The 68,395-nt window shown below is 36.0% G+C and overlaps 2 protein-coding genes and 2 pseudogenes across 2 annotated transcripts; 2 read left to right on the top strand and 2 right to left on the bottom strand.

The window, feature by feature from the left end:
- Positions 1–20,600: 20,600 nt before the first annotated feature.
- On the bottom strand, positions 20,601–22,050 carry LOC111438607 (annotated as a pseudogene).
- A 3,407-nt stretch (positions 22,051–25,457) lies between these two features.
- Positions 25,458–30,130, top strand: LOC111438606 (annotated as a pseudogene).
- Positions 30,131–38,154: 8,024 nt separating this feature from the next.
- Positions 38,155–39,115, top strand: LOC111438605. Its single transcript, XM_023076474.1, has 2 exons — positions 38,155–38,316; positions 38,423–39,115. The coding sequence occupies exons 1-2, from the start codon at positions 38,155–38,157 to the stop codon at positions 39,113–39,115; spliced, it is 855 nt and encodes a 284-aa protein (XP_022932242.1).
- Positions 39,116–66,233: 27,118 nt separating this feature from the next.
- On the bottom strand, positions 66,234–67,918 carry LOC111438639 (glucan endo-1,3-beta-glucosidase 13-like). The gene is made up of 2 exons (XM_023076519.1): positions 66,558–67,918; positions 66,234–66,474 (listed from the first exon to the last, which is right to left on the bottom strand). The coding sequence occupies exons 1-2, from the start codon at positions 67,906–67,908 to the stop codon at positions 66,440–66,442; spliced, it is 1,386 nt and encodes a 461-aa protein (XP_022932287.1). The 5' UTR covers positions 67,909–67,918; the 3' UTR covers positions 66,234–66,439.
- Between the last annotated feature and the right edge of the window lie 477 nt (positions 67,919–68,395).

Raw genomic sequence — 68,395 nt, 5'->3', positions numbered from 1 at the left:
CCTTTTTTTTTTTTTTTTTTTTTTTTTTTTGTCTTTTCTTAATCTTCAAATTCGCTTTCTTTTCTCATTTTTTAAACTATTAAGTTATTATTAATTTTAAATTAAAAGTTTTTGAAAGGTACTCCATGCTTCCTACCATTAGAAGGAACTGTTGTAATTATCGTGCGCCTTATTCTCTTCAAAATTATCTTTTTATGAAGTCGCGTAACTTTATAATCATGCCACAAAATTTAGTATAGTCTAATATTAATTGACATGTTATTCTTGAAGTTAAAATTGGTGACATGGGACTCATAGGTGCATTGAAAATATGCGAAGTTATATAGTTTAAGAGTAGACATTGATCCAAATTGTTTATGTGGAGACATGTGAATAGGGGTATCATTTATAATGAGTTTCTATAAGTACGGACCACGAAATATTTAGTCTCTCTTTATAAATTTGTTGATGGAGAATATTAGTATTTCACAAAATGATCGTTTGCAATTTGATCTTAATCCTAAAGTTATGAACTTATGCCTGCAACGCTTATCCTTCGACTTGAATGGGTGAGATTGTCTTTTATAACTGATTACACGTGCCTTCTATTTTGGGAACTTGAGCAATCAAGGAGCTAAAATCATAATTTCACGAGATAGAATTCCCTTGAGTTCTAATTTTGAAATTTGAATAATGAGATCCATCCTCTCATTAATCCTATAGGTATTTCGTTTATGATTACATCATAGACAAATTTTCATTAGAGTATGAGTGATACTTAAAATATAAGATGAAATGAACTTTTGGCCTAATTATAATTACAAACAATTCATGAAAGAAGGATTTGCTCATAATGATTATATCAATGAACACAATTTGTCCAACCATGCATAAGAGTGTACCTCTAAGTATGCGGTGGAGTTACGTATGGAGTTACCTCTGATTAAGGAATGAAAATTCTTTAATTAAATAGGTTAATTGATTAATAGGTTCATAAGTTCCTTGCTTGCTCATATTGTAACCGTTCAAACAAACAAAAAAAAAATATATATATATATATATACTAGTCGTCGAAAAATGCAAGATTTCTAGCGAGGCGAGGAAGATCTCGCGTTTCCACCCAACTCACGATCCCTACCAGAAGCCCCACATAGCAACCACTCTTCAGAAATCACTTGCAAGAAAAGAGAAAGTGAAATACAGAGAGAAAACGATGAAAGACAAACGGTTCACCTCGTCGAACATAAACACCAGCGAGGCCGGAAACCTCTAATCCGGCACCAACGAGGCATGCAAAGGACTAACACAGTCGTCATCCCTAAGAAGATTAAGGTTTGATGAGTTTTAAGTGGTTTCTGAATATATTTATGTCGCCGGCTAGAATGGGTTTAAGACAAAACCGTAACATCGAAAACTCACATTTGTAGGTGGATAAGGGTATTACGACAACGGGTTCGCACTTCTCCTTAGCTCAGGTACAGCTTATCCGATTCAGTTTGATATTTTGGACATTGTTCCTTACATTTTGACCTTCGTGGAGCTGATTATGACCTTATCTAACGCACTTAAGGTTAATATAAGCATATTTCCTTAGTTTAGTTTGAATGAATATTCTAATAGGCGAAACACCTCGACAATACTTGGAACAACTCCAAGGGAAGAAATCAAGCGTATTCTAATTTAGGGAGAAGATCTGCTAAGGCCATCCATGCAAGTGACTTTACTATCGGCATGGTTAGAAGTTTGTATTCTGTATGATGCACGTGCCCTGTGGCTCTACACGTGTCATATGTCTGATATGTGTGAGATGTTTATGAAATGATATGTCTATGATATAATGATGATATGATATCTTGGTGATATGATACATTTTATGATATGATATGTTTGACGATATGATACATGAAGATATAGATAAGGAAAATGATGAGAGTTAGGAGTTTAGTGAAGAGGACCCTACACATATATCTCTAGTTGCTCAACGAGCTCTAAACACCCACATTAAGGAGGAAGCCTAGACCAAAGAGAGAACTTATTTCAAACTCGGTGTCTTGTCCAATCTGTGCCTTGTAGTGTAGTCATTGATAGCAGTAGTTGCACCAATGTTGTGAGTTCCATTTTGATCAAAAGACTTAATCTAAAGACAAAACCACATCTAAGACCCTACAAGCTTCAATGGTTAAGTGATCGTGGAGAAGTAAGGGTAACTCAACAAGCTCTTGTTTCTTTTACTATTGAAAAATATGTTAGATGTTGTTTTATGTGATGTTGTATTCATGCATGGTTAAGATTTACTATTGGGGATGCCTTGACAATTTGATGGTCGGGTAATGTATGATGAGTATGCAAATCGATACGTTTTTACTCACAATGGTATAAAAACTACTCTTATTTCATTGTCTTCAAAATAACATCATTTATAGGAGGCCTCCCTCCGATGTTCTATAGCCAATGGCCCTCCTTTCTAATTATAAAGTTTAATTTAATTTAATTTAATTGATTTATGCTTTAAGATTCTACCCTTTTTGAGAACTTTGGCCTTCATATGACCTCAAACAAGAAAATTTTATGTCATCTTGAGTCCTTGATACAACTCCAAGCCCATGTGGCTCTTTCCATGCAACTTAGGTTAGGCCTTTAACTGGTTGTCCTAACCTTCTTACTTGGTGCATGTTTTCAAACGTTTTAAAGTCTTGTAGATCTACTACTTTGTAAACCTATTCGTCTCTTAGGCTCTCTGTCATGAATTGCTTTTCAAAACTTCAAATCACCGATTGCAATGTAGATGGATAAATCAACTAAAAAAACATATGAGAAAAAATTCTTTTAAAACAACTCCGCTTTAAAAATATTTACGTGTATTTACATATGAAAATATCTGTTTAGTTGAATACATTATCTAGGCAAGTGTACGAAAATAAACAAAATACAGACTAAATACAAACACAAAATATCAAAGAGAGATAGACATTCCTTTATGGCTGAATAACTCTCAAGTACTCCCAACTTTGACTAGTTGTTCAAGTATCACCTGAAAAAGGGCCATAACTAAAGTGAGTATAAAAATATTCCGTACCTGTAGGTTAATAATCGCATTCATAACCTAGTAAGGTATCACAAAATTAATTCTAGGGGCTGGAAAGATTAGGCTTGGATTCTAAAACTTATCTAAGTTTTGGGTAGGTCCATAAGTTCCTAATGTACATTTCTCATACGCATGGCAAACCCAATTGAGGTTCGAGGATAGTCACCTACTCTAACGCTGTAGGATCTCATGAATAGTCTAACTTGTTCATGGGCAAACTAGCATTTCCATTCAATTTACTTAGTTTGCTTACAATGCCTAGGATGTGAATTATAGGTATCTGTGAATTTGAGAAGTAGGACCTCGTATAAGTTCCAATACATGAGGGATATTATTGCCATGTGAATGGAACCTGAATCGTCTATGAAAGGATAGCAAGTAATCCCTCTATGAAATGATAACATCATATCTGTGCGAACAATTCCACATGCTAACTAACTATTGAGTTACCTTTGTCGTCCCTCACCCCTCTCAAGACGAGGGTACAAAACAAAATCTCTATTCGGAAACCTTTGACTATTCTCACATGTGATATGGTACTAAATGTGACCAAACATTGAAAGACTACCTAATTAGAACAACCAAGGTCAATCACAATGATACTCTATTATAAGCCGGTACTACTAGGATCAACTTAATGCCCCCATATAGTTCAAATAATATATTTAAATGAATAGGAACGGATCTCCATTCTAGTGATTGTTTACAATGGCTGATAGGCATGTCTTAGTTTTTGCTAGATTTTTGGAGGCATCTTTAACATTTTGAAACTTGTATTCCTCTTTGAATGATTACCTGAACTAGATTTTGGGGCTAATCACGTTGTGTGAGAACCAAAATAATTTAGCTTAAGAATCATTTATCATAATTCGTGAGTGCTCAGTTCAAATCATGAAACTATTCATGCTTGGGTGCCCTATACTTACCTTAAATCTCATAATAATACTTTACAAGGGATTTAAATCTATAAATCACATACACATTTGTTCATGTACATTCTCAGCTATATAGCAAGATCGTATTCTAGTATATCTTAGCAATTCCTAGAAGTAAGACAAAAGAAATATGATATAGCTACTGATCCACTAGCTCTCGTTCAATTTTTCTATTTTTATTTTATATGTGCAAGTTTGAGTCCCAGGAAAGCAATAATTGTGATCTTAATCTTAAATCTCTATAATTCATTCTAGAATTCTTTCTAACCTATGATCATGTAGATGAGTGAGTTGTCCTCATAAAATTCTCTCTAACATATGATCATTGCAGATGAGTGGACTTTCTTTCTACTTAGTGTATCCGCCATAATGTTAGCTTTATGTGTCTTTTATGGTCCATAAATACATGTTTTTTATCACCATACAAGTAATGCAACCAAATCTTCAAAGAAAATTCAACAACCGCCAACTCAAGATCATGAGTCGGGTAGTTGTATTCATTTTTTTTAAGCTGGGCACTTGTCTTTTGGCAATAACACACAACCTAACCCTTTTCTCGAGATGTCGCTATACACCACAAAGTTACTAAAGTCGTCTGACATTGTGAGTACTGGCACAGACATCAACCTCTTTAGGCTCTAAGAACCTCTTTTCACATGCCACTGTCCATATGAAGGGCTAATCCTTCTTAGTTAATTGCGTCAACACTGGTGATAATTTTGGGAAATCTCGAACAAATAGTTGTACTAACTTGCTAACCCCATAAAAACTTCTCACCTCAATGACTAAGTTTGATTTGAGCCATCTCATAACTGTTAATTTGGTCGAGTCCACTATAGTACTCTCTCTCTCGATACATGTCCAAGGAAAGCCACTATTGACAACAATAAGTTCAAAATTTGACACATAATTAATATGCTCTTAGCACAGGAAATACTTTCTTTACATGGTTTTGGTGGCCGCCAACCATCACGGAAAACACCTAAATATTGTCAACGAAAATAATAAAAGACTTATCAACAAATTTCTTGAATACTCAATTCATAAACTCCATGAATACTGCAATGACATTAAATAGATCGAAAGATATAACAATAAAGTCATAGTGCCCAATACAACTTCTGAATTTAGTCTCTGAGATGTCTTCCTCTCTAAATCTCAGTTGGTCTTAAAGTTGACTTCAAATCAATCTTAGAGAATACTGAAGCCTTTGTAGTTGATCAAATAATATAAGAGTTCCCCAAGGCAATATGTAGACCTTATAAACCCATAAACCCTTTATCAAGCAACTCTTTTTGAATGTTTCTTCAATTCCTTACGTTCTATTTGTGTGATATGTAGGGTTCAATATTCATTTGAGAATGATTTCTTGTGTCAATATGTAGGGTTCATTTGAGAATGGTTTCTTGATCACTGTTGCTAATCACTGTTACTAAGGGTACATTTCCTCCTGTATTTCTTATATCTTTACACTGGCTAGACATGCTCATACTCTATGACTAATAAACTTCATTGTCTTTAGAGATGATATAATTCTCGAGGTATTCTTGGAATTTACCCTCCCGTACATGAAAATTCCCCCTTTTGGGGGTCTAAATGTCACCACACAGACACTACAATCTACAATAGGCATGATTCTCTACTAGCCAATCCACCGCAAGGATGACATCGAACTCATGCATTCTAAGAACAATCAATATCACATCTAGGACTCACCTGAATTGTCATACTATCTACCTTGACACTCTGAGTGGCCATTAACATCATGTCTACAATACTAATAACATGATTTGTAGGTGTCTAGTTCTAGGTGAGCATAGTCGACAAATCTCTTAAAAATATTCATTTTTGTAGAACCAAAATTAAATAGCACACATGTTAAATAGCTGAGGATAGGTAAGGTAACTGTAACAACAACATCGAGATCATCGACCTTCTCGTCCATGGTAGAATGCAAGCTCTCTGCATTCGATGGTCTAGCTTTCCACGTTTGAAACATGCTCCTATTCCAGCCAAACATTCACCTTCATGTCGACAGTTGCATTTCAGGCATGATAGCTTATCATGAACCAGGGACTAACTATGGTTACCTGATTATTTCTATCGAACCTTGAGGAATCTCTATCTCATCTCCTCCCTTGTCTTTGTTAAAATAAAACTCACTAATTTGTAAGGTAAATTTCACACACACTAACGATAGAACGCTCCGATACCGCTTTGTGAAAATACTACTCGCATACTTGTGAAGGAGATGTCGAGAGAGTAGAGACAAGGAGACAAGGAACACTGATTTTATCAAAAAGCCTTTTCTATTGCTCTGTATTTCTTTTATCTCTTGCTCTGACTCTACAATAAAAAAATTAGGTATTTATAAGTTTTCTAACTCAATAGGTATGAAAGAGATGCCCATAACCCTGCCATTCTCCTACCAAGGATCTTGACCTTTTTTTCACCAGACTTTTCAAATTTACCTCTCTTAACAAATTACCTAAAATTAACATTTATCATTTTAAGTTTATTCCAACAAAACTAACCTTTAGCATTTTAAGTTTATTCCAACCGTCTTCATGAAGCTTGGACATTCTCAGGTTCTTTAGCCATATGCATATATGTAAGGAACGAAACTCGATGATTCTAAGAAGGTAGACAAATTTTTTTGTAAAATAACACAAACAGATTTTAAAACATAACATACATTATATTTACATTATATCAAAATAAAGTTTATACGTAAGTATTTAAAATATTACATAATAGTTAAAACACAAAACAAGGAATGGACACAAAGCATTTAAAACAAAAGGATATGGAGGATGACGAATGAGGTTTGTCTATGACACCTACTTCAGAGTCCGTTCTCAACTTCGACAAGCTCCTTGTTTACCTAAAAAAATATGAAAACATGGAATGAGTACAAAGACTCAGTAAGTACCCTATTTTTAGGTTCTTAATCATGTCATTGATATGGTAGGGTACCACACTCTTTCTTTTCTTGTTCTGGTTTTTTTTGTAAGTACTTAGGCCCCTTAGTTCTGATTTTACTTTGGATTCTTATCATGATCTTATCCTGAGGCTAAAAGGACCTCAATTACCTTAATCGAGGTAAAAAAACAGGCTTGGAATGGTTGAAACAGTGGAAACAGGGTGAAAATTGGACAAGCTGAGCCAAATAAGCTGAGGAGATGCCGAAGCGTCGCCGGAGGGAGGCATGAGCCATTTAAGCCGAGCCAAGCCGAGGGGCTGCCTGCACCGTTAGGTGCCACTGTTGAAAGAAAATTAAAACGCTAGAGGTTAGTTTTTTGTTAAAATAAACTTAATGTTAACTTTAGTAAATTTGTTAGGAAAGTTAATTCTAAAACGGCCGTTGAAAGAAAAGACCCAGAGTTTTGAGTGTTTGTAGGGAATGATGGTAGGGGCATATGAGCGTTTCTCTCACCTTATTATTAGTGTTAGAAAAGGCATAAATGCCTAATCATTTTCCTGTAAAGTCCGGGGAAAAAACAGAGAGCAAAGAAATACAGAGCAATAGAAAATGTTTTTTTTAAAAATAAAATTAGTGTTCTTTGTCTCATTGTCTCTCCTCTCTCGATATCTCCATCACAAATACGTGAGTAGTATTTTCACAAATTGGTATCAGAGCGTTAGTGTGTGTGAGATTTACTTCACAAATTAGCAAGTCTTATTTTAACAAATTGGTATTAGAGCCGATGGCGAATGTGATGGGTCAAGTGCCACTACCGCGACTAACGAAGACGAACTACAAGAATTGGAGCATCCAAATGTAAGCTCTTCTTGGTTCTAAAGATGCATGGGAGGTGGTCGAAGAAGGTTTCGAAGAACCAAAGGATACCACAGGTTATACGGCGACACAAAACAAGGCGTTAAAAGAATTGCGATAAAAGGATAAGGCGGCATTATACATGCTGTTTTGGGCCGTTGACATGTCGGCCTTTGAGAAGATTGCGTGGGCAACTACTTCAAAAGAAGCATGGGACACTTTAGAAAAGGTGTTCAAAGGAACCGACCGAGTCAAGCAAATGTATCTCCAAACTCTTCGTGGCGAGTTGGAGAGCATGAAGATGAAGGAGTCAGAAAATGTATCTGACTACATTACGCGCGTATAGACTGTGGTAAACCAACTAAATCGAAATGGAGAAATGTTACCCGAGACACGGGTTATGGAGAAGATCTTGAGGTCATTAACCAACAACTTCGAGAATGTTGTATGTGCGATAGAAGAGTCAAAGGACGTAGCGACGTTCACGGTCGATGAGCAACGCAAGAAGAAGAAGATAGAAACACTCGATCAAGCACTTCAAACCAAAGCATCAATCAAAGATGAAAAGGTAGTCTACTCTCAAAATTTTCAAGATAGAGGTTGTGGTCGTGGAAGTCGCGGAAATGGTCGAGGTGGTCAAGGCAGTAGTAATGAAGGATATTATAAGAAGAAGAGACAGTCGAGCCAAGCAAATTGGCGTGGAAGAGGACGCAGCCAAGGATATTATTCCAACATTCAGTGCTATAAATGTCAAAATATATGGTCACTATGCGAATGATTGTAACTCCGACAAATGTTACAATTGTGGCAGAGTGGGGCATTTTGCAAGAGATTGTCGAGCCGAGAAAAAGGTGGAAGAAATGATCAACCTAGCTTTGGATGATGCAACAAATGAAGGTTTTCTCTTGATGGCGCAAAATGAAGAATTGAAAGCAAAAGATCACGGTGGCGTGAAAGACGATGGCGGTAGTCTTGAGGCAGTTGAAGCTATTGGAAATGAGGTGATACGTAGCCAATTTGGTGAAATCGCGGTATCGGAGATGAGAAAATCGAAGAAGGATGAACAACCGAATAACAGAGAGCTTGAGCTTGAGCTCGAGGAAAAAAGAAGAAAGAGGATGAGAATGGAAGAGAAAATGGAAGAAGAAAAGAAAGATTTAGAAATGGAGATTGAAAGGTTAGAGAAGGAAGTGGCTGAATTAAGTGAGATTTCTTTCTATCTCAAACATGAGAAGGAAGAGAATGGGAAGGTAATCTCTGAGCTCGTGAAGAAAATTGAAAAAAGTGTGGAGAAAGAGAATGACTTGTTAATGAAGATTCATGGTCTAGTGGAAGAGCTAGTGAGGGAGGAGAAAGATATAGAGATATAACTCAATAGAGAGACTCACTCGACGTGAACCTGAATTGGGTCTAACAGGAGGCAGTAAATTTATGACACACGATTGAGATAATCACTCGTGATAAAGCCGAAATGGAGGAGGCAAAAATGGAAGTGGAAAATGTCATTGTGGGGAAGGGAATTGAGTAAATTGAAAGAAGTTATGAGGTCTGAGTCAAGCGTGGCTGAGAACGGGAGAAATGAGGAGTTGGTGTCTCAAATGGGCTGTTCTCGAGAAGCTCCAAATGAAGTCTCGTCAGAAAAGGACAAGCTTAATTTGCTACTCGAGGACAAGGAGAGGAAATTGAAGAAACCACGATGAGCTTGAGAAAACGAAAACGGCGTAGGTAGAATCGTTGAATATAGCATTTAAGTTGATGGGGAAGTTTTGTTGAAATAAACCTAAAATGATAGAGGCTAGTTTTTTTGTTAAAAGAAACTTAATATTAACTTTAGTAAATTTGGTAGGAAAGTTAATATGAAAAGGCGAGCTTAAAGAAAAGGCCCAAGTTTTTTTTGAGGGAATGAGGGTGGGCTTATGAGCGTTTCTCTCACCTTATTATTAGTGTTAGAAAAGGTATAAATACCTAATCTTTTCCGATAAAGTTAGAGCAAAAAACAGAGAGCAAACAAATACAAATTTACTAAAGTTAATATTAAAATCAGTGTTCTTTGTCTCCTTGTCTCTCCTCTCTTGACATCTCCTTCACAAATACGCGAGTAGTATTTTCACAAATTGGTATCGGAGCGTTCTATCGTTAATGTGTGTGAGATTTACTTCACAAATTAGTGATCTTATTTTAATAGACAGACAGCACCAGAATGCACCATGTAATGCAAGTGGTGTCGAGTTGAGGCGCGAGTGCAATCTGGTTCAGGTCGAGCATCGAGTCATCGACTATAGGTGGCTACTGGGCAAGACTGGTCTTTTGGGCCTCAGCTAACTAGGTCGTGCTTTGTGGGCTACTGGGTTGGATTGAGTTTTGGGCCGAGGGAACTTGGGCCTCAGGTTACTGCAGGTGCGAGTTTGTTTGGGTTTACAAAGCGGGTTGCGGCGTGGGTTGTAGAGTGGTTGGGCTGCAGGACTTGGGTCGCAGTTATGGATCGGGTCCGACCTGGATCTGATGGACCTTGTCCTCCTTACTCGACTCCCTGCGTGATTTTTCGACGACGTTTCTCTCTCCTCTGTTTGTCGTTTCTTTCACCCATTTTCATCCTTTTTCTTCTTCTTTCTCTCGGTTTGTCTTCCTTCTTCTTTCCTTTCCTGGAGTTTCGTGGCTTGAAAGAACCTATGATTCTAGATCTATGAACGTTTAGAAAACCCAATTTTTCGACCTCATTTACCGAAGAAAATGCGTATGAATAGGGCACGGAACTTATCCTAGGTTGCTGTGCATTCATCGGGAATCCTTCTCGCAGCGTTGATATAACGTTTCGACGTCGATTATTGTTGTTTAGGACTGGTTGGAAATATTCAAAATCTCGCTGGCATTTCTCGTAACTATATCTCTCCTTCCTATTTTTTTTCTTTTCTCTACTTGTAGGTGTTTTGTGTTATTTTTTAATGAGCAAATAGGAGGAAATCGTTACGAGGAAAAAACTGAAGGAAAATATTCGAAGAAGAAAATAACCGAAAAACAAAAGAGAGATAGATGTATTGAATAACGGATAATTTGTGTCTCATTCATTTAGCCTATTTAAATAACAAATATAATCTAAAAATGGAAAGAAGTGGCGACCCAGTTAAAACCCTTCCACTTGACGTGGATATTCCACTCACTCTAATTTTGTGGCTTTAACAAGAAAATAGGGATTACTTTCACTAAAGGTAGGGATTTATCTAACATTTTGGTATTCGAGGACTGAAGGCTGGCGTTTGGAGGGGGCGTGGGACGTTGCCTTGCATGGGATCCAAAAAACTTGACGGTCACTCTTATAATAACTCGGGGTATTTTTCACTTATTAAATCCTCACGTTTCCACGTGGCCTCCTCGGTATGGTGATTTCACCATAGCACCTTAACGAACGCAATGTCCCTGTTGCATAACGCTTTTAGTTCTCTGGCTAAGATTCTTATTGGTTTTTCCTCATAACTCAAATCTTCGTTGAGTTGGAGTTGTTCATAGTCTATTATATGGATAGGGTCCGTCATATATTTTCTTAGCATCGGCACGTGAAAGACATTGTGTACTTCTGATAGGAAAGGAGGTAGGGCTAACTTATACACTACTAGACCTATTCGCTCGAGAATTTCGAAAGATCCAATAAATCTAGGACTTAACTTGCTCTTACGTCCGAACCTCAAGACACCTTTCTTGGGTGCCACCTTAAGGAATACTAGGTCCCTTATCTCAAATTCTAAGTTTCTATGTCTTACATTGGTGTAGCTTTTCTATCTACTTTGAGTGGGACGCATCCTCGCTCGGATTTTCTGGAAAACCTCATTGGTGACTTGAACTAGCTTAGGTCCTACTGGCTCTCTCCCACCTACTTCGTCCCAATATAGCGAGAACTTGCATCGTTTCCCATACAAGGCCTCGAATGGTGTCATTCCAATAGTGGCTTGGAAGTTATTGTTGTATGAGAATTCCATTAAGTGGAGCTTGGAATCCCAAATTTCCTTAAAATCTAGTACACAAGAACGTAACATGACCTCTAAAATTTGGTTTAAGCGCTCCGTTTTTTCATCTATTTGGGGGTGGAAGACGGTACTAAAGTCGAGGCGAGTACCCAACACTTTTTGAAGTCTGAGCCAAAGCACTGACGTAAAGCGTGGGTCTCGATCTAACACTATCGACACTAGGACTCCATGTAACCTTACTATCTCTTTCACATACAGTTGAGCCTAGTTGTCAACTGTATATGGTTTTCCTAGGTAGGAAGTGTGTCGACTAAGTCAATCTGTCAACAATTACCTAGATCACTATATAACCTTTCAGCGTTCTGGGTAGTCCTATTAAGAAGTCCATTGCTATATTTTCCTACTTCCACTCCGGTATACTTGGGGGCTGTAACATCTCCGCCTTCTTTTGTTTAGAAGCTTTCACTTGTTGACAAACTAAGCTTGCTCACAAACTCCACCACGTCTCTCTTCATGCTCCTCACCAGAAATGTTGTTTTAAATCTTGGTACATCTTAGTACCTCCTGGGTGCATGAAAAATGGCGAGTTGTGAGCTTCCGTTAGTATCTCTTTCCTTAGCTCCTCTATTGACGGCTGTGCTATGCTATGTTGGCAAGCGTAGGTTGTATTGAGTTGAGCCAGGTGTGCTGTGCTATGACTCCCTCGGTCACTACAACTATGTTGGCTTACTAAAAATCTCTTTGTACCCTTACTTCCCTCATAATGAGGGCCGACTATACTCAAGGCATCTGCGACCATTGCTTGTCTAGGGTGGTACTGCATATCTATACATAGTTCTTCATCAATTCTAACCACCTTCTTTGCCTCATATTTAACTCTTTCTAGGTGAAGAAATATTTTAAACTCTTGTGGTTGGTAAAAATTTGAGTTTTCTCTCCATACAGGTAGTGTCGCCAAATCTTTAGCGTAAACACTGCAACAACCAACTCTAGGTCATGGGTAAAGTAGTTCTTTTCGTATTCCTTTAGTTGTCAGGATGCGTATGCAACAACCTTGTCATGCTGCATTAATACACATCCCAGACCTTTCTTGGAGGTGTCACTATAGATCACGTATCCTTTTGAAATCTCGGGTACCATGGGTATTGGGGAAGTTACCAATCTCTCTTTTAGGTTCTAGAAGCTTGCCTCACAAGCCTCATTCCATGAAAATGGTACCCATTTTCTCGTTAACTGTATTACAAGCAAGGCTATCCTAGTGAAGTCCTGCACGAACCTTCGATAGTATCCTGCCAATCCTAGGAAACTCCGTACTTCTGTTACTGTAGTTGGGCGTTCCTACTTTGTGACCGCTTCGACCTTGGTGGGATCTACGAATATTCTATTCTTTGACACCACGTGTCCTAGGAAAGAGACTTTTCATAACCAAAATTCTCACTTAAAGAATTTGGTGTACAACTTGTTCTCTCTTAGGGTGGCTAGGACTTTTCGGATGTGTTCCTGGTGTCTAGGTCAGTTTTCGAGTACACTAGGATGTCATCAATGAACACGATCATAAACGTATTAGACAGCCCTTGAATACTCGGTTCATTAACTCCATAAACACAGCTAGGGCATTGGTGAGGCTAAATGAGATCACTACGAACTTGTAGTGACCGTTCCTTGTCCTAAACGCCATCTTTGGTACGTCTTTTTCATTGATCTTAATTTTGTGGTAACTGGTCCGAAGGTCTATCTTGAAAAATATCGTTGCCTTTCTGTGTTGATCGAATAGGTCTTCTATTCTAGGCAAAGGGTATTTTTTTTCTTTATGGTTCTCTTGTTTAGCACTCTGTAATCAATGCACAGACGCATCGATCCGTCTTTCTTTTTAACAAATAACACTGGCGCACTCCAAGGAGACATGCTAGGTCGGATGAAACCTTTGTCTAAGAGGTCTTGTAACTACGCCTTGAGTTCCTTCAACTCCGCTAGCACCATACAATAGGGTGCTTTGGAAATAGGCCGAGTTCGATAACGAAGTTGACAGCTTGGGAAGGGGGTTTTCCAGGTAGGTTGTCTGAAAATACATTAGGTAACTCATTTACTATTGTACGTTTTCTATGGTCTTTTCTTTTCCTCTTACATCTATGACACATGCTAATATAGCTCATCCACCTTGTTAGACTAATCCCTTTGCTTTCATCGTCGAGACTATCTTTGGAGTAGTCTCAGTACCTGTGCCTTTAAATTTGAAGGTAGGCCCCGCCGGTGGTGAAAATTTTACTTCTTTTTTATGACAGCCTATAGTAGCATGATTTTTAGCAAGTTAGTCCATGCCTAGTATGACGTCAAAGTCCATCATGTTTACTACTATTAGGTCTACGCTTAGTATCTAGGGATAGAGTAGCAGGGGTGCTTACAGACATTTCATACAATAAGGGTTCTACTTCAAACCCTGCTTGTACAACAAACTAGAATCTAATAAGGTAAATGCGAAATGACCTAAAGCAGATAGTATACCTATCACAATGATGTTGGACTTCATAGTCTTCTTGCTAGTGGAAACGTAAGCCCTAGCTTGAGCTCACGGTTTCGCATGTTGATCCGTCTACTCTACTTCTCGAGGCGGATTTGGTTGTGCTTCAGCGTTTCTGGCCGTGCAGTTCACAACGATGTGCCCTTATTGGCCACATCTATAACATGCTCGGGTACCAGCCATGCACCTTCCACTATGCATCCTTCCACAGGTCGTGCACCCTTCTTCTCCCCTTCCTCTAGCCTCCTCATGATTTCTGGGGTTCTTGTCAGTACATCGAGGAAGGTATCTCTCATTCTGCCTTGGGGCAAGTCTGTTGTTATAACGGGGCCTACGTGCTGGTGGCGGATGGTCAGAGCCCTCTGAATCATGTGGCGCTTATGTCCAATCACTAATGTCTGCTCACGCTGTTTCTCATCTTTTGGTTTTACTAAAGCCTTGGTAGTTCTAAAGGCTTCCTCATAGGTCTTTGGATTGATTGCTTCCACCGTGCAACAAATCTTTGGTTCCAGAGCTAGTAGAAACTTCTCATTCATTTTCTCCTCTATGTCCACCAAGGACGGTGCAAATCTCTTGAGTCTCATAAACTCTCGATCATACTTCTCCACTGTGAGTCCACCATGTACCAGATGGGCGAATTCCTCCTGCTTCTCAAGTCACTCTGCCTTAGGGTAATATTTTTTAAGGAAGGTCTCCTTAAACCATTCTCAATCCACACTTTTGCGTCCTTATGTAGGACGAATTTTGCGTAGGCGACCTTCTGATTATCTAGGCACTCCGAATTCAAATATGGTTTCTACGGCTGAAACCCACATTTTAGCTTCTATAGGGTATCTTGAGGTACGAGTGAATGGTTGAGGGTTGTTCATCTTGAAATCCTTTATCAAATTTAACCCTCTAGTAGGTTGTGGAGGGTTAACTGGAGCATTGGGCTGAGCTTTGGCCTATTGGTTAGCTTGTTGGTTGGCTTGATGGTTTAAATGTAGATTGGCTTGCTGGGTGGCTATCAGGGTGTGAATTAGGGCTTGGATATACTCATACATTAACCTAGTGCTGACATCTACTCCCGTCGTTGAGGGTACAGCCTTAGGTGCGGCTTGTGGTGGCGGAGTAGGTTGTGGTAGAGGCTCAGCTTGTAGTGGAGGTGCAGCTTGTGGCGTGACTCGTGGCGGCGCTAAAGGTGGTAGCATAACTCGTGGTAAAACTGGGGGCGGCATAACTGTTATCGACCCAGTCTCTGATCCTTCTTGAGGTGGGCTCTTTTCTACGGTCCATTCCTCATCTTCCTCTTCCTCTTCCACGTTCTCTAGGCAACATGGTTCTAGAAACCAAGAAAAGATTGCTTAAGTCTAAGGCCTTATTCCTAAGCATATATAATAATATATATATACCTGCTAACATTACATCATAGTACCAAAGAAATAAAACACTCAACATGCTATACATCACATCATATTCGTTAAATAATACATGAAATACCATAATAATTTCAGTAAAATTAACTGAAAAATGCATGCGAGGTTGAAAACGCTTCTCTTTTCTTATCTTATGCAAGGTGTATCTGACAATGATCGGGCATCGACGTTGGGACCATGGAATGTGTCAAACCTACATCATAGGCTAGTCTACATAATCTAAAACCTACAGCCCTGATACCAAATTTAACGACCTTAAATTTCAACCTACTCAGAGTCACTACTAACGTCTCATGCTCATCTCTTAGGAAAAAAATATAACTCTTAAATGCTCATCATAAATGATGTAAAATTTGAAAAATTAAGAATGCTTCAAACTTCTAGTAAATACTGCTGGTCTTACATGTTTCAAAACATAATGCTCAAATTTAAAATTAAAACAAAAACAGTTACAAATGAAATAATTTAAATAATGAAATGCAAACGTTCTATTCTAATTTAAGACTAGGAATTTAAATATGCAACTACCCTATGCATGTGTTACAACCTCTATTCGTGATGCTGTCGTAATCTGTACATGAGCGCTTTGCCTTTACCTGAAAAATGATATGACACACAACCCACACGTGCGAGTGTGAAAGCAATTATGCTCTTGGGACCTACCTCTAGCTCATCTAGGGGTGGCTTGGACTACTATGGATGTGTAGTACTTCCCTACACACGACCCACACATGCGAGTGTGAATCCCTAGGTGGACTCGCACACCCCTTGGGCCCTCTCTAGTCAAGCTAATCTGTAGCAACATCCGGAGTTTAGTGGTACCCCTAGTGTCATGCGCCTCATGAACACCATCATCATTGTATTGTGTGCATCCACACTCATCATCTCTAGGGGAAGTAGCCCTACGCTTATGAACATACATGCATGAGGTTCCTCTAAATCTCATCGTAACGTCTCTTCTGACACAACCCTCTAGTCTCATATCTTTGTTACCTAAGTAACACATGCTCATGAATATTTACATTCATATCATTTTTATGCTCTTAGGGTTGTGTCCTAGGTCGATCTAACAACGTGATGCAATATGGCACTCATCATCATATAGCATACTCAATACGAAAAACATTATTATATCAAGGAAAACGTCATGCAACATCATACTCATCATATAGCCATCAAGTGCATCAAACATAACATGTACGTCATGCATCAAAACATAAATCACGTACATATAACATGCATCACAGCTCAAACATCATACTCATACTTCATCGTAGCTCATAGATCATCATGCTCATAAATAAGCATATAATTTCTAGCCTATCCTATAGTAAGACCACTTACTTGGTTGGCCATGTCCTTAGTCGAAGTATTCCTTAGTTATCTAAATGTAAGCTCCTGTTCCTTGAGAGTTGCTCCAAACGTTGCTGGAGTTTGTTTCCTATCACACTGTTTGCCACCTTTCGTTAGAATTTCACAATTAAATTAACAATTAATTAATTAATAAACGTGAAATACGGCCCCAAAATGACCTCAATTACCTTAATCGAGGTTTAAAATAGGTCTGGGATGGTCAAAACAATGGAAACCAGGCCAAAATTAGTGAAGCCAAGAGCCGCTAGAGAAGCCGTCGGAGCATTGCCGGATGGAGGCGGGAGCTGTTCAAGTCGAGCCAAGCCGAGGGACCGCCTGCACCCCAGGTGCCATGTGGCAGCAGAGAACGTGCCACGTAGTGCAGGTGGCATCGGGTCAAAGTGCGGATGCGGTCTAGTTTGGGTCGCGGATTGGGTCGTCGGATGCAGGTGGCTACTAGGCTGGACTGATCTTTTGGGCCTCGGCTTACTAGATCGTGCTACATGGGCTACTAGGTTGGATTGAGTTTTGGGCCGAGGGAACTCGTGCCTAGGGCTACTGTAGGCGCGGATCCAGTTCAGGTTTACCAAGCAAGTTATGGCGCGGGTTGCATTGTGGTTGGGCTGGGCGGTGGGACATGGGTTGCAGTTATGGATCAGGTTCGACTCAGATCTAATGGACCTTGTCTTCCTTACCCGAGTCCATGCGCAATTTTCTAGCGTCATTTCATGGCTTGAAAGGACCTATAATCCCAAATCTAAGAACGTTTAGAAAATTCGATTTTTCGACCTCGTTTACCGACTACGACGCATATGAAAAGGCACGAAACTTACCCTAGATTGCTATATAGTCGTCGTGGATCCTTCTCACGACGTTGATCTAACGTTTCGACGTCGATTGTATTTGGACTCGTCGGAAATATTCGAAATCTTGTCGGCGTTTCTCGATAACTATCTCTCTCCTTCGTATTTTCTCTCTTTTCTCTGTTTACAGGTATTCTAAGAGTTGAGGGATGAAGGTTGGCTTTTGGAGGGGGTGGGACATTGCTTCACGTGGGATCCGAAAAACTCGGCAGTCTCTGGAAAACTCGCGGGATTTTCAGTGACTGAATTTTGTTTTTTTATTTGATTCTTTACAAGTACGACATTCCAGAAAACATACGAAATCTTAGTATGAAATTCTACTAGGATAGCAAGTCCATCAAATATATAATTAGCTTCCTAAGTGCAGGGGACTATGAGCTCTAGCTACCTAGGAGTAATTTTCTCTAACATGCATGCAAAACCAAGCGCACCCAACAAGTATTACTTCCTAATTCCGCGTGGTTACTTACCGGTTTGTCGCATGCCTTTCCAAACTTGATTTATAGGCGTAGAGGAGTCCAAAAATTACGAATTCTCTCTGCAATCACCTATTTTATAGAAAAATAGGATTAGTATTAGAATCGAAACGAAAAACTGGAAAAACGAGAGACAAACGGGTGAGAATAGAGACTCCACGCACTTGCACGTGCTGGCAAGCTCCCCCCACGCATTGGCACGCACCCCCACTCACGGTCTCCATGCGGAGGACATAAGCGTGAGTAGCGTGTTGGTATGGCGTGCTTCGAATCCCAGATGATGCAGACTTACCCTTCGAATTTTCTGGGCGACATGTTGTATGCAGGGATTGATAATAGGATTTCAGTTGGATCGCGAATCGTCAAACCGCTTCGCGGCAAGCGGGTCATTTTTTGGTTCGAGTCGACTACAGGTTATCTGTTGGGCGAAGCGCGTTAGCGCACAGTGTCGAACGCATTTCTCCACTGCGTGCCCGACACATGTCCTTCTAATTGCCAAACACATCTCCCCTCTCTTCGGCTACCGTGTGTCCGTCGCCAATTGCCTGAATTCAAAAAAATTTCTAAATTCCAGTCAAATCCGTAACTCGAATTAAATTGTTTCCTTCACATAAATTCAAGACCTTAGGTCCCGCTATCTAGATATATTTTTCTTGCATTTTTTTTTATACTTACGACCTTAATAAATGAGTTCAAAATAAGAAAAAACTCAATTTCTTACCGAAATTAAACAATTCTCGATTTTGGTTTCTAACACGATTTGTGGCGGAGTTTCCTCTCAAAACTTGCAAGAATACTCATCTAAAGTATTGTAATCGATTATTAAGACCTAAACCATAAAAAACTCACTAATCTAGGGCAAAATTTCGAAACAAAAGAGGTCATTGACTTACCTCGCATTATTGCCTGCTTCTTGTCAGAAACGAACAATCCAATTACTTAGACCGCTCCTTTTGATCCTCTGAGTAGATATGGAAGGAAACCTTAGATCAAAAGTGTTTTGATGTTTGGATTTGAGCTTGTGCCCTTCTTCTTACCATCATTCTTTATTCATAGATTCCAATGCCTTTTACAGAAAAAAATAGTAGAAAAGACGAAAAAGTATATGACTCAACTGACTCCACTAATAACAAGGAAAAAATAGCTAACAGAAATTGGCTTCCTCAACACTTCCTCCCTTGAACTGAACTCGATCAAGAATTTAGTTCATAGCACTCATCCCAAATGCTTTACCTCAACACTTCCTCCTTTGAATTGAACTCGATCAAGAGTTTAGTTCATAGCACTCATCCCAAACGCTACTCTGATCCTTTGAAATGATGCCATCTTCAAAGGCTTTGTCATTATGTCGGCCAGTTGCTCCTTAGTGTTGCAATAGACCAATTTAATTACACCTTCCTTTGTCAATTCTCTGAGAAAATGGTATTGAACCCTTATGTGTTTTGACTTTCCGTGCATGACTGCATTTTTTGATAACTTGATAGGCACATGTAGCTGCTGCTACATACTCTACTTCAGTAGTTGACAATGTGACGATTGGTTGCTTCCTTGAGGACCATGCCACAGCTCCTCCACTCATTAAGAAAACATAGCCTGAAGTGCTCCTACTGTCATCCACATCTCCCGCATAGTCGGTGTAGCCTAAGAGTTCACTCTTCCCTTCACGTTGATACCATATCCCAAATTCCAGAGTTCTCACAAACATCAAGTCAGGTCGTGTGGCTGTGAGATACATTAAGCTGCCCACCATTTACTTATATAACGTTGAATCGACCTTCACACCAGCTTCATGTCGGTCAATCTACTATCCAGGGACTATTGGATTGCAAACAGAGTTGTAATTTTGCATCCCAAACCTCTCGATCAACTCAGCAGCATATTTTCTTTGACCTATAAAGATGTCATCAGCCTTCTGCATCACTTCAATGCCAAGAAAATATCTCATCTTCCACAAAATCATGTCGAATTCATCCATCATGGAGCACTTAAACTCATTCAACAACTCCTCATCATTACTAGTGAACAATAGATCATCAACATATATGCTCACAATTAGAATTTTACCTCCCTTTTGTTTGATGAATAATGTTTGTTCACTAGAGCTCCTTACAAAACCTTCCTTGACGATATAAGCCTCAATGCGACTGAACCAAGCTCTAGGCACTTGTTTTAGTCCGTAAAGAGCCTTTTGCAGCTTATAAACCATATCCTTCTTCTCTGTTACTTCATAACCTTGTGGTTATTCAACAAATACATCTTCCTTCAGCTCACCATGTAGAAAAACAGATTTGACATCAAGCTGATAGATTCCCCATCCCTTTTGTGTAGCTACAGCAATAATCATCCTCACTGTATCCATTCGAGCCACTGGTGCGAATACCTCCGTGTAATCTACTCCGTACTCTTGAGCATACCCTTCTACAACCAGCCGAGCTTTGAACTTGTCTACCTCATCAAGTTCATTTAATTTGGTCTTGTAAATCCACTTAACCCCAATAGCAGTGGCTTTAACGGGAAGTGTAGTCAGCAACCACGTGTGGTTCCGTTCGATGGACTGTATCTCAGCATCCATCGCTTGTTTCCATTTCTGATGTCCTGCGGCTTCTTGAATATCCTTTTCATGTAATAAATTTAATACAATCAATGGCTGATTTTTCCTAAGTGCAAGCTCTATCATGTTGTAGACATGCTTTTGCTGCTTAAACAAACTACAAAGCTCTTTGCCCTCCATATCTTGCTTAGAGCTAGGTGTGCTCTTGACCTCATCAACATCATCGGATTCCTGTCATGTTCCACGCCCTCATTTTCTGAGAGATATCCATCAAGGACAATAAATTCATCTTCACTGTCTTCATCATCCTCCGCTTTTGCACAACCTTCCTCTTCTAAGTTTTCTTCATCATCCTTATCACAATCTGAGAGGCTTTCACCAGGATCCTCCTCTTCTCATTCTTCATCACTGTCAACATCATAATCCAAATCTGGGTCCTTCCTAAACGGATGGCATGGTCCAACAACAGACTCTTTGTGGACCAAATGCCATAAAAAGTAAGCCTATAGCTCTATGAAAACTGCAACAACTGCTTCCCCTTCCCCTTGTTCAACTTACTGACATGAGGCAAACTGCTGCAAAACTCTATGTGGCTGGTTCTATCATCTATAATTTGTTCTTCCCAACCATCTACAAGCCTCTCCTCACCCAATTCACCATCATTAGCAGATTCTCTACCATTAAGTTTCCTAAATAGATCACACTTTGGCTTTTGACGAATGCCCCAGTTATTCTTTCCTCATGAACGAATTGAATGACCTATGAAGCGCCAAGAAGATAAGTGCAGCCTGCGAATATCAACAGAATTGATCGCATTGTTTGAAGAAAGAGTGCAGTCCATGAACTGCGTATAAGCCTCCAGCATGTTTTTACTCTGTTTACTCAATGGAACTGATGTAGTCAATTCAGTAGTTAGATAATCATTCTGACATGATGGACTAGGTTTGGTTTTCTTAAGGAAACGCTCCATTATGGATGCTTGCTTTAGTACAGAAAGTCTCTTTTTTTATTCAGCTTCTTCTCGCTGTCTGCGACGTTGATCTTTTTCGGCGTCCTCTTCTTGCTTCTTAAGTTGTTTTTTCATTTCAATCTCTTCCTCCTCCCTTTTGTTATTTGATTCACCCAGCAGGATAAACATCCTATTAGCACTCAACACATTCTGCTATTTTTCCTCTTGAGGTATGAAAAAATGCTGCATGTGTTTCGATCTCCTCCTTTGAATAGCACGTCTAAACCCCTTTCTTGAAGTTGTCCAACACTAAGCAGGCTGTTCTTCAATTCCGGAATATAATGCACATCGTTGATCACATAGCTTATTCCCTTAAGTATTATTTTCACTACTCCTTTCTCACCAATCATCAGTTTGTGATTGTTCCCAAGCTTGACATTATGTGTGAAGCTAGTGTCCAAGCTTGAGAACATACCTCTTTCTCCACACATATGGTTTGAACACCCAGAATCCACGAACCACACATCTCCTCTTTTAGTGCATTGAAGCTCCACATATGTCATGAGAATAACTTCATCCTTTTCTTCGATCTCTGCAAAATGTGCTCCATTGTACCCAATTGGACATTCATATTGAAAATGTCCAAGTTGGTGGCAGTTGTAACACTCGATTGTTGCTTTGTTGAATGAGCGTCTTCTGCCTCTGCCTCGACATTGAGAGCTTGATCACCTTTTTCATGACTGATCTTCTTGAATTTCTTTTCATGTACAAACAGAGAGTTTTGCAGTTCGTCAATCGTCATCTTTCCTGTTCTTTTGACTCCTCGATGGCCACCACCACATATTTGAATTTGTCCGTTAGAGTTCAAAGTATTTTCTCAACAATCTTCGAATCTAACATGTCTTCTCCGTTGCTTCTCATCTTGTTGGAGACAGCCATTCCTCTTCCAAAATAATCATCGATGTTTTCTTCGTTCTTCATCTCAAGAACCTCAAAATCTCTTCTTAAAGTTTGGAGAAGAGACCACTTCACCCTTTCGTTGCCTCCAAACTTTTTCTTCATTGAATCCCAAATGTTCTTGGATGTTTTGCGATTCAAGATCTGTTCAAAAACAATCCGACCAATTGCTTGGAACAGGTAGTGCTTCACTTGATGATCCTTCATCTTGAACTCCTCAAGATTTCTTTTCTGCGCTGCAGTCACTTCGATTCCCTCTGCCAGTTCGGTGTAACCCTCTTCCACTAGACTCCACAAACCCTTGACACGCAAGAGGTTTTCCATCAGTTCACTCCAATGGTCATAGTAACCATCAAATTGTGAAAACTTGGTGGGTGTTTTTTCGTTGCTCATTTTCTCTCTTGGATCACTCTATTTTGCTTTGGCTCGGAAACCAAATGATAGCTATAAATTACAGAGACTTGGCAAATGTACCAAAAATGATCCTTCTTTATTCACAGGGTCCAATGCCTTTTATAGAAAAAATACATGAAACGCAGAAAAGACGAAAAAGGACACGACTCAACTGACTCCACCAATAACAAGGAAAAAAATAGTTAACCGAAATTTGCTACCTCAACACTTCCTCCCTTGAACTGAACTCGATCAAGAGTTTAGTTCATAGCACTCGTCTCAAACGCTTGACCTCAACAATAAGACATTCCCTGTTATGACTTTAACATTGGTATATTGGTAAATCGAAGCCAAATGTAAGAATGAGACTTTTGACTGTAAATAAATTACGAGAGATTGCTTTTTGTCAGAATTTCATGATCCTATTTATGGGACCGGAGAATATCTTACGGATTTAAAATAATATATTTTAATAACTAATATGTATTAAAAAAAATATATTTCATATAAATTACCATTAAATAAATTTCAATATATATTTAGCCAAAATAAGTATATAATTTTTTGGAATGTTAATTTGAACTTCAAAACAGATATATATTTTCTTATATTATTAATATATAAAGTATATTAAATATTAATTTGAACCTTTAAAAAAATATCAACTAAATTTTATCTTCCAGCGGTCATGATTAGAGATGTCGTGGGTGTAGACCCGAAAACTTTTCTCATTCCCATTCCAACCACCAATTTTGTTCTTTATTCATACAAAACTTTTCATTTATTTTTGTTTAGAAGATTTTTCTTTCCAATTTATTATTCTTTTAAAAAATTCTAAAAAAAATCTTTATAAGTTAATATATTTCATAAACAATCTGACATAGCATAGTTAATTATCTAAAATCAAATAATTTTTTTTCTGAACATGTTTAGACATCATAAATAAAGTTTAAAATTAAACGCCTTCTCAGAAAAGGTAAAATAATAATAATAATAATAATAATAATAATAAATTGATAATTAGAGGTAAGAATAAATATGGTAATTTTACAAATTCATAAATAAATCTAAATAAAATTATCTTTTGGAAATCAAAAATCATAAAAGGGAAATTTTAAATTAATGTTTATGGTCATGGAAATCCTAAATTACCATAAAATGTTGAAAAATTAATAAATTATTCGAGGCAACATAACTAAAAAAAATTAATTACTTTTTATATGTCTATAATTAAAAAGATACATAATTTTTTAATAAAATATTTGATAATCTCAATTTTAAATATCTCGTATTTTATTTTAAAGTATTAAATCTCAATTGATTGATTGAAAATATAGGATATTATATAGGTACGAAAAAAAGAAATACTATGAAATAAGAAATCAAATATGGACTAACATGTTACCAAACTCAAACTTAAGACGTTATAATATTGAGCTTGAAAACTCACGAACAAAAAAAATATATACTAGCGATAAAAAACAGACAATATATACTAGCGATCGGCTTGAGCTATTACAAATGGTATCACAGTTAGACACCGAACAATGTGCCAGCGACAATGTTAGTCCTCGAAGAAATGGATCGGTGAGATCACACCAATATAAGGAGTGGGATTCAAACTTAGCTATAAAACGGTTTATGGAAAAAGCTCTATCTATTTTGGAAGGTGTCGTGAACAAAATTAAAAGCGGATGATCTTGCAATTGGAATCCATCAAATGGGATATAACCATGCAACCATACCATATTCATTAATATCCCTTCTTGATTTCATCTTTGATCAACTTTATAAATGCAAGAAGGAACCATTATTGTGAGAGGGAAAAAGAAATGGATACTATTAATCTTTCTCCATTGATTCTGTGATTCTTTCTTGTTGTTCTTGTAACGACCGAAATTTTCTGCTTAATTCTTTCTAATATTACTAATCTGACCTGATTTACTAGCATTTGTATAAATTATTGACATTTAGTTTCTAACTTAAACCTAAACTATTGTAATAATTCAATGAAGATCTAATTATAATTGGCTGTGATTTCTAAAAAGAATAGGATAAAAGAAAATGAATATTTAATATATACCTTATTAATCAGATCTATCTTAACGCCCACCCCTGTGAATCTCAACGGGTTAAAGGTTGTTCTTTTTTTTTTCTCAAATAAATCTGACTATTATTGTTTTTCTATTTCTTTTTTTCCAGTTACTTTTTTATGCATAACTGAGGAGAGATAATTGTGGGGAAGAATGAGAGGTTAGTGGAGAGAAGCGGAGAAAGGTTGTATTTTTTTTGTTTATTTATTTATTATTATTATTATTATTATTTTAACTATTTTTTATAATTATTTTTATTAGTTTATTAGTTTATTTTATTTTATTTTATTTTATTTTATTTTATTTTGCTATTACATATCTGTTGAAAACATCCACCAGGTTAGTCAATGATCACTTATAAATTATTTTTATTCTTTATTTCAAATGGGTTTTAGACACTGAAACTCCTTCTTTACCTGGTCTTAATATTGTTTATTTGGATCTCATTCATATGGGTTGAATCCTTTTGCAGTTGATCTTCAACTTACAACAAAAATTCACTATAGTCTACTTGGATCCGTGTAAGGAGGGTGAAGATTTTAGTTTTAAATTATGTAGTGTAAATTTGTTGAACTCTCACTCTTCATTTACTCTCTTATATCTTTGTTTTCAAGTACAGCAATAAAGCAGCAACTAAGGAAGAATCTTTTACTTATACAACAGATATATCAATGGCTTTGCAGCTATTCTTGATCAGAAAGTTGTAGAAGATGTAGAAAGTAAAATAATTCATCTGATTCTGATGAGGGTATGAGGCTATGATCCCGTTTGATAATGATTTTGTTTTTGAAAATTGTACTTGTTTCCTCTCAACATATTGGATGGTTTCACATTTTTTAAACGAAATAGTTATCAAGCAAGGCTCAGTATTTCCACGTAATAATAAAGGTGTTTTTCTCCTTTTCTTTCTAGAATATCCGAATGTGGTATCAGTACATGAAAACAAAGGAAGAAAACTGCATACAACAAATTCATGGAGCTTTCTTAGAGTTGAAAATAAAGGTGGACTCCCTTCAAACTCTCTTTGGAATCTTGCAAGTTTTGGTGAATCTACCATTATTGGCAACCTTGACACAGGTTGGTCTTGTTTTCCTCTTAAAGTTCTTGGACATTCGGCCGCTTTTGTAATAATTTGGGTACCTCTTCTTCGTGTAATTGGGATCAATACAGGCGTTTGGCCCGAATCAAAGAGCTTTAGTGATGAAGGATATGGACCTATACCAAAAAGATGGAAGGGAAGTTGTAAAGGTGGCTCCAACTTTCGTTGCAACCGGTCTCTAACATCAAATTTCTCATTGTTTGTTTCACCTCTATGTAATTCTTTTATGTTAGGAGATTCAATGGACTAATATGTTAAGTACAGATTAGACACTTTTATTAACTAATATGTTAAGTACAGATTAGACACTTTTATTCTATTTCCTTTTCCTCGGCTGAGCTACTGCTACTGCTACTGCTACTGAACCGGGCTCCTCTTTCTTGCTTACTTTCACTCTTTTTCTGACTCTCTGGTAAAGTTGTCGATAAGACGAAAGGATGAGAAGATTGATTGGTCAAGTTATATCTATCGTTCTTTAGCCTTTGTCAAGTTATGTTATTAAACACTCGCAAAAGAGGAAGGCAAGACTCCTTATTCATTCTCGTTTACTCCGTAACCAGATTTTCCAAAGTCAAAGGCAAAGAGAACCAACCTCTGCCCCGTAACCACTAGAAGTGAGTGTTTTCTTTCGCGCATGAACCTATCTATCGTTCTCATAATGGAATTGCCAGCCGTATTCCTTTACAGTGAAAAGAAGTGAAAAGAGTTGAAAGGAAGTTGTTTGTTTGTTTGTTTTGTTAATAATGGATTAAGGAGAGATATAGGTCAAATAAGCTCCCCTTTCTCTAATAATAAGATAAGGCTATTCACTCAGCCCTTCCTTCAACAGGGTTTGGCTTGCCCCTTGTATAGGTTGGAGCTATGAAGCTGACATTCTTATTATAATAAGGGTAGTATTAACTAATATGTTAAGTACAGATTAGACACTTTTATTAGCACAATAGACACGTTCAACACTAGTGTTATAAAGTGAATATTAATCCAACATTTATAGGTTTTTAAGCATATAAATGCACAAACTCATTGGATTTTGAATTTTCTTCTTATATAAAAATGATAATATACCTATTCTTATCGTGTTTGTGTTCTAATAAGTTGTTGTATCAAATGCTTGTATTCATTAAAATGCAGAAAACTAATTGGGGCGAGGTACTTCAGCAAAGGGTATTCAGCCATCGTGGGGCTTCTCAACTCAAGTTTTGCAACCGCAAGAGACGATCAAGGGCATGGAACACACACTTTATCCACAGCAGGAGACCATTTTGTTTCAAGAGCGAACATTTTTGGGAATAGTAATGGCACTGCAAAAGGAGGCTCCCCTAAAGCCCGTGTTGCCGCCTATAAAGTATCTTGGCCTTCTGTGGCAATTGGTGAGTGCTTTGATTCCGACATTCTGACTGCCTTCGAAGCTGCCATTAGTGATGGAGTTGACGTTCTGTCGATTTCACTTGGTGGAGGTCCTCTAGAATTTTATGATGATTCAGTAGCTATAACATCCTTCCATCCATGCAGTGAAGAACGGCATTACTGTCATTTTTTCTGCTGGAAACTTTGGACCATCTCTAGGTACTGTTGAAAATGTCGCACCATGGATGATAATTGTGGGAGCTAGCACAACTGACAAGCTTTTTATCACTTACATTGCGCTCGGAGACAAGAGACACAGTACTCTTATAAGAAACACAAATACTTTAACTTAACTAACATGTTTGTGTCTGACATTTGTTGGACACATAATTATACTTGTTAACTCTAGATAGTTATGTGCTTAACATTGTTTATATAAATTTTGCGCTTGTATTGAGCAATTATTAAGTATACTAAACTGCATCAAACATATAAATATGTAAATTCATTCAATATCAAATTTGGAATTTCCTTATGATATTAAATGATATATATATATTTTTGTTGTCTTTAATGATCTTCAACTGTCAATATCAGATAGAAGTCTTTCTAATAAAATACTACCCGTTCAGAAGTTTTATCTATTGATACGTGCTTTAGATGCAAAAAACAACAATGTCTCTGACATCGACGCGTGAGTATATTTTTTTTCTTTGTATGTTTCAAGATTTAAGGCAAACAAAATCATAGTAGCCACGTGATGTTAAGCAAATTTTATTATCATCTTGTAGCATATTATGTCTTGTAGGGTCTCTTGATCTTAAAAAGGTAAAAGGGAAAATTGTGGTTTGCCTTAGAGAGGAGAAATTGCAAGTGTGGACGAAGGTTATGTGCTTCTCAAGCACCTGGAATGATTCTTGCCAATGACGTGGAAGATGGGGATGAACTTGAGGCTGATGGGCACTTACTTCCTGCTTCTAATATAAACTACATGGATGGTGAATTAGTCTACCAATATATCAAATTTACCAAGTAATTACTCCATCATATTCCATCGACTTCCCTATATATTTATGAACTTTTGTTGTGCTTTGTTTTAAATTTTTTTGTTTGTATTGATTTCATCCCCCAATTTAAAAAATGGTTCAGAGAGTCTATATTTTTTTTATTTGGCACGGATAGGTCTTTAAACTTTCAAAAATATTTTAGGGATCATTTGACATCTTATAAAGTTTTACGAATATATTAGACATCAAAATTAAAAATTTTAATGACTTTTAAAACACTTTTAAAGTTACCTTTAAGCACAAATTTTTTAAGAAAGTTGAAGTAGGACTAAATTTTTAACTCATTTGTTAAGTTTATATTTTGTTGAATTAGAATTCCAATGGCTTACATGACTAGTGTGAGGACGGAATTGGGAGTCAAACGAGCACCAATTATGGCTACATTTTCTGCAGGAGGTCCCTACACAATTGAGCCCTCAATACTCAAGGTTGGTTAAGAATGGTGTGTTCGAATAAATTTTTAGTACAAAGTTTAATGTGGCAATGGCCAACTATCACAAATTTTTGAGTTTTTCCTTTTTTCCAACCTGATATAACAGCACCAGGTGTGAATATATTAGCAGCCTACACTAAAGAAACGTCACCAACTTATTCGTCTTTTGATAAACGGCGGGTTCCATTTAATATATTATCTGGCATTTCTATATCATGCCCTCACATTTCTGGTATCGTCGGCCTTTTCAAAACCCTTTATCCGAAATGGAGTCCAGCAGTTATGAAATTTGCAATCATGACTACAATTTCGTTACTTCAAATTCTTTAAGCCTAGTATTTTCAAACAGTGAATAGTAAGAAATATTATTTAGGCATTTGCATTATTTTGTATTAAGAAATATTTGACTTAGTTTTGTTTGGCAGCTAGAACCAAAGCTAATGACTTGAAACCAATACTAAGCTCAAAAAATGAAAAAGCAAACTCATTTGCAAACGGGGCAGGCCATGTCAATCCAAACAAAGCAGCAAATCTAGGTCTTGTTTACGACCTCTCCACCGATGATTACTTGAACTTTCTATGTGCTCGAGGCTACAACAAAATACAAATGAAGCTATTCTTCAATGATACTTCATTTGTTTATTAAAAAACATTTAAAGTAACAGATTTGAACTACCCATCAATCACGATAGATTATTTGACATCAAAGATAGTAAAGATCAAAAGAAGAGTGAAGAAGGTGGGACGTCCAAGCACGTATGTTGCTAAAGTCAAGGCACCACCAGAAATTTCGATTTCGGTAAAGCCAAATACTTTGAAATTCACTAAACCTGGTGAAGAAAAGAGCTTCATAGTTGTGTTGAGTTCAAGAGGTTACTAAATGATTATCACCAAGGGGCTGTTTTGGGAGACTTGCATGGTCTGATGGGAAGCATCATGTTAGGAGTCTAATTTTGGTGGTATTAGGATGATTTAGTAAAAGAAGCACATGGGTTGTGTTGGGTTTGGCTTGTTTTAGCACATAATTTCTTTTCCTGTTCACGATTCTCATGTCTAAGCAACAAATCAGGTTATTAGAGCCTATTTGGCATGGCCTTGGGCACCCTCTACGTTTGGCTTTAGAAATCAAGCTCATGTTCGGTGTAATGAAGCTTGGTGACACTACAACAAATACCCTCTTTTATAGCTTTTTTGTATAGCATTTTTTAAAAGAGGCTATAAATTAGAAAGAAAATAAAGGCGTTTTTTTTTTTTAATGTTATCCCTGAAAACCTAATCACTCGTATAAAGCCTTGCTTTCTTTTTCTCTCCTTTTCCCTTTAGACACCCATTTTCTCTCAGACTCTCGGGCAAAACCAAATCTTGCCTTCTTTCTCTCGCGCAACAATCCATCCATCCTTTTTTGGTGCTTCAAAATTTTTCCCTCAAGATCCATCCTTCTTTCTTTCTGCTTCAAAATTTTTCTCTGATTTGCATCAGATGATTTCAAGATGGTGGCATTAAGAGGAGACATGCAGTTTATAGTTGATGCCTTGTCTATGAAAAGCCCTATTTTCCTACCTCACTGCAAATTGAACAATCCAAGAGAGAGCAAGTTAGTTGTTTTTTTTTTTTTTTCCTTTTTATCTTCTTTGTTGGCTCACTTTTCATTAATGAATTATTCTAAATGTTTCATCTATGTGTCTTCTTTTTTAATTTCTTTTTTAATGTAGTTTTGTGAGTTAGATTGAAGGATCGAACTACTACTACATAATGCAGTTTTTCATTTATATTTATTACACACTAATGAACTTTTGTGAGTTTGGTCCCTTGGTCCTTCATTAAGTAATGTACTTTACTTTTAAATGTGTATTTTCCTAGATGTATAATTTTTCTTTGAATGTAGATTGGTGAGTTCTGTGAGGTATATGTGGTTGTTTTCTTGTGTTAAAAGGTTGAATGTAGTTTCGTGAGTTAGATTCACGAAATAAAAACATAATACAAGAAACTATCTTTATTTTTCATTGTGTTTGTTCAATCAATACATGTTGGATTTCAATAATCGGCTGTGAAATCCTTTCTTTTCGGTGATAGGAAATTGTATATGTAAAATAAAAAAGAGAGAATGATGAAATTTTGACTGCGCCTTTAATTCAGGTTGTGAAAATATTGGGAACAGATTTCCTATTTAAATATAACCTATTTATTTCGTTTCAACTCCGTTTTGAGCCCTATGGCTCGGTGTCCCTGGTGGCATGTCCTCCAGACTCTAACTGGTTGCTGGTTGCTCTAACATGGGCCTTCTCGGTTGTCTCTTTATTCCTGAGCTTGTTGCTCCAGCAATTCTTGCTCAAGTGACCTCTCTTCCCACAGTACGAGCACTCGATTGGCCCGTCATCAGTCGGCTCCTCCTTCTTTTGATCCGCCTCTTTCTCGCGCATGCGCCGGCGAGATTTCCACGGCTTCTTACCGCCTTTGCGGCTGGAGGGCCCATTGCTCTCGCCGGTGTCGTCACGGACTTCCGCTGCAAGCTACTCGACGTTACGTAGTCTTTCCGGTCACCTCTTCCCGGTGTCGTCACGGACTTCCGCTGCAAGCTACTCGACGTTACGTAGTCTTTCCGGTCACCTCTTCCATCGTTAGGTCGTTCACGTCAAGCAATGTCGATTGAAATGAGCGAGCGAGCCTGCTCAAGATGGACCCCAAAGATGTGTTTATTTTTTCACTTTGCATTTTCTTCTACTCGAACCTGAGACCTGTGTGTTGTTAGGTCGACGCTCTAGCAACTTGAGCTATTCAACTTGATTGTTGATAGGTTGGCTCCTCCGCAATGATATACACCGATGGCTTCAACCGGGCTCTGATACCACTTGTTGGATTTCAATAATTGGCCGGGAAATCCTTTCTTTTCGGTGAGAGGAAATTGTCGACAACAGGTTGTTGGAAGAAAAATAAAATGTGTAAAATAAGAAAGAGAGAGAATGATGAAATTTTGACTGCGCCTTTAATTCAGGTTGTGAAAATATTGTGAACAGATTTCCTATTTAAATATAACCTATCCTAAAATGGCTGTAGAGTGGCCAACTGAATCTGTGCCACTCCCTCCTAAATTGCCATCTAAAACTTAGTTAATCCATTCGACGTGTTTGTCACATGGTCAAACGGAGAATGAATGTAATCGTATGAATCTAAATAAGGAAAAATCAGGTTTTATCTAACAATACATGCCCAAATTGAGGAACCCCACGAAGATTACAAACAAAAAAATAAGCCTAAGAGTACAAAGAAATTAAGTTTAGAGGAATTTGTTAATTCATAGGTTATTTCAAGCACCTTCTACATGTAGGAATGATTTTTGTTAATGGACTACATATTCTGCAAGTTGCAAGTATCAAGTAGTAGGAAGAAGTTTATGTGTGTATTGATGTGCTGCATAAAAATTCCTTGAGCAAAATACGGTATAACTAAATTTTTGCGGCCTTGTTTTTTTGTTTTTCCCTTGATATATTAGGTCTCATTTTCTCCTTCCTTTTGTATAACTTATTAAATAAATGATGGGCAAGATCACTCACTTTCACACTACAGCAACAAGAACTTGTGTGGCCCTGTTGTTACTGTTACTATTGTTTTGCATTTAGGGCTTCCAACAACACATTCTTCTTCTTATTATTTGATTTTGAGGATTTTTTCAACTGAGATCTTAGATAAATTATAAGATCAGTTAGAAGAAGTTGTTCCTAATTAGAAGACCAGTTAGACCGATTTCGACTTTTGTTTGCTAACTTGGAGTGACTAGGAGAAAGAATATTTGTAGACCCTTTAAATACTAATTTTCTTTTTTCTCAAGAGAATTCATTGGTGTGTATGGTCATTTTCTTTGGTTAATAAGTTTTTTTTTTTTTTTTGGCCTTACTAGTCATGATATGGTTATTTAGAACCCTTCAAAATAAACCATCCAAGGTCAAAACCACTAGTAGACTTCAGAACTCTTCAAACAAATTAAAAAAGAAAACATGGAATCAATCCATTTATTTGTAAAAAATGTGGAAACACCTTTGGGATGAGAGGGGACTAGAATGAGAAGAGTTGTGGGAAGCTTTGACATTGCACTTGTGGCTCTAATTTTAATCCCAAAAGGTCTCTCAAAGATCACATCAAGCCTTTGGACATGGTTATTCAACTTATAGGGTGGTGGTCACGAAGATGACAATCATGCTTCTGAGATTGGACATCTCATTAGCTTGTACTTGACAAATCTCTCCTCAAGGCCACAAAACATAGGTGCTAGTTATATCAGTTCAGTGCCATACTTTTTTCTCATTTTCTCTTCAATGTCAATTTTTTTTTAATGGTTCTATTTGGTTTATAATAGGAGGACAACACTTCATCAAGAAGGGCTATTTGAAAGGATTGGGTTTTGTTACAAAGTTATGGTTTTCATCCAAGGGAATAAAAAAGCATAATGCTCTTTCTTTCTTCATAAACTTTTAGTGGACAATGCCCCCTTTCAATTCTAATTGAATTCTAATTGGAAGCTGCAATGCAAGTATTTGAACTAAGGTTCTATTCTCTGTTTTTAAGAAACCTGTTTCAAGAAGAAGGGAAAAAATGAAACGTGCTTACATATATAAGATGAACAATAATGTTCTATTCTCTTTTTTTTACTTTTATATGATATTTAGATTTTGTTGCTTTGGTGTTTGATAAAGGAAGAGCTTGAAATAGCGTGAAAAAGAAAGGAACAAGAAAAAACTCCAACATATGTCAAAACTTTTGTAGTATTTTGCCCATCTCTTCGAATCACTTATATATATACTTTGATAATGGTGCAGGATTCCTTGAAAGCACTAATTGGCAAGCAACAACGACCAATTTATCAATTGACATTGCCTAGAGTCGGCCACAAAGATGCAACCTAGGCTCTGATACTAAATTGATAAGGCAACCCTAATGCTCAACACAACGATCAAGCTTTTGTTGAAGCAAGGAAGCACTAATTGGCAAGCAACTGGCAAGCAACAACGAACAATTCATCAATTGACATTGCTAAAAGGGTGGAACATAGAAGACATTGATGTCGGTTCGAAAACCTTTAGGGTTGGTAGACTTGATTTTATCAAAATCAAAGATGTCACATATCGTGGATAGTGAGTTTTTGTTCTATTTATTATGTATTGGGTGGGGATGAACTGATTTGAAAATTGTGATAGTGTAACGAGTATGACAATCTTATATAGATTGAGTTGAATACTTTATTTTGTAATGTGTTAGTAGATTATTAAATTTCAATTATATCTTTGTTATAGCATAAGATTAAAAGTATAAATATAGCTTATTAAAAATTAATGACAGCATAATATTATTAACAAAAATGCTATAAAATGTTTTTATAGCATGGCATATAAGCTATATTTAGGTACTATATTATAACATTTATTATAGCTCTACAAAAACGCTATAAAAAATTTCAAACTTTTAATAACATGGGCTGTCACAACGTACGAAAAACGCTATAAAAGGTCTATGATTGCATTTTTTGGAAGCTATCTAATCCAATATTTGCTGTAGTGTGAGGGCTTCCTCCTCCGAGCCCTATCTTCTCAAGCTCGATTGAACCCGCGATTGTAATATTCGGTAGAAATTCTTACTACCATTTGTGCGTAAGCTTCAAATTTGATGAATGTGATACATATGTTCAATAAAAAAACGTCTTAAGAATTCTATTCTCAAACCATTTTTCTATGTTACTTTAATTGATATCATTGATGACTTTTTTTAATTTTTAAATAAATTTCGTTGGCATTTTAGGATTTTTTTTTTCCTACATATTTTAGTCTTTGATTATATTTATTAGAGATGGTACTAAAACTAAAATTCAAAAGATAAAAAACCTTTAGCGTCCAAGACCCTACCAACCAAATTTTGACAAGAAAACTTTAATTTTACGGTTTAAAGCATAAGATAAAAAGAATTTAGTCATGATCAATAATTTTTATTTTTATCTTTTTTTTTGTTTGGGAAGAATGTTCAAATTTGATTCATTCGAGTCAATTTTCTTCATTTTCAAAGGTAATTTGTGATTTTTTTCATATTTCAAAGGAGCGTCGATAGCAAGTTTGAAAAAACTTATTTCTTGTTTTAGTCTCTTACTTAAATCTACTCGAGTCTGTATCAAACTAAAAAAATTGGAAAGGAACAAAACATTTAGTTTTGTATATCAAACCTTAAAATCCAAACCCCAACAAGAAAACCTAATTTTACCATTTAAAGCATAAGGTAAACAAACTAAGGTAAGGTAAGATCAATATGACTTTATAAATATTTTTCATTTTTCATTTTGTTGGGAGAATGTTAAAATTTGATGGATTTGACGTATATGTTCGATAAAAAACACATTTATGAACGTATGTGATTTGTTATTACACATATTTTATGTCACCATTGTCTTTTCTTATGTTTTCTTAAATATACTCATTATGATGTCATTGTGTTATGGTTGTGTTCTTACCCTATGAATCCCTTTGTACTTGTGAGGACATGCTTTTGAATGACATTAATGTGTGCATTTGTCAACTAAGAATGAGATCTTTGTTACTATTCAAAACAATTGGTTCACTCTTTTGATTTTTTTTTTTTTTTCTTCTTCTTCTACCATTTTGAATTTGGGTAGATGGACTCCAACGAGAACTCTTTCTACAAGGAAATAGAGAAAGTTGACTACAACTAACGGTGTTTTGTAGGTTGAGTTAGATAGAGTTATAGTCTTTAAATCCAATCTAATTGTTCAAGTTTTTCAACTAAAACAATTCTTACTAAATACTTAACCAAATCTAATTCAACCATAATTTTTTTTTTCCTTACTAAATACTTAACCAAATCTAATTCAACCATAATTTTTTTTTTATTTAAGTTAGTTCAAAATTTTGTTTTTAATAAAAGTAAATGTTAGTTATAAAACACTATTTACTTATTTTTAAATATTTAAATAAAATTTGTCACTCAATACTAATCTATATTTAAAAAAAAATGTTTTAAATAGTTAAAAATCATTTTTAAGAGTGGTTGGAGAATAAATAATAATAAAATAATAAAAATGAAATAAGTATATGGGCATATAATTGTATGGTAGCCTACTTAACCTAAATTTTAAAACTGGACCTCAATATATAATTTTTTATTTATTTATTTGAACTCAACTTAACCTAAATAAGTATATAATCTAGTATTGATTATGTAACATCTTACCATCAATTAGAAATTAAAAAGTCAATTCTTTTTAAGTTAAAATTTGAAAATTTATTAAGATCTTTAGAAATTAAATTTCAAGATGATGCGATAGAAAATCATTTTTAAAAAAATCCCAAAAACTTAAAAGGAAAAAATATAAAAGAAAATAGTGAAAAAATTGAAAAATCTGTCGAAGTCCAAGAGTGAATCTGTCATCTTGACCATCTAATTAGGGGTCTAAATGAGCCTTGGTTAATGATAAAGTTTTCTTAAAGTTTGAGAGTTTTCTTAGCGTGAGAAAGATTCGGTTTACTGGTTGGATTACAAACAATTGTTCATTAGAGGATCAGTGGGACAAGGAACAGAAAGTAACTTCATGGGTAAAACAATAAATTAACCTAGCTCTAGTTACGAACAACCTGTGAAGGATCGACTTACTAATCATGGTTATATCAAATGGACAAAAATATATCTATAGTGAGGGGGAGTGCAAATCCAAATTGCTTCCGCATGTGTCATGACAACACCATGAAAAGTATTGTGATGGAACCAACAAACACAAGAAGCCATGTAGGAAAGGAAAAATGATCCAAGAGAGAAATACCCTGAGTTGAGTTGATGTAGGAGTTTTGACACTTTCAGGAAGAAAGTTCATTTTTGGAATATATAATGTAACAACTCAAAAAAAAAAAAATTGACGCCATTCAAAATCGCATGTTTTCAACCAGAAATCTCATGTTTTCAACCACCCATGACACCTACAAAGAGGTGCACGCAGAAAATTAATCCCACACTTATCTTTCGATAACGTGAAACGTAGAGGACAAGAACGAACAACGAGTGATTTCAGTGCCTCGGAGTGCAACGTCAGTGACATTTTGATTCGGTTTTAACACTCAATGGAGGATGAGAAACGCAGTGAGAGAAACGGTCAATGACTCCAAGCATTCCAGTGGTAAGCTTCGTTGTGTTTTATGACTATTTTACTGCTTAAAACGTCGTTGGCGATGGTGTGAGTTATGGAGAAACTATAACGTCGGAAAAACTAGCATTTGCAAGTGCAAAAGGTTATTTCAATGTCATGGGTGTGAAGGAGAAGCAAACAAATACCCAAAGTAGTCGGGATCTAGATCGAGGAATGATGGAGGAGAAGTATCAGAAGCCTTGGGGAAGAGAGAGATCAAATCAAATTTTTTTCGTGAGTTAGGCAATGAAGACAAGGCTTTCAGGTTGGACTCGAATCGAAACATACTGTAACGACCCAATTTTTGAGGACCTCAAGCCATGGACGGTTTCTTACTAACTTGGAAATAAGTAAAAAATGCGTAAAATTTAAAACTATTGAACGTACATGCACTCGAAGGAAGGGTTAAAAATCACGTATTTGTTTAGATTGCTTTTTCGGTTAGTGTCTAATTAAATCTACTAGGAGTTAGATTTAGTTTTGATTTGATTTACTTTTGATTTGAATAGATTTGATTATTATTATTATTTTATTTTATTTTTTATTTTATTTTTTTTATTTTTATTTTTTTTTTTCTGCAGATTGTTAGGTAGATTTTCTAAATATCTTTTTGTATTCTCCGGAGCATTCTGGCTCTTCATAATTTAAAATCTTCTCATCAACTATTTAATCACTCATTCTTTCCCTAACAATTGGTATTTGAGCTATGTTCTTAAGGGATTTGTGAGATCAAAATGGGAGGAGAATCTAGTTTTTCAACTGTTGCACCACCAGTCTTCGATGGAGACAATTATCAAATATGGGTAGTTCGTATGGAGACTTATTTGGAGGCTTTGGATCTTTGGGAAGCAATAGAAGAGGATTACGAGGTCCCTCCGCTTCCAACAAATCCTACTGTAGTACAAATCAAATTACAGAAAGAAAAGAAGACAAGGAAATCAAAGGCAAAAGCTTGCCTATTTGCCGTTGTATCTCAAATGATCTTCCGTCAAAACAGCAAAGGAAATCTGGGATTATCTCAAGACTGAATATGAAGGAGATGAGAGGATTCGTGGAATGAAAGTCCTGAATTTGATTAGGGATTTCGAGTTGCAAAAGATGAAGGAGTCTAAATCGGTGAAAGAGTACTTTGACAGACTTCTCAGCATTGCTAACAAGGTGAGATTGCTTGGTTCTATATTAAATGATTCCAAGATCGTTGAAAAGCTGCTAGTCACTGTTCCAGAGAAGTTTGAAGCCACCATTACTACTCTGGAGAACACCAAAGACTTGTCAAAAATTTCTCTTACAGAGCTCTTGAATGCTTTACAAGCACAAGAGCAAAGAAGGTCTATGAGGCAGGAAGGGGTGATTGAATGTGCTTTACTTGTTAAGCATCAAGACAGCAGCAGGTATAAAAACAACAAAAATTTCAAAAATCAATTGACGTATGGAGATTCATTTGCCAATTATCAGAAGACAAAAGGAGGAGGTTTCAAAAAATCCTATCCACCTTGCCGCCATTGTGAGAAGAAAGGTCATCCACCATACAAGTGTTGGAGAAGACCTGACACCAAATGCTCCAAATGCAATCAACTTGGACATGAAGTTTTGATCTACAAAGTCAAAGGACAGGTGAAAGAAGTAGATGCACAGATAGTTGATCAAGAAGAAGAAGATCAATTGTTTTTGGTCACTTCTTCCTCAAGCAAATAATCCAGCGAGAGCTGGTTGATTGACAGTGGGTGCACAAATCATATGACATATGACAAGGAGTTTTTTGAAGAATTAAGAGGCACTAAACTCAAGAGAATGAGGATTGGCAATAGTGAACACTTGAAAGTCAAGGGAAAAGGCACAGTAGCTATAACAAGCTATGAAGGTACAAAATTTATTCCAGATGTTTTATTTGTACCTAAAATTGATCAAAATCTCTTAAAATTTTGTACCTAAAATTGATCAAAATCTCTTAAGCGTTGGTCAGTTACTTAATAAAGGTTATAAAGTGTTGTTTGAGAATAAGCGGTGCTTGATCAGAGATGCTAGTGGCAAAGACTTGTTCAATGTCAAAATGAAAGGAAAAAGCTTTGCTCTAAATCCGACGGCCTTTATATCCAGAGTTAGTGCCACTGAGATTTGGCACAAAAGACTTAGACACTTTCATCATCGAAGTTTGCTTCAGATGCAATCAAAGAAGCTGGTAGAAGAACTCACTGACATTGATGAGTGTTGGCTTTTTCGCCTTAATCTCAAATTAATTAATTAATTAATTGATGTTTTGATGATAACAAACCTACCTTCAATTATTAAACATTCTCAGTATTTTTGTCCACTGAGAATAATGATTTCAACGTCGTTTTTTGGTTCACTCAAATTAGAGATAAAACGAAGAAGTTTCAGTCAAAACAAATACCCGACGTGATGATGTGGTGGCAAAATTGACATTATGGACCAATCAAATTCAAAACAAGATACCTGACGTGATGATATGGTGACAAAATTGATGATGTGGTGACAAAATTGACATCATGGACCAGCGGTAAAATTGACATCATAGACCAATCGAAATATGACATCTATAAATTTGGTAGAGTAACAAATGGGGGAGTTTTCAATTACATTTATAAAAGTTTTCCATTACTTTTGAAGTGGAATTTTCAATTACATTTATAAAAGTTTCCATTACTTTTAAATTATAAAATCATTTAAGCAAAGGGTGGAGTTTTCAATTTCATTTATAAAAGCTTTCATTACTTTTAAATTATAAATTCATTTCAATTACATTTATAAAAGTTTTCGATTATTTTAAATGGAAATAAATTATAAAGATTTCATTTACATTTATGAAAACTAGTTGTTCCTTTTAAATTAAAAAAAAATTATAATGATTTCATTTATGAAAACCAGTTATTACTTATAAACGGAAAGAAATTATAATGATTTCATTTAGTTTTGATAAACATAATTATTTGAATTACAAAATCATTTCAATTATAAGAATTTCATTTTGATTTATAAAACTTTTAATTATTTTTAAAATGTTATTCACCGTTTTCATTAACATTTTTTTATATTATTGCATTTAAATATGTTATATATATATATATATATATAATAAAAATGAATTTAAAATGGTTTTAATATTTATTTAAAATAATATATATATATATATATATATATATATATATATATATATATATATATTTATTTATTTAAATGAAACATGTGGTCTATAATTTTTTACGATAAATTTAAAAATAAATAAATATTATTTTTCGTGGTCCACGTTTCGGTTCACGTTTTAGTGGTCCGTATCAATTCCTATTTTTACAACTTGATCGCTATTTAAACTCATCGCCTCTTCGTATTTTTCAGAACAACACACAGAACATTTGTTTCCTCATCTAATTCTTTTTTTAAAAGTCTCCATTGTTGCTCTCTCCAAAGCTTCCAATTCTATTTTTTTTTTATCTTATTCCGGAGAGAGATGTCTATTACTTCAGAGTGTTGTGGTGGGTTTCTATAAGATTTCAGACAATTGTACCGGTTTGATCTTGAGTCGTGGAAAGGATTGAGTTTGCTCTTGAACTCGTAAAAAGAGCGGTGTACTGGTTTGATCCTGAGCTGTGGAAAGGATTGAGTTTGCTCTTGCACTCGTAAAAGGAGCAGTGTAGCGGTTGGACTTTGATCCGAGGAAAGAGTTATAAAGTTTTATTCAAATTTCCAAGAGGCGCTTGGGGAGTGGAGTATCGAGTTTGATCGAACCACTATAAAACTAGGGTGTTATATTTTCTAACCCTTTTCCTATTTAAGTTCTAAATTATTGGGGAGTGGTTGATCGAACCACTCTAAAACTAGGGTGTTATATTTTCTAACCCTTTTCCTATTTAAGTTCTAAATTATTGTTAAATTTTATTGCATGGTATCAAGTTTGATTGTTATTAAAAAAAAAATTGAATAATTACATATTGTTGAAACCCTATTCACCCCTCTAGGGTTGTCATATCTATCCAACAATTGGTATCAGAGCAAGTTGCTTTTATTGATTTTTTTAAAACTTTATTTTTAGAGATTATGGCAAATCTACGTGTTAAAAACGATTTTTGTGAAGGACAATCAACTTCTAGACCTCCTTATTTTGATGGATCTAATTATACGTATTGGAAAGCTATAATGAAAATTTATTTGCAATCGATTGATTATCAATTATGGTTAAATGTTAGTAAAGGTCTTATATTCCCATAAAAACTGTTAATAATATTGTGGAGCTTAAAATGGAGATGAATTTGATGAGCATGATATGAAACAATGTTCTTTTAATGCTAGTGGTATAAACTGTCTCTATTGTGCCCTAAGTAATGATGAATTTAATAGAGTATCTATGTGTTCTTCAGCATATGAAATTTGAAAAACTCTTGAAGTAACTCATAAGGGAACAAATCAAGTTAAAGAAACAAAGATCGGTATATTAGTTCATAATTATGAACTATTTAAAATAGATGCAAATGAATCTATAGGTGATATGTTTACTAGATTTACGAATATTCTAAATGCTTGGAAAAGTATATTCTACTTCTGAAAATGTGGAAAATTCTTAGGTTTCTACCTAAATGTTGGGAAGCAAAAGTGACGGCAATTCAAGAAGCAAAGGATCTCACAAAGCTTCCTTTGGATGAACTTGTTGGTTCTCTCATGACGCATGAAATTACCATGAAGGAGCGTATGGAAGAGGAGGAGAGCGCATAGAAGAGGAATCCAAAAAGAAGAAAAGTATAGCCCTAAAGTCCATCACATTGGAAGTTGACTCCGACGATGAGGAAGCCCTTGATGAAGATGATGTTGCCTACTTCACACGTAAGTATAAAAAATTCATCGAAAGAAAGAAACAATTTAGAAAACATTTCACGAACCAAAAAGGTGAGAAGAGCAAACATGATGAGATAATATGTTATGAAGGTAAAAAGTCGGGTCATATAAGACCAGATTGTCCTCTCCTCAAATTATCTAAGAAATCTAGGAAGAAAGCAATGAAGGCTACTTGGGATGATAGTAATGAAAGTGCAAGTGATAAAGAAGTCGCAAATTTTTGTTTCATGGCTCATAGTGACAAAGATGATGAAGAAAATGAGGTAATTCTTGACTCTCCTTCTTATGATGAATTATTTAAAGTTTTTGAGAAGATGCAACTTGATTTAGAAAAACTTGGTTCAAAGTATGTTATACTTCAAAAGAAATATAAGGCTTCAATTATTGAAAATAAGTCGTTATTAAATAAAATTTCTTGCTTAAGGCGATAAAAGAGGATTAGGCTATATTGATGAATGTTCTACTCTTTCAAGTTTTAAAACAATATTTGTTAAACCATCCCCCATTATGCCTAAGCCTAACACATGCAAATTTGTATATGAGTATGATAGATCTAGATTTGTGCCTATATGTCATTATTGTGGTGTTGAAAGTCATATTAGACCTAATTGCTTTAAATTGAAAAATTCTCAAAACATTACTTCCGGGAGAAAATTTTCTACCAATATAAAATTTAACAATGTTTTAAGAAATAATTTTTCTATTGAAAATAGAATACATAAACTTAGTCCAAGAAATAAAAAACTGTATGATGTTGTTTGTTTCTCGTGTGGTAAGTTTTTTTGGTAAGCTTTTTAATATGAATGCAAGCATGATTCCTAAATTTGTGAAAACTAACTTGTTAGGACCCAAACAAGTATGGGTACCAAAAGGTCGATTTTGAATATCTTTATTTATAGGTTTATTTGAAAGCCTCCATAAAAAACAAGTGGTATTTGGATAGTGGTTGCTCAAGACACATGACGGGAAACCAATCCAAGTTTGTGAATTTTTTCAAGAAGGATGACGGCTTAGTAACTTTTGGCGACAATAAGAAAGGTAAAATAATTGGTAAGGGTACTATAGGTTGTTGGATCGGTATGGCAACCCTAGAGGGGGGGGGGGGAATAGGGTTTTAACGATAAAAGTGTTTAAACGTGATTAATTTTTCTAATGATGAAACTTTTTACAAATAAGTAGAAGGTGATAATTACTAGATCAAAATAATTCAAGTCAAAACAATAATCTAGTAGAACATGCAATAAATCACAATAATAATTTTGAAATTAAATAGGAAAGAGTTAGAGAAAATGACACCGTAGTTTTATAGTGGTTCGGTCAAACTCGACCTACTTCACTCCCCAAGCGCCTCTTGGGAATTTGAATAAAAAACTTTCTCGACTCTTTCCACGGATCAGAGTCAAACCGCTACACCGCTCGTTTTACGAGTTCAAGAGCAAACTCAATCCTTTCCACGGCGCAGGATCAAACCGATACAAATATTTGAGTTTGATAGTAACACACCACAACTCTCTCAAAGAGTAGATTTACAATTTGGAACACTCACAACTATTTCCTCACAATACAATAATAATCCCTCTCAAGAATAAGATGAAGTGAAATAAACTTGTAAGCTTGGAGAGAGCAACAAACAATGGAGACTTTGAACAAATGAGGATTGGAGAATATAGGTAAGTTGTGTGTCTTAAAATGTGGGGGAAGATGAGTTTATATAGAGGAGAAAAGTGGCAAAATGTAGGAATTAATATTGACCATTGGATTGTGTTAGGAATAATGGAAGGTGGAGATGAAAAGTAAATAAATAAGAAAATTTTCCAAATTCATTTATTTGAAATTTTTAATATAATAATAATATAATATAATAATAATAAAAAGTTATGTAAGTAACGGTCAAATAAAAATTCAAAATTTATTATAAATATAATAATATAATAATAATAAAAATTATGTGAGTAACTACCAAAATTTTAAAATATAATAATATGATAATATAATATAGTAATAATAAAAATCGATGTGAGTAACGGTTAGATTCAAATTTATATTTTGTAAAAATAATTTTATTTAGAAATATAATAATAAGAAAAAACTCCACCATTTGTTACTCTCCAACATTATAAATGTCATACTTTGATATATTTTGATTTGTCCATCATTTTGATTTTGCTGCCACATCATCACGTCGGGTATGTTGTCTCGACTCTAATTTCTTCGTTTTAGCTATGATTTGAGTAATTGAAAAGTCGTTGTAATCGTTATTCCCGACCTTATACTGTGGACCGTTCAAAAAACTGAAAATAGTTAATAATTAAAAGTAGGTTTGTTATCATCAAAACATCAATCAATTAATTGATTGAAATTAATTGAAGTGAGATCAAGGGCCAAAAAGCCAACATAGGTAATGACTCCGGTACTCTCCTCGAAAATGTACTTTTAGTTGATGGTTTAAAGCATGACTTACTTAGGATTAGTCAATTATGTGATAAAGGTTTTAGAGTTATATTTGATCAAAATAATTGCATAATTGAAAATGTTAGTGATAGAAAAGTGTTGTTTGTTGGAGATAGGGATAACAATGTGTACATTATTGATTTAAATGATTGTCTAACAAATGATAAATGTCTTTCAACTTTGCATGATAATTCTTGGTTATGGCATAGAAGATTAGGACATGTTAGTATGCATTTGATTTCAAATATCTTAAAAAAATTCATTAGTTAGAGGCCTTCCTGACTTTAAATTTGAAAAAGATAAAATCTGTGATGCTTGTCAAATGGGTAAGCAAACTAAGTCCTCTCTCAAATCTAAAAATGTGATTTCTACTACTAGACCTCTTCAACTATTACCTGTGGACTTATTTGGCCCTTCTAAAATAGCTAGCTATGGAGGGAATTACTATGTCTTTGTGACAGTAGATGATTTTTCGAGATTTACTTGGGTTTTGATGATAAAACATAAAAATGATGTTTTGAAAAAATTTGCTAGTTTTGTAAAACTAGTCCAAAATGAAAAAGGTTTTTTAATTACTAAAATTAGGAGTGACCATGGAGGGGAATTTGATAGCGTAACATTTGAAATTTTTTGTGAAGGTAATGATTTTTATCATGATTTCTCCTCTCCAAGGATTCCTCAACAAAACGATGTAGTTGAAAGAAAAAATCGTACTTTACAAGAATTTGCTAGATCAATGTTAAATGAATATGATTTACCTAAATATTTTTGGGCGGAAGCTGTTAATGCTGCATGTTATGTTTCAAATAGAGTTTTAATTAGACCTTGGTTAGATTAAATTCCTCATGAACTTTGGCATAATAAAATTTCAAATATTGGGTATTTCAAAGTTTTTGGTGGCAAATGTTTTATTTTGAACAACAAAGAAAAGCTGAAAATTTTGATTATAAGACGGATATTGGTATTTTTCTTGGTTATTCATCTATTAGTAAAGTTTATAGAGTTTTTAATTAGAGAACTTTAGTTATAGAAGAATCTATGTATGTGGTATTTGATGAATCTTGCAATGACATTTATAATGAGTCTATTTGTAGGGATGATTTAAAAAGAAATTTTGGAGATTTACCTATCAGTGACAAGGGAAAGAAAACTCTTTCAAGTAAGGAAGAACTGAGCTTAAATGAAAAGAAGGAAGAAAGTTCTTCATCAGTGCCAAAAGTATGGAGGTATGCCTCATCTCATCCCAAGGACTTGATTATTGGTGATCCCGAACAAGGTGTAAAAACTCGTTGCTCTATTAATTTATTTAATAATCATGCTTTTGTTTCTCAAATTGAACCAAAAAGTTTTAAAGATGTCGAAAATGATGAGTTTTGGATTTTAGCTCTGAAAGAGGAATTAAATCAATTGGAAAGGAATAAAGTGTGGGAATTAGTCCCTATACCCTCTAATATTTCCATTATTGGAACCAAATGGGTTTTTAGAAATAAAATTGATGAAAATAGGAATATCATTCGAAATAAAGCTAGACTTGTAGCTCAAGGTTATTGTCAGGAGGAAGGTATAGACTATGGAAAAAACTTTTGCCCCGTTCCTAGATTAGAAGCTATTAGAATGTTATTTGCATTTGCTTCTAACAAAAATTTTATATTATATCACATGGATGTAAAAAGTGCATTCTTAAATGGTTATATTATGGAGGAAGTTTATATAAAACAACCTCCTGTATTTGAAAATTTTGATTTTCCACATCATGTTTATAAGTTGAAAAAGGCTCTTTATGGCTTAAAACAAGCTCCAAGAGCTTGGTTGGAGCTTGGTACGATAGACTCAGTAATTTTCTTATTGAGAATGATTTCAAAATGGGTAAGCTCGACACTACTCTCTTTATTAAACTTAAAGAAAAAGATATGTTATTAGTGCAAATATATGTGGATGATATTATATTTGGTTTTACTAATCCTTCTTTATGGGAAGAATTTTCTAAATGTATGCATAACGAGTTTGAGATGAGTATGATGGGAGAGCTTAGTTTCTTTCTTGAACTTCAAATCAAACAACTGAAAGATAGTATCTTCCTAAATCAAGAGAAGTACATCAAGGATTTACTCACAAGGTTCAAGTTCAATGAAGGTAAGATTGCAAAAACTCCAATGAGCACATCTACCAAGCTTGATAAGGATGAAAAAGGTAAATGTGTAGATATAAAATCATATCGAGGTATGATTGGATCTTTACTTTACTTGACTGCTAGTAGACCTGATATTATGTTTAGTATATGTCTTTGTGCTAGGTTTCAATCTTGTCCTAAGGAATCTCATCTACATGCCGTTAAAAGAATATTTAAATATTTGCTTGGGACTATTAATTTAGGATTGTGGTATCCTATAAATGTTGAATTTAAATTGATAGGATATTCTGATGCGGATTTTACCGGAAGCTTACTTGATCGTAAAAGTACTAGTGAAACTTGTCAATTTCTTGGTAGTTTTTTAGTTTCTTGGTTTAGTAAAAAGCGAAATTCGGTTGCCTTATCTACTACCGAAGCGAAATATATTGCGGTTGCTAGTTGTTGTGCTCAAATTCTTTGGATGAAACAAACTCTTTGTGATTTTGGATTGAAGTTTGATAGTGTGCCTATATTTTGTGATAATACAAGTGCTATTAATTTAACCAAAAATCCTATTCATCATTCTAGAACTAAACATATTGACATTAGACATCACTTTTATTAGAGAGCATGTGCAAAATAGACATATTATTCTTGATTTTGTAAACTCTAATAATCAACTAGCCGATATTTTCACCAAGTCATTGAATGAAGAAATTTTTTGCAAAAATAGGCTTGAGCTTGGTATTATTCGTTGTGATATATCTTGAATTTGAATTTGGTATTATTGGGTGTGATACATCTTGAATTTTATATCTTAATTATAGGCATGTTCTTAGGGGAGCATGTCATTATTTTATTATTGTTTTATTGTTCTTTTTTATGATTACAGAGGGGAGAAAATTAAGAAAAATATGCTCTAAGTTTGTTATTTTATAATTAATGAATCACTTCGTTATTATTTTATAATTAATGAGTTACTTCGTTGTTGTGATGTTTCATAATTCATTGAAGCATTAATATAGGGGGAGAATATGGATGTGAGTGAATTTTAAAGTTCTGATGATATATTAGAATGCCTATGATGATGCATCGATATTGGTATCAATATTATTATTTGGACATGTGCATTATTTTAAGTTTTATGGTTTTCATACTATTTTTCTCAGTTTGTCATCATAAAAAAGGGGGAGATGGTTGGCTTTTTCGCCTTAATCTCAAATTAATTAATTAATTGATGTTTTGATGATAACAAACCTACCTTCAATTATTAACTATTCTCAGTATTTTTGTCCACAGTGTAAGGTTGGGAATAACGATTTCAACGTCTTTTTTTTGTTCACTCAAATTAGAGATAAACCGAAGAAGTTCCAGTCAAAACAAATACCCGATGTGATGATGTGGTGGCAAAATTGACATCATGGACAAATCAAATTCAAAACAAGATACCTGACGTGATGATATAGTGACAAAATTGACATCATGGACCAGCGGTAAAATTGATATCATAGACCAATCGAAGTATGACATTTATAAATTTGGTAGAGTAACAAATGGCGGAGTTTTCAATTACATTTATAAAAGTTTCCATTACTTTTAAATTATAAAATCATTTCAATTACATTTATAAAAGTTTTTAGTTACTTTTAAATGGAAAGAAATTATTTATGAAATCTAGTTGTTACTTTTAAATGAAAAAAAAAATTATAATAATTTTATTTATGAAAACGAGTTATTACTTATAAATGGAAAGAAATTAAGAAATTATAATGATTTTATTTAGTTTTCATGAACATAATTATTTAAATTACAAAATCATTTCAATTATAAAACTTTACTTTTAATTATTTTAAAAATGTTATTCACCGTTTTCAATTAACATATTTTTTATATTATTGCATTTAAATATGTTTTATATATATTTATATATATATATATATATATAGATATATATAATAAAAATGAATTTAAAATGTTTTTAATATTTATTTAAACTAATATATATATATATATAATAAAAATGAATTTAAAATGTTTTTAATATTTATATAAAATAATATATATATATATATATATATATATATATATATATTTAAATGAAATATGTGGTCTATAATTTTCCACAATAAATTTAAAAATAAATAAATATTATTTTTCGTGGTCCACGTTTTATTTGTCTGTATCATTTCCTATTTTTACAACTTGATTGCAATTTAACTCATCACCTATTAGTATTTTTTAGAACACAACACACATAACATTTGTATTCTCTATCTAATTTTTTTTTAAAAAGCCTCCATTGTTGCTCTCTCTAAAGCTTCCAATTCTATTTTTTTTATCTTATTTCGGAGAGAGATGTCTATTACTTCAGAGTGTTGTGGTGTGTTTCTATAAGATTTCAGACAATTGTATCTGTTTGATCCTGAGCCGTGGAAAAGATTGAGTTTTCTCTTGAACTCGTAAAAAGAGCGGTATACCGGTTTGATCCTGAGCTGTGGAAAGGATTGAGTTTGCTCTTAAACTCGTAAAAAGAGCGGTGTACCGGTTTGATCCTGAGTCGTGGAAAGGATTGAGTTTGCTCTTGCACTCGTAAAAGGAGCAGTGTAGCGGTTGGGCTCTGATCCGAGAAAAGAGTCATAAAGTTTTATTCAAATTCCCAAGAGGCGCTTGGGGAGTGGAGTAGGTCGAGTTTGACCGAACCACTATAAAACTACGGTGTTATATTTTCTAACCCATTTCCTATTTAAGTTCTAAATTATTGTTAAGTTTTATTGCATGGTATCAAGTTTGATTGTTATTAAAAAAAAAAAAAATTTGAATAATTACATATTGTTGAAACCTTATTCACCCCCTCTAGGGTTGTCATATCCATCCAACAATGAGAACATGCCTCATTGCCGTGCTTGTAATTTTGGGAAGCAACATAGGCAACCCTTTCCTAAACAGGCATGGAGAGGCTCGAAAAAGCTACAATTGGTTCATACTGATCTTTGTGGTCCTCAGCGAACACCATCATTAAATGGTAATATTTATTACACTGTTTTTATTGATGATCTAACAAGAATATATTGGATCTTCTTGCTGAAGCAAAAGTCAGAAGTTGCGGGTGTATTTCAAAAATTCAAAGTCAAAGTTGAGAATGAAAGTGCATGCTTGATTCAGACTATAAGATCAAATTATGGCAAGGAGTACACTTCAGAAACTTTTAACAGGTCTTGTGAAGAGGCTGGAATTGAACATCAATTGACAGCACCATACACTCCTCAACAGAATGATGTCAGTGAAAGGAGGAATAGATTCATAATGAAGATGACGAGATGCATGCTTCATGAGAAGGATCTTCCAAAACGTTTTTGGGGAAAAACAGCAAACACTATTATGTGCTTGCAAAATCGTATTTCAATAAAAGCTGTGAAGGACCTGACACCATTTGAAGTTTGATATGGTTACAAACCTTCTTTAAAGTTCCTTAGAGTATATTGCGTGTCTTTGCTTCACTCACATTCCACAGGTCAAGCGTGATATGCTTGACAAAAAGTCAGAAGTTGGCATCTTTGTTGGGTATAGCACTATATCCAAAGCTTACAGAGTTTTTCAACCACTTACTAGTCGTGTTATTGTGAGCCGAGATGTTCATTTTGCTGAAAATGAGCAATGGAATTGGGAAGAACTGACGAAGGTGAATCAGATTTCTAATGCACCAAATAATTTAATCTTTGGTGGCATGTTAGAAGAGTCTGAAGATGAACGACTAGAAGAGTCTGAAGATGAACGACAAGAAGCTTTGGTTGATGATGCACCTGTCAGAGGAGGAGTTTCGGTGATCGAGAAAAACAAAATTTGGGAGTTGGTTGATCGACCTCTAAACAGAAAGATAATTGGAGCAAGATGGGTGTTCAGAAAAAAGCTTAGAGTTCACAGCATCTAAACAAGGAGGTGTGTTAAAGATCACATATTTGTTTAGATTGCTATCAGTTAGTATCTAATTAAATCTCCATTAGGAGTTTGATTTAGTTTTGATTTGATTAGATTTGTTTTGATTTGATTACTGGTTTGTTACCAGATTTTCTGCCGATTGTTAGGTAGGTTTTCTAAATATCTTTTTGTATTCTCTGTATATATATATAGGGAGCATTCTTGCTCTTCATAATTTAAAATCTTCTCATCAACTATTCAATCACTCCCTCTTTCACTAACATTTAGATTAAATGCAATATCGTTCGAAAACACATCACAAACTAACGACTCACACTACGCACACACAAAAGGACATGACACTAGTAGTTCATAAATCCATAAATACAAACCAAACATGAAGGGTCCATAAGTAAAACATATTAATAAGGGACAAAAACTCAATCTAGCCCAAAACACCATAGCCCATAACTCGTGTGTGCCGCTACCTCGTCCTCTCCATCAAGACTATTTGAAAGAAAAGTTAGAGTAGCAACGATGAATATATAATATATATCTAGTAAGCAGCGTGCTGGTAGTTCATAGTTCGTTATTGAGTTTTATTAGCCTTAGTTAGTTTGTTCAGTGTCTTATTCTCATTAGGAAGGTTTCTTTCCCCAAAGTAGGCATTTCCTAGGCTACACCCTAGGTTTACTCATTCTATTTCTTTGGTTTTCGGTCCCATCTAGACCGCCAGCCCTCAAAATATTCTTAGGTTCTTTAGGTCTCCTAGTTTGTCGTTTCTACTAATCTCTAATCATTATCATATCTCAGAGTCCTCGAGGCGTGACCTCGGTACAAATCCCATAGGGTTCATGCATGTTAAGGCTCGACCAACTCTAATGTGCAACTGTAGACCCCTATCGCTTGCGATGGATTCACCAAAAGGAAGCTAACGGGAAAACTTCCTAATGGTCCCCACAGTGCACGAATCATATGTCAGAAGACATCATATGTCAGTTCTATAGTTATCTGGACTCCTAACAATCGAGTCAGGTTTACGGTGAGAGGCTAGTTAGCGAACCCCTATCGTCCCCATATAACCGCATAAATCACATGCATGAACCATAGTCATGATCAACTCATAAGGTACAGTTGTGGACCTCTGCCACTCGTGGCAGGCTCACTACAAAAAGCTAACTAGCAAACTTCGGGGTAGTCCCCACATGGTACAATCATAAATCGTAAAGCCAATTCTATAGTTATCCGGATCCTTAACTGTTAGGTTTTGACATAACTAAGCCAGAAACATAAACAATTGAAGTGATGATATTATTGAAAACTGAACTTGGCTTTCATAGCCTTACAAATAACCCTAAATAGAAACTAACCACAAATTTGGGAAACGGATCTTGGAATCTGAAAATAATTAAACTAGATCCCTAAAAATACTCTAACTCTTTTGACCTAATCAAATTCTTCTAACAATCCCTCCCTTCAACTTATTGTTATGTGTCAAGAATTAGTTTAAGTCAGAAAAACTTTGCACACCAAGTTCTTCACGTAACTTTCGAAATGCTTTCTTATGTGTTTGGAACGTCCATGTAGAACTGGATTTTTGGATAGCTTAATAGTTGAAGTATTACACATATTAGCTTTGTTCCTTCTATTTGAGAGTGACCAATCTCTTTGAGTATCCTCCTCATCCAAACAGCTTGACATGCACATGCATTAGCAGCAACAAACTCAGCTTCTATGGTTAATAAGGTGACTATAGGCTGCTTACGAAAAGACCAAGCTACTGCTCCTCCACTCATCATAAACACATAGCCTGAAGTACTCTTGCTATCTTCCATGTCTCCGGTATAGTCACTACCAGTCAATCCATTTAAATCACTAACTCCTTCCTTTCTATAAAATACACCATAATCTACCGTACCTTTCAAGTACCTTAAAATCTTTTTAGCTGCTGTAAAATGTTGTGTTGGACATGCAATAAAATGACTAATCAAACTTACAACAAACATGAGATCAAGACGAGTAGCTATGAGATACATCAGGCTTCCCACTATTTGTTTATACAAAGTTACATCTACATTTGCACCATTTTCATCTTTGACAATTTTTTGTCCTGGAACAATGGGATTACAAATAGAATTGTATTTCTCTATGCCAAATCGATTTAAAACTTCAACAGCATACTTTCTTTGACATATGAAAATACCATTTAATCTTTTTATTACCTCTGTTCCAAGAACAAATCTCATCTGACCCAAGTCAGTCATATCAAACTCTTTCTTCATGGAACGTTTAAACTCCTCCAATAGTTCTTCATCGTCTCCAATAAATAAAAATCATCAACATAAATGCTTACAATAAGAATTTTACCTCCCTTCCTCTTGATGAAGAGTGTTTGCTCATTGGAACTGCTTTTGAATCCTTCCTTGATGAAGTAGGATTCTATTCGACTAAACCAGGTTCTAGGTGCTTGTTTTAATCCGTAGAGAGTCTTTTGGAGTTTGTACACCATCTCCTCACTTCCCTTTTTCTCATAGCCTTCACCGGAATCTGCTAACCATACAGGTGGATGTCGATTTCTCCCCTCCCTTATTGTCAAATATGGTGCAACAGTTACTGGAAAATTATTTTCAGCAACTCATTCAATTGTTTCAGTAACCGATTTAGTCGTTTCTTTCGTGATTTTCCCTTCTTCGTTTTCAGCAACTGGTTCAATTGTTTCAACAACCGGTTCAGTCGTTTCCTCTGTGATTCCTCCTCCTTCGGCTGTGTTCTTATAATTTCAATGTTTTCCCCAGTCCAATTTTTCCGTTTCTCTCCATTTACCTATTTTTGGAAATGGAGTCTGATGTTGTTTGCCTTTCATACATGCCTCACAGGTGGTGTTTGGAGCTCCAATTTGTGGCAGGCCTTTCACCATGTTTTGTGTTTAAAGGTGCACAATCCTTTGTAGCCGAGATGACCATATCGATGGTGCCAAAGTGTTGACTGATCCGTATTTGAAACTTGGAGGCATCTTTCTTCATTTGTTGCGGTAGATGGTTCAGTACCCAAAATAAACTGCCAATTTGCGCTCATAATTGACTCTGCTATTTTTCCTCTTTGTGGATGACAAATGCTACATGCACCATCTTTAAACAGCACTACTACTCCTTTTTCTTATAGTTGTCCAACGCTTAAGAGATTATTTTTGAGTTTAGGTACCCAATACACATTACCAATAGTGCAACGAACTCCATGCAAAGTTAATTTCACTGCACCCTTTCCCATAACTTTCATACTTGTATTATTTCCAAGTTTGACAATGTGGGAAAATGTCTTGTCTAAGCTTAAAAACATACCTTCACTTGCACACATATGCTTTGAGCAACCAGAATCTAAGAACCAAGCATCACTCCTTTTTGCTTCATGTCTTTCTATATTAGCCATTAACAACATTTCATCCTCTTCTTCCAGCTCTGCATAATTCAATTCCTTATTCATCTTTCGACATGCATATTGAAAATGACCTAACTCATGACACTTATAACATTCAACAGTTGTTTTGTTGAAAGTTGATCTTCCTCTTCTGCATCCTCTGTCCCTATAAGTTCCTCTTCCTCCATTACTTATTTTCGTTCACCCTTCGACTTTTAGAACTTGCTCCTCTCCATTAATGCTGGATCTTCAAAATTTTTGTTCATGCACCACTGATGAACTTTGTAATTCATCAATGGACATGTTATCAGTATCTTTGGATTCCTCAATGGATACTACAACATAAGTAAATTTTTCAATCAAGGTATGCAGAATTTTTTCTAGAATTTTCTTGTCTGGCATATCTTCTCCATTACTTCTCATCTTGTTGGAGATTATCATCACTCTTGCAAAATAATCTGTGATACTTTCATCATTTTTCATCTCTAGGATCTCAAATTCTCTCCTTAATGCATTAAGAAGAGATTTCTTCACTTTTTGGTTTCCACCAAATTTTCGCTTCATTGAGTCCCAAACACTCTTGGCTGTGTGACGATCCAAGATTTGTTCAAAGACAGTACGATCAATTGCCTAGAAGAGGTAATGCTTTACTTTGTGATCTTTGAGTCTAGCATCATCAAGGTGACCCTTTTGTGCATCAGTCAACGTCGTTCCTTCCTCTAGTTTTGAGAAACCAATCTCCATCACACTCCATAGACCGGTGGCTTTTTATGCCTTAGTCAACGTTGTTCCTTCCTCTAGTTTTGAGAAACCAATCTCCACCACACTCCATAGACCTTTTGCTCTAAGCAAATTTTCCATCAGCTCACTCCAATGATCATAGTGACCATCGAAGTGAGAGATCCTCGTTAAAACTTTGTTTTCACTCATACTCTCTCTATTTGATCACTAAAAAATTGCGGCTCTGATCCCAATTGTTAGGTTTTGACATAACTAAGCCAGAAACATAAACAATTGAAGTGATAATATTATTGAATACTGAATTTGGCTTTTATAGCCTTACAAATCACCCTGAATAGAAACTAACCACAAATCTGAAAAATAATTAAACTAGATCCCTAAAAATACTCTAACTTCTTTTGACCTAATCAAATTCTTCTAACATGAACAATCGAGTCAAGTTCGCAGTTAGGGGTTAGTTGGCGAACCCCTAACCACCCCGTATAACCTCATACATAATAAACATATGAAATAGAGACATAGCATAGCAATCTAAACATGGATACCTAGTCATGAATTTCAGTTCATAAGTCATCGTATACGCATTTCAATAGACATACATAATCACATTTAATATGTGTCAACTCAACTCATTCTAGCTCAAATTCCCCTTTTCCTTTCACTCACCTCTGGTGCTCGCCATCGCCTCTCCCTTTGTTTCACCTCCGTTTTTTCTGCAACCTCTTCTCCAACATCCTACGTCTCACCAAGCTGAAAATAATGGTCTGATTCTTCCTTAGTGTCCACGAAAAAATAAGCTATGTACATGAGATTTGTAAGAATTCGAACACCCACGAACCCTTACCTCAACTGACACACTGCTAACAGGTTCAGCGTTGTCTTTCGCCGCCTGACTTGTTTGTACTTGTCGGCGTCGAGCAGTGTACGGAGCTGCAACAAAACGTGTTTTCTTTTTCTTTCTATTTTTTAATATTATTATTTATTTCTTTTTAACCGTCAGGTATTACACATACCCAACAACCCGTGGCTTAGACGTAATCCATGACCCAACGACGCTCGCAGCCCAGCAGCTCATTAAGCCCATCTATAAGTTTGCAGCCCAAACGCATGCAGTCTAAAAACACTTCCCGCAAATGCTCCAGCTTGGCTCGACTACTCGGCTTGTTCAGCTTGGCTCGGCTTCTGCTATAGCTCACCGGCTCCACAACTCAAATTCAGCTTATTCGACTCGCTTTCATATTTTGGACATCAGTTACTACGTTTTGGACCCTCCCAAAGCCGAATTTGACCTTGTTTAGGGACAATTTTTCATAGTATTAAATTAAGTTAAGAAGGAATTCGACTTTTACTAAAGCTACTGAGTAAATATTCAAATAGGTGATGCCTTGGCATAAACAAAAAAACAAATTCGAAGGGCGAAAGCTAGCTAAGTTGAAAGGAAATCTTCGAGTAGGGCCAACCATGTAGTCCTTGTTAAGGATAATTGACCGTTCATTATAAGGAAAATATTTAAATATTTGCCTTACATTACGGCTTACCATATTTGCCCTTTTATTAAAGGCAAATATATTGTATTCTTTTATTGCTATTTCCATATTATTTGTAATTTACCATATTTTTGTATTCTGTAAATGATTATAAATAAGAGAACTCTCACCACCATTTAGGTGTGGTGGATTCAGCAAACATTTACATGATATCAGAGCCCTTTCGGTTTAACAACCCTGATCCTTTCTTCTCTATGGCTTCCGAATCTTCTTATCATCTTCTTCTTTTCAATACTCTAATCCATATGATCACCATCAAACTTTTTTCCTCCAATTATCTTCTTTGGAAAAGCCAACTTCTCCCTCTCCTTGAGAGTCAAGACATGCTGGGCTATGTTGATGGAACTAAGGTTCCACCACCTCGCTTTGAACCAGAAACCTCCTCAACACTCAACCCTAAATATTTGGCATGGAGAGTAGTCGATCAACGACTTCTCTGTCTCCTGCTCTCCTCTCTCACTGAGGAAGCCATGGCTGTTGTCGTTGGTCTCTCTACTGCACGTGATGTTTGGCTTGCGTTGGAAACTACGTTTAGCCATCAGTCAAAAGCTCGTGAACTGAGACTCAAGGATGACTTGCAGTTGATGAAACGTGGCACCAAACCTGTTGCTGATTATGCCCGTGCCTTCAAGAAAATTTGTGACCAACTTCATGCCATTGGCAGACCCGTCGAGGACATTGACAAAGTGCACTGGTTCCTTCGTGGACTCGGCACCGAATTTTCAGCTTTTTCTACTGCTCAGATGGCTCTCACCCCTATCCCCTGTTTTGTAGATTTAGTCTCTAAAGCTGAAAGTTTTGAGTTGTTCCAGCGCTCCCTTGAGTTCTCTGACTCCACTCCTACAGCATTCACAACCACTAATCGTGGTCGCACCCATGGAAGTCACCCTGCTTCCTTTAGCAACCAGCAAGGTTGTTCTTATTCTCACAAAAACAACTCTTCTAATCGAGGACGAACCCACTCAGGTCAGGGTCGTCGACCACCTCACTGCCAAATATGCCGCAAAGAGGGCCATTAAGCTGACCGCTGCAACCAACGGAATGTTCGACCTGATTCTTCCCATGCTCACCTTGCTGAAGCCTTTAACACGTCATGTTCTATTGCTGGACCCGATGCTACTGATTGGTTTCTGGACACTGGGGCTTTGGCCCATATGACTGCCGACCCATCTATTCTGGATCAGTCTAAAAATTACACGAGTAAGAACTCTGTGATCATAGGAAACGGTGCATCCCTACCCATTGTCCACACCGGTACTCTTTCTCCTGTTCCAAATATTCACTTATTAAATGTCTTGGTTGTCCCTCACCTCACTAGAAATCTTCTTTCTATAAGTAAATTAACGTCTGATTTTCCTCTCTCCGTTACATTTACTAATAATCTTATTACTATCTAGAATCTCCAAACAGGAAGAGTGGTGGCAACCGGTAAAAGAGATGGAGGGCTATATGTGCTAGAGCGTGGCAACTCTACTTTTATTTCAGTCCTTAGAAACAAATCTTTACGTGCTTCATATGATTTATGGCATGCTCGTCTGGGTCATGTGAATCATTTTGTTATTTCTTTTTAAATAGAAAATGTCATCTTTCTCTTACGTCTTTATTGCCTTCTCCATCATTATGTAATACTTGTCAACTTGCGAAAAGTCATCGATTGCCTTATTCCCGCAATGAACGTAGGTCATCTCATGTGTTAGATCTTATTCATTGTGATCTTTGGGGTTCTTCTCCCGTCAAATCAAATTCGGGTTTTCTTTATTATGTCATTTTTATTGATGATTATTCTCGATTTACTTGGCTTTACCCTTTAAAATTTAAATCTGATTTTTTTGATATTTTTCTTCAATTTCAAAAATTTGTGGAAAATCAATATTCTTCTCGGATCAAGGTATTTCAAAGCGATGGTGGTACCAAATTTACTAGTACTTGTTTCAAAACTCATTTACGTAATTCTGGCATTCACCATCAACTCTCTTGTCCATATACACCTGCTCAAAATGGTCGTGCTGAGAGAAAACATCGTCATGTGACTGAGACTGGCTTGACCCTTCTCTTTCACTCTCATCCTTCTCCTCGTTTTTGAGTTGACGCCTTTAGCACTGCAGCTTATATTATCAACCGATTGCCTACTCCACTTCTTGGAGGTAAGTCACCCTTTGAACTCCTTTATGGCTACACTCCACATTATGACAATTTTCATCCCTTTAGCTGTCGTGTTTATCCTTATTTGCGTGATTATATGCCTAACAAGCTTTCTCCCCGCAGCATTCCTTGTATTTTTTTGGGTTATAGTCCTGCTCATAAAGGGTTCCGCTGTCTTGATCCTGCCACCACTAAGCTATATATCACCCGTCATGCTCAATTTGATGAAACTCACTTTCCTGCTATCCCTAGCTCCCAGGCTCAACCTCTTTTCTATATTCCTATTTCAAATTTCTTGGAACCACATCTTTATCATATTGATTCATCCCCCCCTACCACTTCATCACCGCACATTCCTCGATTCAGTTCATTCCCATGTGATATTTATTCTGACTTTGTGGATGAGTCTGTGCAGGTTGATACTTCTCTTGCAGGTTTCACTTTGCCACCCTCGACTTCTAATTCGACCTCTATTGAACCTACTGTTGATTCCTCTTCTTTGGGCACTCATCCTATGATCACACGAGCCAAAGCTGGTATATTCAAGACTCGTCGTCTAGCAAATCTTGGTATTTTGGGCTCATCTGGACTTCTTTCTGCTCTTCTTGCATCCACTGAGCCAAAATGATTCAAATCTGCGACTAAGAATCCTGCTTGGGTGGCTGCCATGGATGAAGAAATTCGAGCGTTACAACAAAATGATACTTGGACTTTGGTTCCTCGCCCTACCAACACCAACATTGTGGGCTCTAAATGGGTGTTTCGTATTAAATATTTGCCTGATGGATCTGTCGAGCGTTTCAAGACTCGTCTTGTTGCCAAAGGTTATACTCAGGTTTCTGGTCTTGACTATACTGACACTTTCAGTCCAGTTGTCAAAGCTACCACTGTTCGTGTTGTGCTTTCTATTGAGGTCACAAATAAATGGCCTATTCGACAACTTGATGTCAAGAATGCTTTTCTCAATGGAACTCTTATTGAACGTGTTCATATGGAACAACCCTTGGGTATATTGATCCTCGATTTCCTAGTCATGTTTGTCTATTAAAGAAAGCCCTCTATTGCTTAAAGCAAGCTCCTCGTGCCTGGTTTCAGCAGCTAATTTCTTCTCACACTTGGGTTTTCTTGCAGTCGCGCTGACACGTCCCTTTTTGTCTTTCATCAGCAATCTAACCTTATCTATTTGCTTCTTTATGTTGATGACATTATTGTTACCGACAACAACTCATCTCTTATTGACAGCTTTACTCGCAAGCTTCATTCTGAGTTTGCTACCAAAGATTTGGGTTCTCTCAGTTACTTTCTTGGTCTTGAAGCTTCACCCACTCCTGATGGTCTCTTTATTAGTCAGTTAAAATATGCTTGAGATATTCTTACTCGTGCTCAGTTGCTCGATAGCAAACCAGTCCAAACTCCCATGGTTGTTTCTCAACACTTGACTGCTGATGGTTCTCTTTTCTCGATCCTACTCTCTATAGATCTCTTGTTGGCGCCCTTCAGTACTTGACTATTACGCGTCCAGATATTGTCTATGCTGTCAATTCTGTCAGTCAATTCTTGCATGCCCCTACTGCAAATCACTTTCTTGCTGTCAAACGTATTCTTCGCTATGTCAAAGAAACACTCCACTTTGGTCTTACCTTTCGTCCATCCGCTGTTCCTAGTACGCTAATCGCTTATTCGGATGCTGACTGAGCTGGTTGTCCCGATACTCGTCGTTCTACATCCGGCTATTCTATTTATCTTGGTAACAATCTCATTTCTTGGAGTGCCAAAAAGCAACCTACTGTCTCACACTCCAGCTGTGAATCTGAGTATCATGCTCTTGCCACAACTGCTGCTGAACTTCTTTGAGTTACGCATCTTTTGCATGACCTCAAGGTCCCTATTTCACAGCAGCCCTTACTCTTATGTGACAACAAAAGTGCTATTTTTTTTAGCTCTAATCCCGTTTCTCACAAGCGAGCCAAACTTGTTGAACTAGATTATCATTTTCTTCGTGAACTTGTTATCGCTGACAAACTTCGCACACAATATGTACCCTCTCATCTCTAAGTTGCTGACACCTTCACAAAAAGTATTTCTCAACCTCTCTTTGAATTTTTCAGATCCAAGCTTCACGTTCGTTCAAATTCGACGCTCAGCTTGCAGGGGGGTGTTAAGGATAATTGACCGTTCATTATAAGGCAAATATCTAGACATTTGCCTTACATTACGGCTTACCATATTTGCCCTTTTATTAAAGGCAAATATATTGTATTCATTTATTATTCTTTCCTTTTATTGCTATTTCCATATTATTTGTAATTTACCATATTTATGTATTCTGTAAATGATTATAAATAAGAGAACTCTCACCACCATTTAGGTGTGGTGGATTCAGCAAACATTTACGTTTACATTTAAGTTGGTCACAAGTTTTCTTGAAGGCACGGGCATACTCAGCAATAGGTTTGGTGCCACGTTTCATCAACTGCAAGTCATCCTTGAGTCTCAGTTCACGAGCTTTCGACTGATGACTGAACGTAGTTTCCAACGCAAGCCAAACATCACGTGCAATAGAGAGACCAACGACAACAGCCATGGCTTCCTCAGTGAGAGAGGAGAGTAGGAGACAGAGAAGTCATTGATCGGTTGCTCTCCATGCCAGATATTTGGGGTTGAGTGTTGAGTTGGTTTCAAGTTCAAAGCGAGGTGGTGGAACCATAGTTCCATCAACATAGCCCAGCATGTCTTGACTCTCAAGGAGAGGGAGAAGTTGGCTTATCGAAAGAAGATACTTGGAGAAAAAAAGTTTGATGGTGATCATATGGATTAGAGTATTGAAAGGAAGAAGATGATAAGAAGATTCGGAAGCCATAGAGAAGAAAGGATCAGGGTTGTTAAACCGAAAGGGCTCTGATACCATGTAAATATTTGCTGAATCCACCACACCTAATGGTGGTGAAAGTTCTCTTATTTATAATCATTTACAGAATACAGAAATATGGTAAATTACAAATAATATGAAAATAGCAATAAAAGGAAAGAATAATAAATGAATACAATATATTTGTATTTAATAAAAGGGCAAATATGGTAAGCCGTAATGTAAGGCAAATATCTAGATATTTGCCTTATAATGAACGGTCAATTATCCTTAACAGTCCTACTATCAATTTGGTCGAAAGACTTTTCTTATGTATGATGACATGTGCTCAGTGGTCCTTGCACATGTCATGTATGTTGATATAGGTTTCTATTTTATATCTCTCCTTTGAATTCCATTTGTGTTGTGACGAAGACTCGGGTTGTCTGCAAAATCATTTTTTTTAAATCATTTTTTTTCTTTCTTTCTTATTGAATTTTTATTAGGTAACCTAAATATGTTGCGCGCTTTCACACAAAAAGGAAATAAGATCTTTATTTGAATACCCTCTGTTAACCAATTTTGTGGAATTTCTGTTTCTGATAACTGAGATCAGGAATGAAACTATCCATGGAATCGTGTGTCATGTGAAACATAGATCATTGCCATTCTTAACTGAGACTTAGGTTAAGCTCCGTCTCGGAACCTTGATCACCTATCCTTTATAGTGAAAGAAGGGAGAGTTAAGACGAAACAAGAATTCTCCTTCACCTTCACCGATATTACCTATGATGTGTTATGATGATGTGATTTGCTATGATATGATATTATGATGTGTTACAATGATGCTATGATGTTATGATGACGTGTTAGACTATGATGATATGATATGTTAGGATGATATATATTATGATATGATGACATAAGATGTGTGATGATTATATAACATAGTAGGATGATATCTCATGTGATGATGATGTGCTTGTATGAGATGTCATGTTGCATAATGATGAAGAGTTTTCTGATACACAACTTTTAAGTGATGTTATAAATTATGAATGTATGAAAGCTTATACATGCATGTTACCTAACATAATATGTGAATGATGTATGAGGTTGTGTCACATGAATGATTTAAGATCAAAAGTATAGATATCTCATGCATATTGTATATTCATTTATATCAAGATACTTTTCCTTTTATGATGAGTACGAACGTGTACACTACGATGATGATGATGATGATGATTATTCATGTCTTGCATGATATTCAAGGGTTTGTTGTACCTCTGGACGTCCTACTACAGTCAACTAGCCCAACCATGGAGGTGCAAGGGGTGTGCTAGCCCGCCTTGTGGGCTCACGCTTGCACGTGTGGGTCGTGTGTAGGGAAGTACTACATATCTAATTTGTTCGGACTGGAGGCCACCTCGATAATGGTTTTAAATGATAGGTTCCTAACCATGATTGCATGTGTTTGCATTCTTTGTCCCTATTAGTGAGGTCACTTACTGATTATTTCTTAAAATACTCAAGTCATGTGCTACCTCTATATTTCAGGTAAAGTCAAGACAACACTGTACAATTAATGGCGGCATCAGGATTAAAGACCATGACACATGCATAAGATAGTTGCATTTATTGTGTAGATCTTAGGTTAGTATAGGGCATTTCTATTTTTATATTTACTTAGGTTTATTTTAATATTTCCTTTTTATTATTTTTAAGACCTTTGTCTTCAACATGTAAGTCTATGGCATTTTTTATAAAGTCATTTTAAATGAATATTTACGCACAAGATGTTATATCATGTATATGATAGCGACTTTAGGTTAGTAGAAAACTAGGATCGTTATACTATATCCTTCATAAATCTTATTCCATACTTAAATATCATGTTTTCTAAGTCATAAGCTTTTTATAAGCTAGTAACTATGCTCTATTAGCTTCGTCGAGCACATCGTAAGGTTCTAGCTTCTCAAAGATCCATTATTCATCATAATTTAACTTCTAGAAGTTTATCGTTTCTCATAGGCTAGATCCTTGGAACTCATCGATGCTTATAACTAGCTCCTCGAAGATCCATTTGTTTTTCATAGTCTAGCCCATGAGAACTCTATCATTTCCCCTAACCTAGCTCCTTGGAGATTAGTCCATTCATCGGTCCTTACCATACAACTCTTTGATGCTTATCTGATTACTCGAGGTCTTCAAACAATCTAGTTAGTCTTTTACTATTCTCTACAATCACTCTTCATTATCAATCCCCTTGGAGCTTATCGTTTTCATATAATCTAGTCCCTTAGACTCACCTACCTTCTCATCGTTTGATACAAATGTTCACCCTTTCTTCACGGTTCACAGTTAAGAATAATCTAAAAAAACTCTTGTTCCGACGTCATATCATTCATATAAAACAAAACCTAACATACTAAGAGAACCTCATTTTCATAGCAAATCCTTAACAATTTCATTATTAACGTAATCATATCATCTCATAATTAGTGCCATGACAGTAAATTACATAACCAAATCATCATCACAACTCAATTCCACCCCTTCCAGCTCAATCCTTTAAGTATAGGCTCAAAAATGTTCTGAATAGTTACTTACATGGTCAAATTTGGATATTTTAGCTCGAATTGGTACTTCCACACCTCCAAATTTCTCGAAACCTCTTTAATAGGTCCTAACACCATCGAAATTCAATGAAAAAACAGACAAATAGGGAACAAATCAGACCAAAACATCAAATCTAGTTCAACTAAATCGTTGGAGGTCGATTCAATAGAACAAGTCAACTGGTTTGGTTGAACGGACCCTCCTGCTGGTTCTTCAACACCAATCAAATGGAGTTAAAATCACTCAAAGTCGTTGGTAAATAAAAGCAAATTCAACCAAAGAAGATAATAGAACAAAACCCTAGAAATTTATGTTTTCAAAGCTCTATTCATTCTCTCTAGTGGTTCTCCTTCAAAACTCATGCTTGACCTTTAATGAATCAACTTTACTCCGACAATTGGTCTTTGAAATCGAACATTTTTCGTTACTTCATCCTTGCTTTCACGTGGATTTTACTTCAAATGAGCTCCATACAACCCTAATTTCAATCTCTAGCGACTTAGAGTATAAATTCCAACTTTTAGTGACAGTTTATTCGTGTGAGATCCCACATCAGTTGAAAAGAGAAACGAAACGTTTCTTGTAAGAGTGTGAAAATCTCTCCCTAATAGATGCATTTAAAAACTGTGAGACTAACGACGATATGTAGCGAGTCAAAATGCAAAATTTATGAAATCAGAAAGAATAGAACGACCATTTTCCTACTTCATAATTTTTTTTTTCTTTTTTTCTTTTTGACTATGAGGGTAAAAAGGGAAAATTCACGTACCCAAAATGTAAAAATGAAATAGGGTTGGTCTGGTTTTGAGTAAAACCGGTGACCAACCGAACCCTTTGGTTCTCAAATAAATGGAGGATTTGTTGGTTTTAGTTAAAAAGTGAACCAACGAGTTTTGAATTTTGATGTTCAAGCCTTCGTTAAAAAAGGTAAGAAAGTGGATGGGGACTTCACATTACGAGGAGAAAAGTAGTTGGATTGGATTGACTTTTACATGGGGTGCCCATGATTTGTAGGAAAAAATAGGAGTGGATAATGATTTTGTTGGATGGAGTTGAAATTTTATTTCACACAAACTTAACCTTTCGAGTTGAGTTGGTATTTGGTCGATGATCAAAGAAACTTAAATAAACAACCCAATTCAACCAATTTTTTTTTCAAATTGAGTTGGATTAGGCTATTGAATTAGTTTATTGTTAAATTATTTTAAAAAATTTACTTATATAACATACATTACAAATATCAAACATGCATAAGTCTTAATGGATCATTAACGTCGGTTACCAAGGTTAAATATTCTTAATTTCTTATAATAATCTTGAGAGTAGAGTAGAGTTGAATTGTAACATTATTTTTTAGTCGATCTGGTTGAGTCAACTAAAAAAGATCGACTAAAAAATTTCAACTAGTGAACCGAGTAGGATTTTCAATTCTTCTAAAATTCAACTCAACCAAAATAATAATAATAATAAATAAATAAAATAAAATTAACCCAACAGTTCAATTGGATCGAATTCTCGAATGATATGAACACTCCAATTTTTCATTTTGATAGACGTTTTCAGACTTATTGTCGGATTTCGATGACGAGCCCGCTTATTGTCGTTTTCAGACTTGTTGGATGAAAGTGTCCCACGTCGGTTAATTTAGAAAATAATCATTGGATTATAATCAAAGAATACTCCCTTCATTGGTATGAAACCTCTTGGAGAAGCTCAAAGTAAAGCTACGAGAGTTTATGCTCAAAGTGGACAATATCAGAGAGTTGTGTTTATTCCTAGCATCATTTCCAAAGAAACCAAAGTATGAAATGAATTGATGCTTTTCTTGCAGTTGATTCAATTTTTCAATTTTCATTATTGAAGATCAGGTAAATTCCCATTAATAACCACTTTACTTTTTATTAATTTAGCAAAATAATAATAATAATAATAAATAAATAAATAAATAAATAATAGAAAGGGGGCGGAAAAGGCGGTTCTCTTTTTCCCGACTCTTTCTGCCGTTTTGTCAAACCAAAAAGACAAAATTTCACACCGAAAAAAAACAAACAAATAAATCATTATCGTTTTATTATAATTCAATATTTAAATGATAAAAAGAGAGATATTAATTAATTATTTATTTATTTAGTTTTTGAGGAGGAATTACTTAATTATTGCATCCGAACAAGAGAGAAAGGTTGGAAGCAGAGTCCAACAGCTATAATAACTTCAATATTAAATATTCAACTATTACATACAAAATAATATATTATAATTCTAAATTTAAAAAAAAAAAAAAAAAAAAAACATCAAATAAAAAAGTCAGTTTTATCTCGCTAAATGAAATTAAAATGCCGATGATGATGATGATGATTTCGACCACTTTCCGCAGCTGCCCCAACTCAGTTCCCTGTCGGAAACTCGCATTTTCCGTACTCTGCACCATTTAAACAAAATCATTTTATTATTATTTAAATCAAAAATTAATTTCTTCAAATAAATTTTAATAGAGATACATACGTGGAGGTTGACTAACGACGTAAGCAGCACCTCCAAAGTCACACGTGCCAGACGCACGAGCCATCTTCTGGTAATAGCTATTGAAAGCGTACGAAGCGTGTGCCTCCACTGAGTTCGGATTGTAACACGTGGAACCTGGTTGAATCGGACGGCAATCAGCGCCTCCTTCTCCACACGCATAATCCAACCCCGCTTGTAGCTTCTCCGCCGCTGTCTTCCCGTTGGCTACACACCACGTCTGCCCTTTCGACGACGGTACTTGAGCCTTGCTACCACCATTCACCATCGTTGGAGATCCACTCTCCACGTCGGCGCGTGTGAGAGGAATGTCATAAACGCGCTGCTGGTTCGGGTAAAACAAACCGTAATTCCTCTCAGAAGTGGGGCCCGGTTTCTGATTCTCATTGAATAAAGCGAAGAGGAAGACGTTGAGTGGGTCATTAGGTCTCAAAGGGGTCCCACTCCCCGTCAGCACTCTCTTCACTAAATTGCCGTTATACGACGCCGCATTCTCCCCACTTGCTCCCACGTCCTTCTCATCCCCTTTGGACGGCCACCCAGTTTCCGTAACCACTACCTTAACGTCGTCGTATTTAAGAGCCGACATGGCAGCAAAAACGGCGTCGATTTGCGCCTCGAAAAGACTGGAGTATTTCAGCCCATTACCGGAGTCGAGAACTCCGGGGTTGTCCCGGAACAGAGCGTAGTCAAGAGAGATCTTGTCGGAGTTAGAGGCATAGGCGAAGAAAGGGTAGGCGTTAATCATTAGATAGGATTGGGTTTTGCGGAGGAAGGCGAGCATGGGTTTGATGACTGGCTCGATGAGGTCTTGTTTGAAGGAACCGGAGGATGTTGGGAAGGAGGAAGCGAGGGCGGTTAGGGCAATGGGGGATGAGATTTTAATGGAGTTATGGAGGTTGTATTTTTGGAGGGAGGTGTAGACGTTTTTCATGGCGGGGACGAGGAATTTGGTGGTGTTGTTTGGGTCGACGAAGACCTCGTTGCCGACGGCGATGGCGTCGATTTTGGTGGAGGGATAGAAGTGGGAGATGCTGGATTGAACCCAGTTGTCAGTGAAGGAAGAATCGGCGGCGGCAGAGGAGAGAAGCTCGTTGGGAAGTGCAACAACGACGGAGATATTGGAGTTGGCCAGGGCGGTGAGGACGGTGGAGTCGGTGTCGTAGAGCTTGATTCGGTCGATTCCTTGGTCTTTGAGGAGCTTAACCACTTTCTCCGGCGGAGGGAGGTCGTCGGCAATTCGACCGTAGTTAACTCCAACCCATCCGGCGGCTTCGGAGAGAGCTATGGAGGAGAGAAGGAGGAGGTAGAAGGAAGAAGAGAAGAAGGCCATGGCGTATTGCTTAGGTAAAGAAAAAGGTCTGTAAATACTGATTTTTATAGCGAAACAAGGAAAGTGGGAAGACGACCAACCACTCTTGTCAGGATAGGGCGCTGGGTGAGAAGTGGTGGGCCCCATTAGATGCCACGTGTAAATATATTAATTTAACCTTATTTTTCTTTTTTAGCTTTTAATCATTTTTTTTTTTTAATTAAACCACAGTAAAAGCGGCCATCCACTTGACCGTTTCCGGGTCTCACTCTATGATTGGTTGAGGGGCGGAAATAAGAAGGAAAAATAAATATGAACTGTACGTAATTATTAGTCTCACTGTCTTGTAGCCGTTTATTTGTCTCTATTGCTTGCATCGGAGGGTTGCGATTTTCTTGATTGATCACCAACTTTCAACTGTTCCTCATCCATCGTCTTTCCCTGTTTTTTTTTTTTTTTTTTTTTTTTTTTTTTTTTTTTTTTTTTTTTTTTTTTTTTTTTTTTTTTT

The sequence above is a fragment of the Cucurbita moschata genome, unplaced genomic scaffold, assembly GCF_002738365.1.
Source record: "Cucurbita moschata cultivar Rifu unplaced genomic scaffold, Cmos_1.0 Cmo_Scf00078, whole genome shotgun sequence".
NCBI classification, from domain to species: Eukaryota; Viridiplantae; Streptophyta; class Magnoliopsida; order Cucurbitales; family Cucurbitaceae; genus Cucurbita; species Cucurbita moschata.
Note: the sequence above shows the minus strand (reverse complement) of the source record. Positions and strands in the feature narration are given on the sequence as shown.

What these genes read in the sequence shown, in the direction of transcription:
- LOC111438605 (XM_023076474.1), top strand. Translation starts at nt 38,155, where the DNA reads ATGGGAGGAGAATCTAGTTTTTCAACTGTTGCACCACCAGTCTTCGAT. An exon ending in CGCTTCCAACAAATCCTACT is followed by an intron (nt 38,317 to 38,422) that starts GTAGTACAAATC and finishes AAAACAGCAAAG; the next exon opens with GAAATCTGGGATTATCTCAA.
- LOC111438639 (XM_023076519.1), bottom strand. Translation starts at nt 67,908, where the DNA reads ATGGCCTTCTTCTCTTCTTCCTTCTACCTCCTCCTTCTCTCCTCCATA. An exon ending in CGTCGTTAGTCAACCTCCAC is followed by an intron (nt 66,475 to 66,557) that starts GTATGTATCTCT and finishes TAAATGGTGCAG; the next exon opens with AGTACGGAAAATGCGAGTTT.